This window comes from Puntigrus tetrazona, chromosome 9 (genome assembly GCF_018831695.1).
Source record: "Puntigrus tetrazona isolate hp1 chromosome 9, ASM1883169v1, whole genome shotgun sequence".
Taxonomy (NCBI): domain Eukaryota; kingdom Metazoa; phylum Chordata; class Actinopteri; order Cypriniformes; family Cyprinidae; genus Puntigrus; species Puntigrus tetrazona.
Genome location: NC_056707.1, coordinates 20,114,154 through 20,186,242, shown reverse-complemented (window position 1 = coordinate 20,186,242; position 72,089 = coordinate 20,114,154). Strand labels below are relative to the sequence as shown.

Genomic DNA, 72,089 nt, shown 5'->3' with positions numbered 1-72,089 from the left:
TTCATATACGTGTGATATTACGATAGGCATGTTGTTAAAAGAAAGATATAAACATTATTCAGGGTTTCTGGTCAATATTTTATTGTCGTTTATTCATTTTAAATGTGTTTTTGTGGCCCGGTCTTTCATGAAGTCTTAGCTTATTGTAACAGGCTGCCAGAAAAGAAAAGTTGAAACAAATCGATGATTTATTTTTTGCACAAAAAAAAAAATTCAACCAGCAGGCTTTGAGCTCATTAAATGTGAAACTTGCTGCAAAATCTTTTGTCAACCAAGCGACATGAAAGATGTTTTCATCAATAAAAACATTTTCTAGTGCATAACCTGTGAGAGGATGTCAAGGTAAATACAAAGGGCAGTAAACACATGGCTGGTTTACAAAGAGCGAGCAGCTTCAACATGTAGAATAGAAAAAAAGAGTGAAACAAGTGTGTGTCTTTGGACCAGTTCATTTCGTGTCATTTTAGGGCACTGGGAGCATCAGTCATTTACTCTGGCAGAGACTGATGGATAAGCCATGCTGAGATGCTCAAATAACATCCATCTCACAGAGGTGAACTAGGTCAGTGATGACATTTGGAAAGGTGCTGATGTTTCTTTAGGAAAATATAACCCTCCTACTTTGTGGCTACAGTGCTGTAGCATGAAAGTCATGTTGTAGTCAGACCCCAAAATGGTTGGAGTCTGTTGAAAATTAAAATCGGCTGAAATGTACTCACCCTCAGTCCATCAAAGATAGACATGCATTTGTTTGCTCATCTAAACAGGTTTGGATAATTTTAGTATTACATCATTTGCTTGCACTCTGCAGTAAATGGGTGCCGTCAGAATAATGGATTTTTTTTGTTTTTGTATAGTTTTTTTTACAAGGCATTACACAATGGACTGGAGACATGTGGATTCCTTGTGTATTACACCATGTTTTTATCAGCTGTTTGGACTCTCATTCGGACGGCACCCATTCACTTCTGAGGATCCACTGGTCAGCAAGTGATGTAATGAAGAAACAAACTGACCTGAGGGTTAAGTACGTTTTCAGCATATTTTAATCTTGGGTGATGTATTCCATTTAAATCGCTAAACCAACGTTATTACTACGAATGATTTACACAATGTTAAAAGAGATAATTAGAACATTTAGCATTTCATCATTACGTCTAAGAAACAACCCGGCAGAAATTAGTTTTAATCATAGCAAATCATTCATATCCCAAGTGATGACAGATAAGCACCTCCTAGATTTATTTAAGGTAATATCCTGCTAATGTGTCCAGATAAGCACCTTCCAGACTTATCGGAGTTAATATTTGCTAATGAGCTTTTTATATAACACGTCATCATACAATGGGTTGGTACACAGAATTCTAATAGATTTTTATTTAAGAAAACCTGATTGCATGATCCAAATCCCTCAGCATGTTTGGGCAAATCAACACATTGTCTAGACAAAAGTACATTGATAGTACAAACATTACTACTGTATATAAATAATACCAAATTACACATTCTTATAGGGTCATTTGCTTACATACAAACAGAAATTACAAATCACTACGGAACACTTGAGAGCCACACACAGTAGCATTAAAGCTGAGATGACCACCCATTCAGTGTTTGCTTTGAAGACAGAAGCACAGTCACTTTCTCTTACACTTTGGTTTGATAGATCTTCACTGTATTGAGGGTGCCATTCAGTCCCCAAACAGCATGGCTTAAAGCTCACTGCAGCATTCTGAACCTTCCCCTGTAATGAATCTGCTATTGATCTAGAGCTACAGGCTCACATATACGGCTAGACCTCGGGCCCCCTGGACAGGAAAGCAATCATAATATCAACTCTCAATGGTATGATTCCTCAAGAAATCCCTGAAGGTACAGCACACATTTCTGCAAGGCATTGTTTTGCACCTAGTACTCACAGAAAAACAAAAGCAAATAAAATCAAGGACCACAAGCTATCGATTTTTTGTTTGCCGGACATGTCCGCAAAAGCTCATTCATACAGTAGATTGAATGCTACTTAGAAAACAATGAATAAATCTAAAAGTCTGTTAGAAGTAGTCAGGAAGGCAGAGTCCTTCTAATAGCATTTTTATTTTCTTATGTTGCTATGATATACACACTACTGCTGAAAGGCTTGTCACAATGAAAAACTGATACATAAGGACAGTAATACACATTGGTCTACATGAAATATGACCTGCAAGCCCTTTTAAACTAACATACGGGTGACAAAATCCATTTTGAATGTCATCTGATGAAATATTCTAATCATACATAATTGGCCTATCAATCTGAGAAATCTGAGAAATACACCAACGTTTTCACTTGAGATTTAAAATGACACTCTTCTACTTAACACTCACTATTAAAAGATTACTTGTGATTGTAGAAGAACATAGAGATAGCAAACCAAATAATGCCCAATGCACAGTGTATTGGTGCTGAGGTACCAGGATTAGGCACTTGAGTAAATAGAACTCTGCCGAAAATGGGGCAAGTTTCCAGTTATCAAGGCAGAGCTTAACTGATGGGCTTTTTTTTTGGCAGTGATTATGTACTTGCTCTACTTGGTCAGCACTATAAAAGAAGAACAAAAATATCCCATAAATCCAGCATTTAATACTCTGTTCTGAAACATCATTAAATTAGCATACAAATTAATAAAACCAATTCAAGAAATAATGGGATAAGCACCTGCAGAAAAAAAAAAAAACAGAGCTCCTGCAGCTTCCTGTCGTGAGGCACAAAGCGGCCACCGCAGAGACTGCAAGACTTATGTAGGTCGACCGAGGGTACGTGAATGGGAACACTGAATTGCATCACAGAACAATTGTCAACACTTTCATTGTGCGAAAAAAAAACGCCCGCAAAAACATTCACAAACAAATACTCAGGGGAAGAGTGGGGCAAGATGTGTCAGTGGCTAATCTGTCATTTTTATAACCGATCAAACTTAACCAAATATTTTAAAAGGATTCAGTTCAATAAGCTGCTGCATATTGAATAAGAAAAAAAAGTTAAACTATATTGAAACTATAAAAAAGTGGTGTTTTGTCAAACAAACTTTCTGCAGCAGATAATTTATTGTTAGAGCAAATAAATAAAAAAATACCTTTCATGCACATTTGGCATTTAGTAAGCTTTGATTTCTGTGCAAAATACTATTATTAAAAAATATTTAAAGTGCCCCTATAATGGATTATGAAAGGTTAATATTTTGGTTTTGGGAAGAGAAACAACAGGTTGACAGGCATGCAAGGTCATAAAACACTTTCATTTTCTTATAATATGCATTTATTTCTTTACCTTATTATTCGTCATTTGATAGACATAATTTAAAACAGTATTTGTGAACTTTTAATGCTTCAAAAGTGACACCTAGTGGCAAAGAATGAATTGGTATTTTCACTGAGACGAAGACGAAAATCAAGTTTTCCCTAATGTTTCATGTTGACATCAATATGAAACGGTTTGGGACTCGTTTTAAAAACAATTCGGTTCAATGATTCAGAGTCAACTCTTTCTTTTGAGAGACAATCATTTTATACATGGTGCATTTTCAGATTTAAAATTTTGCAGCATGTCTTGATTCACTTAAAGCTGTTTTACACACGGCATGAAAGGATCATTATCAAAAATTCATAATAGGGAAACTTTAAAATAAATATTTTCAAAATTAAATATTGTTTAATAAGCCTTTGAAACTGGGTTTTTGCAAAGCAAATTATTTATGTTCGTACATGTATTTTAAGTTCAAACAAACACAGCTTTCTCAATGATTCCTTGTTTCTCCTTTCCTCAAGGACAAACTGTGTTAATGACACATCTTACCCCACTCTCCCATATAAGGCTTGCTGTTGTGCCATTATCAATGTGCCAAACACATTCACTCCTACACTGCATTGACTGATGCTAGAGAACAGTGCTGATTGTGTCAAAGTCCTTACTAATTTGGGAGCTACTTGGCAGGGACTTGAGGTACTCCAGATGCCTTCTAGCATCTTCCTGGTTATGCCGTACGTAATAGATGACATAAGCAATAACCATTGTGAACCAACCAAACATGGTGACGAACATGGCCACATCAGTAGTCTTATGGTGGAAGTTACAAAAGTTTATGCCCGAATCCAAGACCTGGATGACAGGTTTGCCGGCGTACTCTTCCTGAACAGAGGTGTGACAGCTCACCTCGTTCACGGTCTCGGGATCCAGCCTGAGTTCACGCAACACCTCCTGAAGGGTGCACTCACAGTGCCACGGGTTGTTGGACAGGCTTATCTTAGCATGCAGCCGAGCGAACGCCTCCTTAGGGACGCTTTGCATGTGATTATGCGACAGGTCGAGCGCCCGCAAGCTCTCCGTGACACCTTGAAAAGCCCCAGCGTCCACGGTTTCGATGGCGTTTCTTGACAAGTCCAGGTCTTGGAGCCAGGGAAGGTTTTTAAAAGCCTGGTTTGGGATTTTGGTGATGTGATTGGACGACAGAAGAAGCGACACCGTATCGTGAGGAAGGTCAGAGGGAATCTCCTCCAGGTTGCGAGAGGAACACTGAACTACCGTCAAGCCGTTCCTCTCGGAGCAGTGGCAACTCTTGGGACACGCAAAACCCATTGCACTTAAACAAATCACAGCTAAAACGAATCTCAAGATAAGGGGAGAGCCATGAGGGATGAAGACTTTCCTTGACACATGAGCCCCTCCAGGGAAAGTCATGTCCAGCTTCTTACTTTCCGAATGCTCTATAGTTCAAGGGCAGTCATTGTTAATCCAAGTCATATTGAAAAATTAATGAATAAACATTACAGGTCACGGTGTCATTCCAACAGCGGGAGGTTTTTCCTTATTAACGCCCTGTGAGCACATGTGGAGTAGTGATTAATAATTTTCAGGTGTTTGAAGTCATTTTAAGTGTCCTGGAGAAAATCCAAACAACTCCATCAACATCTGAAAGGCAATTAAACATTTGAGAGGAAAATGTTCTACAGCCAAGTTTTAATTAGAAGCCAAAGGCAGAAGCAGGATGTGAAGAGGGCTCCATTCACTTAACATCCCTCCTGCCAAGTCTGGAAACTGCAAGAATGAAAGGAGAACAGAAGAATCACCCACACAAACAGACATTGATGTGAAGCAGCATGAATTAATATTTGATCGATTTAAATATGAATTAAAGGTGGCTTTAAAGGCATGGTTCACACTAAAAATTACTTCCCGTCATCATTTTCTCAACCTTTTGTCATTCTGAACCTGTATGAGTTCCTTTCTTCTGTGAAGCATGAAAAGGTATTTTTAGAATGTTGTTTTTTTTCTCTCCATACAATTGAAGTCAATAGTAACCAAAACTCTTTTGATTCTGGTTTCCAAAATTCATCAAATTTACAAGAACAACATTACTTTCAAATATCCTTTGTAACATGCAAAGCTATGAATCACAGAGTGCTCTGACCTGAAATGGCTCCAACCATGACAAAACAATTTTATTTAAGTCCCATAATCTTGCAGATAAATACATTTGTTATGCTGCATATAATCACATTATATGAGAAAAGGACTGATTTATTAAAACAAAACAAATCAATTTCTCATTTAGGCTACCGCATAGCTCCAATACTCATTAATGGCTATTATAAAATGATAGAACAAAAACAATTATCAGATATTTTCTCATCAGTGAAACAAAAATAAAAGGAAATAGGCAGATAATTCCTGTTTTTAATAATGACAAAAGGACAAAAAAAAGCTTCAGGTGTATCATAAATGTTGTCAATATGACAATTATATTTCAAGTTTTGTGGGGGGGAAAAATTTAATTAGAGTTGATTATTCAAACAAAGCTTGGAGCAGCTTAGACCTTCTTTGTTGGTTGTGTCATGTGAGAATGAAAATAAAACACTGTCAGAACAACATGAGGGTGTTGAAAACGTCACAAGATTTTCATTTCAGGTTGCTAAACTTACATTAAGGGAGAAGAGTACTTAATTCGAGAAAAGATCATAACTATGAGCTCCTTACATTGTGCCGATCAATCAGATCATGTCTGTCCTTTGAGAAACCAGTCTACACGGACTGCTTGTACTTTGTCAAAAACCCCTCTGCTGAGACCGCAGCTCATTTCACAAGTGACCGTAAGGCAGGTAGATAATATTAATATGCCAAACACATGCCGCAGTGAAGAGACTTCCATTCTTTCCAGTGAAACTTTGTCACAGGCAGCATTCGAGACATGTGGAATGCATCATCTCGAAAATGTCGAGATAAAAGATTAATTTACTGGCAATACAGTGAGCAATAAGCAAACACAGCTCAAGATTGATTGCTGGTTCAGCAGCTCAGTGTAAGAAGTTGATTATTGTGATAGATGCTAAAACCACATGCCACGTTTATAATCCAATAGGATGCAAGTACATGGTTCGCCTATTAAGGTTGATGCAAAAGCAGTGATATTGTGACAGTACAGCTCCAGAAAGCACAGCACGTTGCATTTTGGTTGCAGTTAAATGTTGTCACAGAAACATTTTAAAAACATCCTGCACATACCACTGAAAAATAGGTAACAACCAGAATAAAAAAAAATACATTGATAATTATACCTGGCAGATATTCTTTAGCATTAAAAACATCAATATTTTTATAATGGACACGAAAACTGCTTCAACGGCAATGTTTTTAGGATGCTTTATTTTAACATAACGGAATGAATATCATTTGTCTCCTTTTTTAAGCTTACATGAACTTAAAAGCCAAATGTGTGTAAACAACAGGCAACTTAACTACCAAACATGTAACTTTAATGAATTGTGAATATTCATATTGCTTCACTACATCGTTAATAGAAGAAGGAACGCGCTAGATATTCATCTTTGCCTCGCGAGTCTGAAAGGAGGTGTTTTTTTTTTTCCTGAGGTAAGGCACTTTAACCTCAAGGAAAAAAATACATATATCAATACCTTCGTAATAACATCTGAGAGCAATGTTATAATGTATAGCAGTAAAACGGAATAAAAAACAGCTGGAAATATGCCGACTATGTATGACTTACACTTAGGGCTACAATAATCATATAGCTAACCTTTGAATTCAAATTTTAATCTCTCTCTCCTACTAATGTCATTAGTAAAGACGACGCTGTGGTACGGGTAAACACTTTTATACTGAAAACAAACGAACACTACGGTATAGGTAGCCTATATTGCTGGACTTGGTAAATGTCCTGCTAACAAACGACTGAATGCGAGAAAAGAAGTGAAACAGAGTCACCGTGTAGAGAACTACGAAAGGCGTAAAACCGGTCAAATTAGAATAATACTGTAAAAAAAAACATTGCACGACCATATAAAAACAAGACAAATCCCCAGCACCTTCCAAAAATGAATTGCATTTACGAACTTATTGCATTCACCCATTACATGTGTGGTTTCATATAGAAAAAAGATGATAAAGTTAGCCTTTTTACTATAAACTGATTGCTTCATGTCGACTTACCCCATACTTGTTGATAGTTCACTGGATCAGTCGCCTTTGCAGTGAGTAAAAGTGAAGAGCACGCAGCAGCTATAAGACATCCGCCTTGCGCTGATTGGATGCTGAGCCCTGCTCGCTTGTCCGGAGGCTGATGGTGCGCTCGCTCCACCCACATCTCACTGACTGCTCATGGTGGGGATTTCGATTCAGTGACTCGAATCTTTTTAATCGGTTCACCACAAATAAATCGTTCACTTGCGTTATAAGTGGAATAATTCCGTAACTGGCTCGTTCAGTATGGTTCCTGCTGGCAACACCGGTAGACAATGAGAGTCGTTTCGTGTCTGACGAACTTGTCTATTGTAAAACAAAAACACTTCTTGGAATACTTCTTTTATTAACACCTCGAGAAAGGTAAAATCCCCGTAGTGTTTCATGCTATCGGCTTGATCTTGTGCGCCAAAGCCAAAGAAACCGTGTTTTACCTGCGATGTACGTTCGCAGTCTATTACTGAAATATTGACGACATGAAATATCTGTCGAGCTGTCTTCAAACCACGAGAGGCAGCTAAAAAACATAGCCTACAACCCCACGCGAGGAGTGTTGGGAGCGTTCAAAACACAGCTGCAACTAGATCGCTTTATAATGATTGACTTATCGCGGTTTTTTTTTCTATCGACGTCATGTGAATTCTTCATAGCCTACTCTTTTTAAAGTGCTCAAATAAATAAATATAAAACTTGTATTAAGTGATATCTTGCTTTGTAGCCTATATATTATTTACTTAAATAGCCTACTTAAAATGCATTTCGTATTTACACGGCTTTAGCAGTCACATGGCAATAGGCTAGTTCAAATAAACGAGTTACCTGTTTGAATCAGTATGACAAATGCTTCGTTTGACTGAATCGATTACTGAGAATTTTAAAGCGACTTCTGAGTCACCTGCTGAACTGAAATAAGTTTTAGGTTTGCACGTTTTTGTCATACAGACTGGCTGTAATAGCCGTGCGGTTTAAATGACACATTTTTGCAATTTATCTGAACTATTGGCAGTTTGCAAAATAAGTAGTATTAGGTAATTTAGTAAAATAAAATAGTATTAGTATGAGGTAAAACCTCTAGGTTTTATTTGTTTGTTTTTGTTGAGATTTTGTAAGATTTTAACCAGGTCAAAACAAGGATGCTTCTCACACTTCCTAATTTTTTATTTTTTTTAATTTCCAGCTGGCATCTTTGGATACATTCTAAATGGCCATTCAAGACTTCTGAAGCTAATGTTCCGTCCGATTAGATTTCCTCACTGTAGGCTGCTTACCTAACCTATACTAGTGCAAATACAGCCTAGAGCCAAGAACACTCAATATTCATAACATAGTCAATGCAGTGAAATCACAATAGAATGTATTGCATGTTTTAGACTATAACCTAGAGTACTTGAGGAAATGTATCCAGGCTTGGATAAAACACAACAGTAATGACCCGACTGTGAATTTATTTAGGAACTAATTCAAATCCCTCATCATGACCCTAAAATAGCCAACATCTCCTTATTTTGGCAGGACTGCAGAATATGAAATGACTCAACATAATGAGTAGTCTGTCAGTGACAGCTGACAGGTCAGACCATCACTGCACAGGACGGGAGCCACTTGTCAAAACCTTGCTCATGTGACATACGCACAAGTCTTATGAAACTGGGTGCGCTGCTGTGTGTAAAATGAAGATAAAATTATATGTGTGTTTCTTTGTGACTTTGTGTTTATGAATCCTTCTGTTTCTTACATTTCTTCCATGAAGAAACAACGATTGGCCTATATGTCTGGTTGCACATCACAAGATTTTTTTGTGTTTTCTTGAAGGCCACATAGGCGCATCATTTGCAGAATCCTATTAAATGTGGCTGTTCAGGGCTTCCCCCTAAGGTAAAGATAAGAAAACTGCTCCTTTTTCACGTTGGCTTTCTCAAACCTATATAGCCCACAATGACTCCAGTTTCAAACAGGGCTGTATTTCCGGAGATAATTAAAATGGTGAAATCAAAAGCACTTAATTACTTACCACCATGTTCCCGCCAATCCACCGGTTAAATCGCATCAGTTACAGGGTGTAATTTACATCAAGTGAACGAATTTGCCTAGTGCAAGTTATTACCTTAATTGCTTCTCTTGAATTATGGGCAATGTAGTTTAAAACAGAATTTGAAACATAATTGAAGGTATATTGTGAACACACTCAGAGAGCCCCTTACAACCGAATATGTGGAGATAATTGGGATAGAAGGAGTTCATAAAAAAAGATTAATGTTCAAATCTTTACAGAGATCTTGCTACGAGAGCATAAGTCCAAAATATTCCCCTCCGGAGACGTTTGTTCAGTCTCTCCCCTTCTTTTATATTATTCTCCCCAGTTTTAATGATCTGTATGTGTCTGGATTGAGTTTGTGGGCAGTTTCAGAAAACTTGGGTTTGTTACTTAACCATTTCGACATCATAATATCATCTTCTCACCAAACAACAGCATCCTACTTCCTTTTCTTCTGGCCACAGATAAAAGAGTGTTTGGAATTATGCATTGTACATTTTGCTGATGGCAGACAGACACTCCGTGACCTCTTTTGATTGTTTTGTGTTTTGTAAGCAGTTCCCCCGAACTCTTATTTCCTCAGCTGCTCATTGTACCTGGAGGCACTATTTTTATCTCCCAGCCATTTACCAGAATTGCATAAGCAGCCATTTCTTCTAATAGAAACTAGTGCACTGGTGGGACTGATTCAGCTTAATGCATTTTAATGTAGATATATTTTATTGCATCTTCCTTTTGGGAAATTGCATATTTCGTACAACAGTAAGAATAATAATCAAATAAACTACAAATTTTAGAATGTACAGCTTGACATGGAAAAGACACAAACAATAAAAGTTCTAAAAGTTCTGTTTGAATACAGATTTAGAATTTAAATAAAGCAATAAAGCTGCTGCCACTTCCAGTCAATCCTTCAAAACGTGGGACCAGAAATACCTGTTTTTGCAAAATGCAGCAAACATTTTATCAAATAAATGTCTTTTTACGATGCCTGTAGCTAATAAACTTTTTCTCACCGTGCAAGAGCACAAAGTATTAAAGGTGCGGGTAAGCGCACACAAAAAGAAGCCTTTTAGCAATACTACTGCACGATTTTGTTGAGTCCAATCATAGCAGGAAGAGATTTCAGAAATTACTGATGACCTGTCAGTGCTCAATCTAAATGAATAGGATTTAAGTGACAGGTACAGACAGCGGTCTGTCTGCACTTCCAGTTCGACGTTCGTCATTTTGCTTTGGATCTCTTACAGCTGTATGACACATCATAGCACCCAACTGAGATAAATGCAGACTTTAAATTACTAAGATAATACTTCCAATTTGGTGATTCCCTAGAGGAACATAGAGGTTGAATTTAGATTAATGAATATTTCAACACATCACCTGTCTTGATGCGCTCAGGATTGATGACTGAAAGTTAAAAGGGAAAGAATGAAGGCAAGTGAGCTGTGATTTATAGCTCATGAGATCACAAACAGCACGGTCAGTGTCTGAGTTTCGCTGACCGGGGTGCAAAAAAATGCGAAGCATGCTACTGTGTAAGTTCTACTATAATTTGGTTCATTAGAATATATAACAAAACATGAATGTTATACTCCATGTTGAGCTCTTAATAGGGTGCGCGTGTGTGTGGAGGCCTTTAAAGAGAAGGTCTCTTTGACCTTTCTGTTTAGCTACTGTAGATGGTTAGATGCATTATTAATGTTCAACTCTGCTGAAGTGGACAGTTATGAAAAGATATAGAGAAGAAAGATGATGGCATTCACTTGCGAGAAAGTGAGGCTTCTAGTGTATTTCCAGCTACAGTCTTATAAAAACTGATAACGTAGTTATGGATTCATCCATTTTAGTGTGAAAAGCGCTCTGTTTTGATGGACTATATCAGTCTTTCCTTTAGATTCATTGCTCTGCTGCCGATTGGAAAATGTTATTGCACACAGATTCCTCTTAGCTCTTAAGACATAATGGAGTCCTCAGTTATATTTTAGAAGTCTCTTCTCAAAATACTTATAAAATAGACACAAAGTACACAACAGCCGACATGCAGTACAGCAAAAATAATAAAAAGTGGATAACTGCAGATAATTTGTTCATAGAACTGTTGGAGTTCATATCATAATACATTGTTCAGATATGAAACTCCATAGAGCAGTTGTTCTCAATCTTTTTGACTCACAATAATCAAAAAGCGTATCCTCTTTGATAAGAGTTAATGGCAGGTATGATTATTTTAATAAATTATAGGGTTATTGTCATGAACTAAAACAAAGGCTATTATAACATTTTTGTTCATTAAAAATGTAGCAGAAATAAACAATGTTAGATAAAAAAAATAATTAGAAATGTTGCCTTGGAACTGTAAAGTTGGCATCTAATTTAAAAAGAGGAAGGTAACTTTTAAAGTTGAAGCTCTATATTGACTGCAAATAAGAAAAAAATGAACAAAATGTAAAACTGAAATCATAAAAACATTTACAAAATCTTGTAATTAAAATTAAAATGAAAACAGAAATGATAAAATATTCAATACTAACAATGATATATCAATAATAAAGTATAAATGATATACTTTCAAGTCATTCTGTCGTTGACAAACACTACTTTAGCAGAGAGATGCGAATTAATGGGGACTCAGGAGAACATTTTGATAGGAACTGTGATGTAAAATTTCTCACTGGTTGCCATTTATTTACATCATTCATACTTTACCTCATATTTGCAAATTTCACAGTACTGAGAGACCCTTACTGCGAGTCTGACATGCACAAAATTTAAATGAATATAGGGTAAGAGGACTTTGCAATGCCACTTTATATACATCTCCTCGAACCAACAGAAAAATAATGCATGATGATCAAGATATATATCGTACCTGATCAACATGCCCTGTATGTCTGTTGGAGGTTCAAGGAGACGTATAAAGTGGCAATGCAAAATCATTAGCCACGGATAAACTTTACCTAATTGTTTATCAAGGCAGCCCATTTTCTCTTTCAGTACACTCAGTACACCTTCACCTGAATGAATTCCCTCTTCTCGAGTGTCTTTAATGGATAAATTACGTGTGTCAAGTGCCAAAAGAGAATTCTGCCTGTGTAACCATCGGACTAATTCAAGCGAATCAGTGCTGTGACAAAGCAAATCCATCTCCTCTGATGGTTTGGATCCTGATTAAAACACGCTTTTAACCCACTTAGATTTATCACAATTAGCCCACGAGGTCCAGCCAGGGTGTGCTGGTCACTGTCACCAATCTGCAAACCAAATCCCACAGCACACCTACATTTGTCAGAGCCAAGATGAACGGAGTGTTTCAGAGGTTAATTAAAAAACCTGCTCTGTATAAAGCTCTTACGACGCATCAATGCTGTGACAATCCAGTGTGAAACAATCCTATGAGAAGCTCTCGAACGGCCTCTGTGGTGGATAAGGAGAGGTAGTGAGGTGTGGAAAAGGGAAATTATTTTGTCCCACATTGTGCGTTAAACGGTCAGCCATGCGTGGAGTTGATAACAATGAAGTGTTTGTGTGTGTGCGTGTGTGTGATTTGAGGGCATCTGAACAAACTGGATCCTGGCAAATTCAATCAGGAGTTCAGAGACCTTAGGTTTAGGCAGCATGTCGGGCGAAAATTTAATACAGATTTACAAATAACATTTTAGACCTTGTGATACCTCCAACGCTGATACCTTATAATTTGTAAAGTCTGGTCTGCAGATATGGCTTAGCGGCCTCATTCAGTGTACATTTACTATGATTTTATTTTTTGAATAGAGGTTCAAATCCCTGACCTCGCTAAAACACAAGTACTATTTACATTGAATGTACTGTGGATCCTCATCGGTGAATGGGTACCGTCAGAATAAAGACTCCAAAATAACGATAAATACAATAATTCACAATTAATCCACATGGCTCCGGTCTATCATTTAAAAGCGTGTTTGTAAGAAACTGATGTGAAATTGATGTATTTTAACATTAAACCATTACTTTTTGCCGATATTTGAATCCATAATCAATAATAATGCCTCCTCCAGTCAAAAATGGTTTGGGATTTTCGCTTGTAAATGGTGCTAGATCTGTGCATATTTTTGTGATTCAGATTATTTGACTTTTTCAGTTCAGAAGGCAGTATTATGGAGAGCCAGAAACCGTTTGTGTCACCAAGCCAGCAGAGGGAGGCCTTACCTCTGGATGACCTGTGATCACGCCCTCTGCTGCTACTTCCTGTTTTGAGACTATAAATTGGTTTTGACCCTGCCCGTCTTTGACTCTTTGATTGTTTGCTGCCTGACCCGACCTCTGCCTGTTTTTTGGATTCTGTTGTTGGCTTGCCTCATACTCCTGTTTGCTGTGTTTTGACGTCTGCCTGCTTTGACCATGCCTTCATCAAATAAAAGCCTGCGAATGGATCCGCATGCCTCAGACCCCTCAGTCATTACAGTTTGAATGACTGTAAAAATGCCTTAATTGTCATCTTTCAAACAAACGGTTTTCAATTCACAAGTTATTAATTGATAGGTGCGTGGAGTATTGTGGCGTGTTTAGCAGCAGTTTGAACTCCCATTCTGACGGCACCCATTCACTGCATTCATTGAAGCAATTTAGCTCTTCCATGAAAGAAAGAAAGAAACACATCTACATTTGGAGGGCCTGAGGGTAGGCTAATTTAACATTTTGGATTAACTTTAAAGTTGACTCGAAGTTAAAACTAAGATTGTCTTCTCTACTGCAATTGTGCACACGAGACAGCTTCTCAAACAAGAAAAAAAAAATAGGGCGAGACTTGATTTTGTTCATTGGGAATTGGGACATTAATGCTTTTAATTTAAGCACACGATTTAAAAAAATGAGGGGCAAGGTTAAATTACTTGAACACTGCAACATTCCACAAAAACATCAGAATTATCCATTTTAATTTCACAGTGACTTTACATATGAAGAATAAAAACAGCAATGATTGCTTTAGCAAACCCCACTAATTAGTGACCCTGTACTGAAGGTTAATCAAATTATTGTGATCTAAAAGTCATAATGAATTGGTACTTCACGAATTCAAAACATTGTATAATATAAATTGACTTATCATTTCCAAGATTACATGGCTGCAGTAGATTTTTTTTGGTCTTATCTTTTAAATACACATTAAATGTTCTATCCCGATGAATAATTGATGAAAAAAACACCTAATTAGTTTCCATGCCCTGTTTTACCCAACATAAAAGCCAACCTTTCAGCAATTCAGAGGGTGCCACCAAAGGGAATAAGGTGTTTTGCTCTGTGATTGACAGCAAAACCTATCCAGCTTCACACATTTATGAACAAAGTGATTGAGGTTTTTAATAAAGTGTAATTATTTTAATTATGCAGAAGGATTGTTGTTTTTAACTTACCTACAGGAAGATGCAAGTCGATCTTTCTTTGCAATCTGTGCATATTTTACGAAGTGGCTTATTCGTACGACCTCGCACGAACAAATGCATATTTTATGTATGATTTCGTACACGTCACTGGGGTTTTAGACAAATCGCACAACTGAGGTTGCACGAATTAGCCTGATTTAGCCACCTCGTGAAATGCGTACGAATCGGACTGTGTTGGAAGATCAAAACAGCATTTACGTGAGATCACCCAATGTATTTTGTCAGCTGTGTCTGTGATGAACTCGTTATTCATATCGGTTTCTTTTATTGGCAGCTACGTTTTATGAGGTTTCAAACAGGGCTGTCAGGACGCATGGGAGTCACACATTATTGGGTTTAAGTATATTTAGTCAGTTCCCGGGGGGCCATTTTAATTCAGACTATTGTCAGTGGAAATCGAACGTCATATCAAGAGATGTAGATTAAATGAGTCGGTGCGCATTTAAGAGAAGCATTCTTTACGAGAAAAATAGAACACCTTTAGCTTGAAGCATATTTAAGTTCACAATACAATGCAAGCGACTACATATATACGGAACAAGCAGGTCAAAACAAAACAAACAAATATTGTAGGAGTTTGCATCTAATTTCTTTTAAAAGAAGATCACAAATGTCAGCTTTAAAACTGGATAATAGTTCTGAATGATACCCATCCACATTTCACCAACGGAGTTTGGGTTCCTTGCAACTGTCACCTCCGGCGCACCTAATATTCAGCAATATTATTGAATTGACTGTACAGACACTATTGAGTGAGAACTGAACTGAGCTGATTGATGGCACCGCTGTTCACTACTGCTGAATTGAACTCGTCTCATAATTGATGATCTTTACACAGTTATTGAATGGAACTAAATCAACACTCAACTGACCTAAGATGAACAATGACAATATTGTTTTTTAAAGCAGGTTTTACCCCAGAATTGAGCTCTGTTTGTGTCATTGAATCCATATTTTTAATGCCGCTTTAAAACAACCTGTATTTTATAAAGCCCTATATAAATAAAGTTAACTTGACTTTTTTTGCTATAAGACTAATAAAACAAATTGTGCTACGGAAAGGTTCCATGGATGTTAAAATTTCTTCAGCATCAAATAAAATCTCGATGAGCTCTTTCTATTTTCAAAAGTATACTGTTAGCGATAAATGTGCAATTTTTGTTATAAACTATAAAAATCAGCACAAGTCATATGAAAGCATGTTAAATGTTTGTTTTCTGTAAAGTTGGGCTTTCTGTTTCTCACCCTTTATGCCAATAAAAAACCTTTAATTTTATTTTTACGGTTTAGTTTAAAAGGATAGTTCCCCCAAAATTGAATTCTGTCGTCATGTAATCACCCTCTTGTTGTTCCAAACCTTTTATTTTGAAATAAAACTGGACTCACGTTATATATAATGACTCATGTTATTCATGTTTTTTTTTTATTAAACTTATATAAGCTTATATTAAGCTTTTCTAAATCTATCGTTGGATATGGATTTTTGTGGTAAATCATCAGCAGCCCAAAAGTTCACCATAATCCCTCTACAATGGTCAATTTTATTCGGGAAATTGAAAAGCATATGTCGTTTCGGATTACTCCACCTAGTACCAGTGATACCAACACAACAAACACCGTTCCCGAGTGTTTATCCTGTGGACTGCACCTCGTCTCCTCTTTTCCATAGGGAACACGCACAGCCAAATGTATTGAGGGACTTGGGGAGAGCAATCAAGAGGTGTTTTAATTTGAGCTTATTTCTGGCAGGGAACAAACCGAGGCCAATGACGGCGAGTGGGTAGAGGTGACCTCTCCTCCCTCTGGAGTGACGTACTAATTTTGAAGCATAGCAGTGATCTAGGGCCGTTCCCAATGCCTTCCCTCGGTGTTCGAGAAAGGCCGGCAGGATCAACCGGCGATTAGCCACGCTGCCGTTTTTAATTTAAAGAAAATGACTTTGAGTTTTATTAGCAGTTGTGGAGAACCTTGTGCAACAGAATTACAGAGGACAGCGACAAAACTTTAGTTCAAAACCTAATGGATTTTAAATAATGGAGCAGGTTGCGCGTGGTTCCGAGGCGAAGCTCTTATATGCTGCTTCTCACGTCCCCATTCAAGCACAACCTTGAATACAGCTGTACATTGGTTGAGTTAAAGCTCTCTGAAGCAAAGAACATGTCGTAGAGATCTGTAGCCGTTTACTGCCGCCAAGGAATAAGAACACGTTAAGCCTGACAATTTATCACTTTCATTTCAACTGTATAGGCTAATGCTTGTTTGTGGTTACAGCAGGTCAATCACCTTAAAATAATATACTAAATATCAAGTGAAATAACATCTGGCTGCACTCTTTCTGAGGCAAATCACGTACAGGTTCATTTACATGAAGCTAATTACAACATTTACCGACCTCTAGTGGTAAAAAAAAATGCATAGTGATAAAAAGCTATACAGCTATTTTTATTTTATAGCTTTTTATCACAATGCACAATTTTATTTCTATAAGCTATAAAATATCTATCTATCTATCTATCTATCTATCTATCTATCTATCTATCTATCTATCTATCTATCTATCTATCTATCTATCTATCTATCACCTTGTCTCCCCCAAGCCTACAGGTTTCTATCATGACAAACCACAAAAATGATCATTATAAAATTAATAAAAAACGCACAACAAAAATTCAAGGGAAAACAAACTTTATTATCTCCTTTTTACAAAACATTTCAAAGTTTAACCTAACCTCAGCAGTAATTTGAATCTAATATAGACCTGCAAGCAGCAAACTGTCCAACACAAAATAATTACTCTTACTTTTTTTTCCCCCCAAACAGAATCATTTACAGAAGCACAGACAGGTAGAGGGCTTTTTTTTTTTTTTTTTTTGCTGCTCTAGTACAAAGAAAAACTGCATGACCAACAAAACGAATGTAATGATCCTAGATGTGCACAGTGAGAATTCATGAGTGTTAAATGTATGAGTGCAAATTAACCACATGATTTGCGTGAGAACAACATCATGTGAATATCATGAGGTCGGGCGGAGATGAAACATGAGAAAAATACAAAAAGCCGTTTGCAATGGCGTACTGACTTTCCCACCAAACAGTGAATCATTTTCGACACGTCACTGCGGTCCTATACGAACATTTATTTTTTTATTGCATTTGTGAAATGATAGTCATAACAGTAGTAATAAAAAATAACAAAAGCCTCCCTTGGTGAAGCATTCTGCTACTGAGAAATGTCGAAGTTACGCATGCTGCTGTCTGAATATTAATATGCATCTGTACAGTGATCTAGAGTACAGCACGTTATGGACTAAACAGAACATCAAATAAAACATTCCATACATGTATCACAAGACATAGCCTTGTGTGAACATACAATCTAACTTAATGTTAACAGAGTCTAAGACACTGACACAAATATTACATTTCAAAGCAGTGCAAAACATATGGTAAATGCGACGACAAGAAACTCAACGCTGAATCTAAAACACCAACAAAACGTGTTGAATAACGTGTCGAAAAATGAGCTACTTTAAAGCAACAGCATGACATCATTTCCGGCCATGTGCACGGATGGCTCAGCATGACCATGTGCATACCTTTACTAATCCAACATTAGAAAAGTTCTGTGCTCATAATGGACATTAAATCATAAAATGTCAGATTTCGGTGTGAATTAACTCTTGGGTGCATATCTGTGAATTGACTGCAGTGAAACTGCTAAACGGATACCGAATAGAAATATAGAAATATATATCTTTACAACTTCGATGCTTTGCAAATGCATGCTTTCGTACCAGATTAAATAAATAAGAATGTATTCTTTATGAAAGCTTGTTTCCGGCTATGAATAAAACATAAAGAAATAGTGACTTTTATATCACAATTCAGACGTTTTTCTCGCAATACAAACGAGATTTTAAATTATTATTTTTTCCCCCATAGTGAATAAACCTTTATTTTTTTTTTCTTGCAACTATAATCTTATATCTCATAATTCTGTCCTGAAAATTTTTCTTCGAATGATAAGAAACCAAAACTGTGAGGGGGAAAAAAAAAGTCAAAATTGTCAGATCTAAATTTTATCCCGTGGTGGAAACACACTTCCATAATTTTGTTGCAAGACTGTGAAAGAATTGTTTTTCTTCCTGTGCATGATTACATATTCTCATGTAAAAAGCATGCAATTGGAAAAACGGCAAGAAGGTAAACTAGAGGTTGAATAATGAATCACGTTGAAGCGGTTACATTCAACTTTCAGCTTCGATGCCACATTTTACACATTTAAATGTGGAGGATGAAATACATATTGATGGCTGACTGAAAGAGTTCCGATTTGGATAAAATGGGAACTCGACATGACCTCAGCCTGGTCGCAATCTTCAGGAGAAATTGGGAAAACGTTCAGAGCTTAATCAGAGGGGGCTTCAGCACTGGAAATAAATTGCTTAACACGACACTGACAGTTTTGCTGGGGCGAGAATTGAAGTGTGTAATTTCTGCGCGACTAGCGGCAACAAACAAAATTGCAAAAATAATGACTTCAATCATTCCCCTGTCTGTTTCAATGGAAGTCAAAAGGATGAAATGCCTCAGTACACTGACTAAACAAGTTTTGTTTGGAAACAGAACAAATTGAGTGCCTTGCTGCTAATCTTTCACACGCACAGCATGGCATATTAATTTTAGAGGAAGGTAACTTATTTTTTTGTAGCATCTCTAAATATACATTTCTCCACAGGCATTTACAATACAACAGATGGGGTTTACGGCACTGCACATTCATTTATAAGGTCTCCAGACTTGATAAGTACTTCAATGCCATCAGGGTCTTTATATAACTGCTTTACGAGACGCATGTACCGTAAAAAGAGCATCTTTGCATTTATATAAACATCGCATGTCAGTCAGATTTGCCGCGGATTGTTTTGTGCCGCAGAAATTACACATTTCTTTTTCGTAGCTGTATGATCAGGGATAAAAATATAATTGAAGGTGCAAATAGGTGGCTAAAATAACTGGAAGGAATCATTAATAGAGTGTACAGGCTGTCTTAATAATACTAATAATAATTAATCACAGCAAAACATGCAACATAAACAGCTTAAATTCAATTTTTGCATGTGAGAAAAATATTATTAGAGCTGATCAGTAAGGCTACATCAGCAGGAGATACACTCAAGAATCATGGGTATCAGTAATAATAATATAAACACACAGCGGCTTTAACTGAAGCTAAACAACTGTTATAAAGAAACAATCATGTTTAAGAGCAGACCAGGGTACAAAATCTGCCATCACTTTTGAAAGTCTGGCCAAAACCAATGAACATTCTAGAGCCCGAGATGATCCTGACTAATCACTGAAGAGCGGACTAGGGAAATAACAAGCGCTCTGTTGTATTGGTCTGTAGCAGAAATAGGGGCACGGCAGCCGTGTCGACTGTGCGTGCGCATGTTTCAGAAGCTGTCAGTGGAGAACGACCTCTTAGTCTCGTCTGACGCATGCAGAGCCTGTGCATGACTTTTCGGTTCGACTGACAAACATGGTTTTGGAGAGCAATATGGAAAACACTGTCAGAATGAAGTGCGCTGCTGGACACGTGAGGACAGGGTCCAAAATGAACACTCGCCAGCTACCAAGGGTGAGTAAAAACTGACTTGAAATCGGATAAGTTCGAATTGTGAAACCAGGGGCCTTGGTTGTAAAGACACGCGTATAATGTTCGACATGTTCCAAAATGTACCTACGAATGAATCAACAGCGTTGAAATAACGTCTGTATTTACAAACGATTTTTTTAAAATGAGTCCCACTTTAGAAACTGCAGTTCAGCATGAATTTTTTTATGTGTAAAAACAATGAATGTATGTGTGTGTGTGTGTGAAGTCAAATCTGATCGTAGGCGTTTTTTTATAAACGAGGCCCCTGAAGATTATCATAATAATAATGCAAAATACAGTTTGATAGCAGGTAAAAATGTTCATTCACAACATAGAGTAGTGGCAAAAAGTTAATTTTGGGCCCTTCGTGAGAGTTTACCATACTCACAGAGAGAGCGTATGGTAGAGGAGCACGGGGTGGATTTCATTATCAGCACATCTGTATTCACTTCCAGAGAAATAAAGCCACTGTATTTCTCACACTACTGCAAAAACACGTCGCATATAAAAATATCCTATAAATAATTCTGCGGTAATATATCCAATTACTTAAACTTAGATTGTGGGTTGAATTGAAATGTCCCAGCATGCAGTAAAGCTCGGAGCACGGCTCATACAGTACGTCCTCACATTGATTGTTTGTTTTCATACCGATTTTGGTCTTCCTCTCAGTTCTGAAAGTGAATGCAAGAAGCTAATAATGGATTCTCGGTGTTACTCCGCATGCCACAATGACAGATGCAAACAAATCGTACAGGCGTGGTGCAAACATTCCAACTCCATCAGTCGGTTTCATTATTCATGTATGAGATGCACTGTTGTAAGGTTCCCGGTGAGCAAAGCCCTGGAGCAAAAGCACAGGACTACTGCTTTAAACTCGATCTGACCTAATGAAAGACTGAAAAATCGGAGGATTTCATTGGCTTTGCTGTACCACACCACAAAATACGGATTGAAAAACGTGAATTCACAGTGAAAGCGATGGCAAAACAGGACACCGGTGACGTGAGGTACTAGAGAGTCAAAAAAAGGTAAAGTGTCTTTGAAAATAATTATAAAGCAGGACCATCGGGAGCACAACAAAGGTTGAGTAGGAGGAACATCAAACTGAGATTTGAAATATGTGCACATTATAGAATATAAATTAGTCAGAATTACTGAAAATACAGGACAGCAAAAGTACAGAGAGAAAACAAACTAGGTGCAATGCCATTGGTTCAAGGGTCATGTGATGCAGTGAAGGATCATGGGTAGAAATTAGAGAGTGCCCATTCCAGTGACCTCAGACGTCAGCCTAGAATAGTTAAGGGAAGAGGAAAAGGGGGTGGGGTAAGGAAAAGATAGAAAAAATAGATAACATAAAATAATTCTGAAAGCATTTGACACTTCTGTACAAAAATGATAGCTTTTTCCGCCTTGTTGCTCTCCGCGTCGAGTAATAAGCATGCATTACCGTCGATTCGGCTAAGCTGAAAACAATCAAGCTCTTAACAAATGCAAAAATAAAATCTCTTCCGCTTCTAAAGAAACACAGTTTCCAGCATTTCCCCGATTCTGACATGCGTTTGTTCTTCGTTACAACATCTGCATCACATCACTAGCTCCTTGCCAACAGCATTGCTAGAAAATGCTATTGGGTTCAAACTACAAGACTTATGCAGCAACCGTACTGAACTAATCTAACAAATTTAAAGAATAAATAAATATGTAACAAGATCCAAGCATTCGGCATGCTAAAATACTACACTAAAACACTGCATAACATGAACAAATCATACTACAGTTGACCTGCTTTTCTTTTTAAGGTTTTTTTTTTTTTTTTTAAGTCAGTAGTCTGCCTACATGATCGTAGCTACTGATGAAGCTGACCATGGGGTTTAAGGGAAAGGTTGGTGACCTCTAAGGGAAGATTGTATACATATATATATATATATATATATATATATATATATATATATATATATATATATATATATATAATGTTTTTTAGGAATCAGCTGCTGATAGCTTCAGATAATGAAAGCAGTTTGGGGCTTCAGGATGTAGTCATTGATGAGGGGTCATTCCACATGGCGGCCACGTCTCTGAACCTGCCATCAGAACCGTGGGAAAGCAATATGCATTAGTTTGGCCCCGGCCGCTACCCTGCAAGCCTCAACATCACACACAAGAATAGATTTAATGGGCCTGTGGCTAAACATCTCGGATTCCCCGAACACACAATGTGAAGATCCTATCTGAGCTGCTTTTAGGGAACTGTTTTGAGTTAGAACACCAGAAAAATGTTTGGAAACACTTTTGTGAAATGTTGACAGGCTCACCTTGCGTTGATGAGGTACTGGGCAAGGCTGATGTTGGCGGGGGTTCCTGTAATGGTTATCTGGCGCTCTGATGACCCTTCCATGGCATTAGCTATTTTGATCTGCGCTCCAGACATCTGACGGATCTCGTTGATTTTGGTTCCCTGGCGCCCGATTATGCAGCCTATTAGCTGGGAAGAAAGCAGAAAGGTTCTCAAAGGACTGTCAAAAAGAAAACAGTTTGTGTTACAGAAAGTATGCTTCTGTGACAATAGTTTTGTGACAGAAATCTAAACCATTTCAAAATTTTTATTATTTTTAATTTGGAAGAAGGGATTCAAACTATTGAAGAGATCCCATTGGATACACTAAAGATGGAAACTTGGAAGATGGAAATTTGAAACACTGAATTGAGTCACACTTACACTACTGTTAAAAATATACTTCTATTCAGCATGGTTGCATTAGATTGATTTGAACGATTGAAATGGATAAATGCTGTTCTTTTGAACTTTCTATTCCTTCAAGAAAAATGTAACATTTTGCATAAAAATATAAAGAAACAACTGGTTTTGTCATTGATAATAATAGGCAACATTTCTAAACCAAATTAGTATGAATAAAATAATCTAAAGAATCATGTGACACTGAAGACTATAGAGTAATGATGCTAAAAATTGTGTTTTCAGCAAATTATTCAAATAAATAAATAAATAATTAGTTTAAAAATATATTAAAATAGAAAAAAAGTATAATAGGATATATTCCTTTAGTAGGATATATTGAAATAGAAAAAATGACCAATCCCAAACTTTTGAATGTTAGTGTAAATCACAATAACTGACTTGTGACCCCAAATTAGAGCCTAAACAATTAAAACGATACAGTTTTAAAACAAATCTGTTGGGTTCTTTTCAATAGTTTTCTCGATGGATTCATACACTTTGACTTCTGTTTGACTTTGACTTAGATTTGTTCTTAAAAGACCCTGACTTGGACTCTACATCAGACATCTATTCTCAAATAAGCTGAAATGTATTTGTGTCATCAGTTAGGATTTTCTGACAAGGGACTGGGAGTCAAAATGGAGCATCAATCGTTGTACTCACATCATTGGGAATGGTGAGTTCATGAGTACTGGCCGGGGGACTGGCATCCAGACCTGGATCAGAGAGCAGAGGGAAGCTCGAGAGACAGCCTAGGATAAACAGCACTGCATACACACGCTGGAAAGTGTCAACACTCAGTGTGAGCTTTAGAAGACCGTGGCCTTAATGGACCAGGTTCAGAGTGTGAGGAACTCTTAGTGCTCCTGAGGCTTTTTTTAATGGAGGCCTTTTTTCACCTTAAACTAATATCTCTAGCGGTTCTCACATCTTGTCTTCTGTCAAAGCAAACTTTCCTACAGTATGTCCTTGGTCTAATACAAACATATTAGATATACTATGTGAACAGCAAAGCATGTTCTGCTCTCCACATGGCATTGGGTTTGCCCTTAGTAATAGCTTTAATCTGAGCTTGAATAGGGCAGTATTTATCAAGATGAATATGTAATGAATGGCTTCGTGGAAGATGTGTTGTGGTCTGTAAAATCAAAACACTGATATGCTTCTCTTACACCAGTTTCTGAAGGGCAGGAAAGAACACTATTTTTTTTTGCCATTGGTAATTCCTTTCGAGCATGAAATTCTACACCATTAGTCCCCTGTACGTGACAATGTTGCATAAGTAGGAAAACCTCGCTATCTTTTATCCCAGGTCTTAGCAGTACAGGATTAGGTGCTTCATAAAACGTTGACAAAAAAAAATGGAAAAAAAACAATGCAAGGTGAGGTTTTTTTTCCCCAGAAGTTGAACCTAAAGTTCAAAAAAGTAGAAAATAAAGAAAGAAATAATGGGTAGGAAGGATGAAACAATTAATGTATTGTTTAATGCAATAAAATAAATAAACACAAAACACTAACAAATAAAATAAAAACCCTATCAAATAAAAAAAAAGAAAAAAAGCACTGAAAAAACACCTACAAATTACAAAATTACAAATTACAACAGTAACAAATAATTAAGTAACATAACAGAAATTAAACAAAAATAGTAAAATAAAAAAGCAGTATTTTTTGGAAGAAGCAACAAAAATATAAAATAAATAGATAAAAATCCACAAAGTGAAGAGCAACCACCACGGGCATGTCATGATGCTTGACATGGAACGAGAAGGAAAGAGAGAGAGAAAGACGAAGATAGCGTCTCTACAGGTACAAAGAGAAGGAAACTTCAAAAGGGCTCGTGGGTACGTACCAGGGAAAGCAGGGGTGGTCTGTCCGAGGGGGGTAAAGGGGGTTTGCTGCATAGCCAACTGGTGGAGCTTGGTCAACTGCTGAGGGTTTGGAGGGACAGTAGAGCTAAGAGGTTATTGTTATAAGACAGGTCACACCAAGAAATCAAGAAACTAAACTAGAACAAAGAGACAAAGAGGATAAGAAGCCATGACACACTGTGGTGGAAGAAGAGCAAAAGAGAAAGCTGAAGAGATAGAAACTTTAGTAGGACTTGGCCTGACTTGGTGGGTTAATCTTATCTGATCGCTAACTGATCTGTCATAAGCTCCGTCGTAGCATTTCCTAAAAAATTATTACAAAAATTCACAGCCCACTAAATAATGTTTTATATGTATCATTTTATTTGAATATTGTTCCAACAGTAACCAGGCACGTCGCTTAACCAACGTGCAAATTGTCCAAATGATGCTATATTCACTAAATGTTCTTATTTTAAGATCAAAGTGAATTTTTTTTTTGTAACCCGAGTGGCTAAACGCATTAGACGGTGGCGTTATTACCAAGGATAATTTGTCGCCTGAACTACGAGTGAACCGTTATCCATCAGAGATATGAACACGTAAGTGCGCGGGTAACCTTCAGAGGACACGCAAGTCCATTTTACAAACAGTCTTTGAATCACAGCAGACTTGCGCTGGGTGTTGTTGTGTACACCCTCTAAATCGGAGTTTAAAGCAGGTTGAAAGGGATGTCCAACCTTGACTTGAGTTATTGCAGTGTCAGCAGAAGCGTCTCTAAGCATCAATCACTGCCAATCCTAAATGAAAAGAACTAACACAAGGCATCTCTCCTTCTCTCTGATAGATATTCATTCAGATTATCGCTGAGGAAAACATAGCTATCAGGATTAACAAATCATCTGGATTGTGAGAGTGCTTCCATTTTCCTTCAGTTTATCTTCTGCACAACTATGTAGTCAACTTTTGTTGTGTTTATAAGTGAATGAATTATCAGTTCTCAACTGCGATTCCACATCTGCCTTCTTATTTTCCATCTTATGTAGGCTACACTTTTGTTTAAAAGTGGGGGTCGGATAGATTTTTCATATATATATATATATATATATTTTTTTTTTTTTTTCATAGTTTTTATATTTTGGTTTCAGGGTGTCCCAAACAACAGGATGAAATGCATGCAAGGTCAAAAAACACCTTTATTTTCTTATAATATGGTTTATTACCTTTTTTGTTCAACAACTCCCAAACCATTCGTTTAATGATTAATTTTTCCAAACCCCTCCAATGATTGGTCGATTTAATTTAAAGCAGTGTTTCTTAGCTTAGCCTTTAGCTCCAAAAGCAGCACTTAGTGGCAAAGAATGAGTTTGCATTTTCATTCAGACCAACGCGAAAACACCATAAAGTCGGCAGGCAATATGCTAATGTTTCATGTTGACATCAACAGGGCTGGGGACTTAACAACTCGTTTCAACTGAGAGTTGACTCTTTCTTTTGAGGTACAATAACTGTGCACACACTGCACTTTCAGATGTAAAACTTTACAGGGTGTTTTCCTTTACTTAGAGTTGTGCTACACATTGCATGAAAGATCATTTTCTAAGATTCATAATAGTGGCACTTTAATGCTTTTGAAAGAAGTCTCTAGCGCTGGTCAAGGCTGCATTTATTTGATCACAAATAGTTCAAAAATACCTATATTTTTGGGGATTTTCAGCAGTCATTACTCCAGTATCACACGATCCTTGAAGAATAACAATATGCTCATCTGCTGCTCAAGAATTATTATTATTATCAACATTGAAGACTGTTTGCCGTTTAATATTTTTTGCTTTATTTGCAATCAGTTGAAATATGTATCTATTATAATAGTAAAAAATATTACATTTTGAACAGCTAAATTAAATAAATGCTGAATGAAATTATAAATCTGACTTAGTGCATGTAAACCTTTACAGGTTAATGTAACAGGTAAGACACAAACATAACATAGTTTGAAATTCAAATTATAGCTGCAATTAACAAATAAAATGTCAACATGACATAAAATCCGGTTGCCTATGCAAACAAATGATACTTTTTAGTCCTTCCGCAGAACCAGAATTATGTTTCTGATAAAAATCAGAAATGTTGATTTGCTTGGTAAATTTGCTTAGCACTAATCAAAGGTGGTGCTTGTTGGTCGGAATACTTCAGTTCTAACCACGTCACTTTCGAATGACCTCAGAGCGAATCTCGTATTGTAATTCTATGCCGACTACCTAGAAAATGACAAACACTGTCATTTCCTCCAACAGGCCAAGTCCTTAGAAGTTTGGTTTACATTTCGGAGGGCTGAGGTAGAGAACATTTTCAGATTGCAATGCGACAAAAATTACACATCAGAAACGTCATATTAATATTACTGCTTAATATTAATAGAGAGGTCCACGCTGAAAACTACAGAGCCATGCAGACTGCTGATGGTGCTAGGGAGGGAAGAGGGTGGATGGCTGGGGACTCACATCTGGGTGTGGAATGGCATATTGTCCCTGAATTGTGTAGGCCTGTGAAAGACAGAGAGAGAGAGAGAGAGAGAGACAGAGAAAAAACATTTTTACAAGGCTGCAGGGCCCATTAAACACAAGAACTGATTCATAACCGCTAAAGGATCTATTAATATTTTACAGGGACATTCGGGTTCAAAAGCTGAGTTTTCCTTCATATTTTATGTGAATAATTTTTATGACTAGTTATACAGTAATAATATTCAGCGCTTTAAATAATTGAGGCTTTTCTACACAAATGTACAGCTCTCCTGGCGTCTATTCAAGTGCACGCTATGCTTTAAATGCATTTCATATTCTCTTCAAATAACAAACACTTTCCTTTAGTAGGTAAATATATCTGTAAATAAAAGCAAATCTATTTCTGAACCATAAGAATAGATGAATATAAAACACCCTTCACGTTTTCTACGGTACGTAAAATTCTGCTTTTAATGCAGTGTCATATTTTAAAAAGAACATTCATTTAAAAGCGTCACGTTGTAAAAGCCGCGACGTGCCATCTATGTTGGATGAAGCGTCTGTGAACGAGTTACGTTGAAAAGATCCTAAGAGTTTAGTTAAAGGATATTGTTATTAATCATCAAAGGACTGTTAGATAAGTGGAAAAACATTACGCATTGTAGTTTGTGTTGGTTAGCAAATGAGTGGGGATGACTTTGAAAACCATGTTCGATAGCATATCCCTTTAATATTTGCATCTTGACATTTCAAGTTTTATTGGAATCTCAAATTAATGCAAATCCAGGTCAACTCTATCAAGAGTCTCTTGCGCGTATCTTGTGAAGTTTCACTTCAAGCTTTGAAAATATTAAAAGGATATGATATTAGCTCTGAGAGGGAGGAGTTTATTTTGCAATAAGAGTGGACAACATCAGCGCGGAATAAAAATACGCTCAAACTGCCAAGAAACAATCAATGGCATGTGAAAGGTGAGGTATGCAATTTTGTATTTTTCAATGTTGAAAGACAATGTTTCTATACCGGCTGAATACACAAAGTCTTCTAAGGTTCCTGAAGGTTTTTTTCCAAAGAGAATAACTGCATTGAAATTTGTTAGTGCAGCCCAACATGTCCGATACAAACAAAGGCTTAGAAAATAAGAACATTAATATATAATAATAATACATTTGTTCTAATTTACGGACGCAGAATCTTAAATCAGTTGCAAGAATTGAGTTTTTCCCTCGTAAATATGCACCTCATTCCAAATGCTTTTATGCTTTCTCTTTTTTTACGGTAACTTGTAAAGGGGCAAAAACGTTTAGAACATGAAAATGAAATGAAATCGAAGCACTCGATTTCAAAATGCACAACACTTCACACAAATGCTTGCAATCATTCGCAAAGTGAATTTAAAGTGAACTGAAGTCTTCTAAAACCTCTCAGAACGCATTACAGCGGCAGAAAGACAAAAAAGTAAGAAATATGCATTCATTTCATTTCCATCTCTGCTTAAAAATTCACTTTTTGGATGGCAGTAGCCTCCTGACAGTCTCATTGGCAATCTAAAGCTCCTCTCTCTCTGCAAGCATTTCCCTGGTTAGGATGGTGTGACAGCATGCGAGTGAGAAGGTGAGAAAACCTGAGTGAACTAACAGGCAGTGGCTGGTGCTGCAGTAAAAGGCTGAGGTTGGCTGCGGACGCCGCCAGCGGGTCGGCTCTTACCTGGCCACCTGAAAAAATGACGGGGGTGGAGGCGGGCTTTGGGCGGTAGGGAATGGTGGCACCTTTCGGTGGGGACTAGGAGAGGGGAAGAGGTAAGAGGCAGAAACAGCGTTAGAACAGGAGGCAGGAGTTCGCGGTGGAGTGTTTCTGTGGTAAAGCTGCACAAAAGTCAGGCAGGAGCACAGATGCTGTGAGACCCCAGCGCTTGAAGATTCGTATTCTCTAGGCTCTGCGTTGTAAAGCTCAGACTACTCTACAAAACAAAATAAAACAGGAAAAAAATGGCCAAAAATCAAGCTGCAGCTAAAAGCCAACAGAGAAGGGCCCCCCAATGGAATACTCACTGACCTTTTACTTAAAAACATTGAAGCACACCATTGTTTAAAAGCTGGTGGTTGGTGTGAATTTTATTGTTTTCGAAAGTTGTTCATATGCTCACGAGCGCTGTTTATCTGATAAATAAATACAGTAAAAGCAGTTTTATTGCGAAATATTATTATAATTTTTAATAACCGTTTTCTATTTTAAAACATTTGAAAATGTAATTTATTCCTGTGATAACAATGTTGAATTTTCAGCATCAGTGCTTGAGTCAGTGTCACATGATCCTTCAGAGAAATCATTCTAACATATTAAACTGGTGTTCCAAAAACATTTCATGTAATTATCAATTTTTTACATTTTTTTGTGGAATTTTATTTTTTTTTGCAGAATTCTTAGAAATGGAAATCTTAAAACATATATTTAAAAAACGTATAAATAGAATAGAAAGCATAGAAACTAAAAGAAACATTTTATTTATTAATTTCATAACACTATAAATATCCTTGTTGTCACCTTTGGTCAATTTATTGCAACCTCGAAAAATAAAGTTATTAATTGTCTTAAAAAGTATTTTTTTATTGTATGCGAAACAGCAAGTGTCAAACAGTCATATGCCATGATTACATCAGCTCATTACATTGCATGTATAATTATTATTTATAATTGCATTTTTGTTTAAGACCAGTTAACATTTCATACCTTCACTTTTGGAAGTCCGGTCAAATAAAGAGTCAGCAAAGAGACTTTTGCATTCATTTGCCACACTGGAAATGAAAAACGGTTTTGTTCGAAACGAACACCCCCAACTGAATGCTGAGCAGTATGAACCATTTTAGTTTGCAGTTTTATACGTTAAAATGTGTGGCTGATAATATTTCTAATTCATTTGTCACACCGGAAATTGAAGATCTAATCAAGCACGTTTAAATTTGGAAACATTGTGAATTGCTCTGCACATTTGCAAACGTTAAACAATAGTTCTAGAGTTCCAAAGAATGAGGCAGTACCTGTTGTAAAATCCCAGGTGATCTGATTACTTTAGAAATATGTCTGTGGCCGCACGAGCCAAAAAATGAAAAGCATCTAATAACGGCCTATCAGAGCACGATTCACCTCAGCGGGACATCAGTCCTACACGTCATTGGTGGATAAGAATAACATTTAAATCAATAAACTGAGAGAAGGCACAAGCAAGCCAAAGGAAGCTTTGTGTTTCTCATTAATCATAAGTAAAACAATGTAGTCTCTCTTTGGCAGGGTGGCTGTAATAGAGTGGCTGTGTGTACGGTTGTGCATCCACCCCATTGTTATTGTCATAACGAATGCATTTCCAACAAAAAAAAAAGAAAAATCATTCATCATTACTTCACAGTGCTCCAAAACAGACTTTTTTTTCCCCTCCGTGAAACACAAAAGGAAAATGTTGTACTGTACTGGTGGCTTTTGTCTCAGCAAATACGATGAATGGGGAATAAAAGTTTTAAAAAGAAGGCAAAGCCGTCTTTTTTTGTACATAGTTTTAAAATAAACTAACAAACTAAATGTAATGTATATTAGTCATAGAGGTAAACACTCTGTAATAGCATTAAACAACATATCAATCATAAATAAATGCTTACATACTTTTAATATCATACATTATTGCTTGTTCCTCAGCTAACCATGTTCGTACTTTTTTAACGGAATACACTAAAGGTTTAACTAATTTATGCCAAGCAATCTAAATGAATGCATTCTGATTGAAATATGATTAAATATGATTGAAATGGTGTTGCACATTTTATATTTTGTATATTGTACATAATTCTCTTTATATCTGTCTTGTCTTGTTATCGTGTTGCACTGTAGAGTTTTTGTCTTTAAAACAAATTCCTCTATGTGCAAACATACCTGGCAATAAAGTGATTCTGATTCTGATTATTTAAATAAAATTACATACATAGTTAATCAGCAAAACCATGTCATAAATTATTTTGAGTGCAATAATGTTTTACTTCCTAACAAAAAGCAATTTTATATGCAATTCAAATAAATAAATCCTACATTTAGGCCAACTTTTTTTAACTTCTTGTGTTCAACAGTGTAATTAAGGTCATATGGGTTTAAAACAACATGACGTGGTGTAAATAATGAAATCTTTTGCATTCTTATCCTTTAAAAATCTGTACAATACTGTACCTCCAGCATGACCACACATATCTGTTTGACACACTGGATGATGGCTTCCGGGGTGCCAGAGATTGTCACTGCGCGCTCTGTGGAGTTAGGCAGCATGTCCCCTGCTACCTGCACCTGAGCTCCTGTGGACTGGAGAGAAAAGGAAAAAACACCAGGCAGTGATTAAGAGCATCCGCTGCTGATGATGGCGTGATCTGCTCTGAGACCGCACTGCTCTCAGGGGAACGCTGGGCCAAATGTTGCCATCTGCATGCAAGCATACGTTTCGGCTGAAGTCATTTAAATGTGAAGAACGAAATCAGCAGTGTCTCGAATTTGAACAAGAACCGTTCAATTTTGTTTTAAGATAAAGCAGCTATTGGTAGACAGAAGGACCTGGTTACGCTGAGATGTTAATATGTTTACATGATTTGTATATATTTGTGAGTTCTGTCATCCTGTGAACCCGGGAACTCACTGCTCACATGACCAGTCACATCATTTTCTTATGTAAATAAAGAAAATGTAAATTAAAATGCATTCTTATTATTGTGAAAAATATGCATCATTAGGTCAAACGTGTTATTATTATTCCAAGAATATTTTATATAATATATAATCTTATTTATTATTAGACGGTTTAAATTTCCCATTTAAAAAATAGCAAAATAGATATTATTCCAGATACAGTTATGTATCTGTCTGTTTATAATACACATTTGTTGTATTGCATACCTGCTGCTGCCATGATAAAGACCCATTTAAATGTTTCCTTGTTCTTTCTATTCCCACTTGCTGTATTGAAGTCTTGTTCTTTTAAATACTTTCCAGCATTTCAGAAAAAAATATGTACGCAGCATTACACACATACAAATAGATATGTATGCAAAGCACAATAGTTACCTTACGGTGTTAGGGAGTGCTCGAAAAGGGTTTAAACACAGAATTTGGGACAGCAATTAAATTACAGCATGACCTTGACATCCTGGATTTTGAAAATCATTTACGTACCTATGAGAAACAATTATTGACCGAATAGGGCTTGAGAGCAAAGTTTCATACCTCTCTCATCTCTTTGATTTTCGAGCCTCCTTTGCCGATGAGGGAGCCGCACTGACTGGCGGGCACCACGAGGCGCAAAGTGACAGGGGGCTTACTGGTGGCTGGGCTGTTGCTCATGGAGTTGATTATATCCTAAAGAAATGAACAGCATAGAACATAGATAACACACAATGACTGAGTTGAAACGACTGTTTAAAGTTTTTTTGTGAAGCTGCGTGCGCACTAAAGCCAGACTTATCTTTTATAGTCTTTTTATCAAGTTCCAAATAAAAGGAGAAAATAACAAAATTGGTTGAAACACTGTTCATTTCAAATGAGTTTAACAGATTGGATTACTGAAAAAAATAACAATAAAAAAGGCACTGCCGATTTTTTTATTTATTTAATTGCTAACCTCAAGTATATTGAGATTGAACACTGTTCAAACGTTTTGGGTCAGCAATTTTAATATTTTTATTCAGCATGGATGCATTAAATTGATTGAAACGGACCGTTTACATTATTACAAAAACCCGTTAGAAATCCTGTACTGCACAACAAATTAGGAAGTGCAACTGTCTTCAAATTTCATCAAAGTGGTTTATGCTAAGTGAGATTTTTATATACTGCATTCAGGACAGCACCTCTTCAAACTTGTATGCGATCATAGCGAAGGCCTTAAAGATGGCATCTGTGGGTCCAGTGATGGTGACGATCCTCTCAGGACAGTTTCCTTCCGAGATGTTGATGCGAGCGCCGCTCTGTAGGATGCCAAAAGTCACGTTAACCTTCATATTCTTGTTCTGCTTCTGGTCTGATAGACTCCAAGAACAGCTCAAAACCACACTTAAAAGGAGCAAATTTAAACTACGTCCTCTATCCAATCTTTATAAAGGGTAGCAAGTTCATTTCAAATGACGACTATTATTTTTACCCAGACTACACTGAGGTCTAGCCTAATCTCAACAGAGCGAGAGGATTTTGGTAAAACATAGCAAAAATAAACCTACCTCTTCACGCATCTTCTTCACAGTTTCCCCTTTCTGTAGCAAACAGAAGAGTGGAGAATTTGATTCAGTGCGCACACACACACACATATATACACATACATATATACTCATACATATACATATGCATATATACATATACATATATATATACATATACATATACACACACATATACAAATACATATACACACACATATACAAATATATATATATATATATATATATATATATATATATATATATACATATACATATATATATACACATATATATATATATATATATATATATATATATATATATACATATATACACATATATATATATATATATATATATATATATATATATATATATATATATATATACATACACACATATACACACACACACATACACACACACACACACAGACACACAGACATACAGACATACACACACATACAGAATATATTTAACATACATATATTGTCGGTATTTAACATACCTTTCCAATAATGCTTCCAACTTCCTGGAAAACAAAGAACCAATAAAATCATTGCAAACGTAAGCATTTTGCCCATTCACAGTTGTATATGAACGCATCATGAAAACGGCTATATTTTACATTCATTCCTTGTTTACAGAGATTTAATGAGTCTAAAAGGTCACTGACAACCCCTGATTCACCTTGGCCTGAAACCGTGGGTCAGGAGAGGACAGATCCCTGAGGCACACAGCAGTGACATCACAAGCCCACCCCCCTTCCACTTCCCTCTGTACTGCTCTGCGGGCTCAACTTACCTTGCCGTGCATGAGAAGCCGGATGGTCAGGGTCACATTCAGCCCGCCCTCTGACTGGACTTTGTTGGGTTCCATACTAGGAGTGGAGGTGAAGCAGGAATATGGTCACGTGACAGGAAATCCCCAGGAGTAGGACGAGAATGATGGTACAGCAGCCAACCAGTCACCTGCGCGGGGGGGATGGGATAATCACAGACAAGAGTCATGAAGAGCCCACAGACTTCCAAATGAGAGACCAATATGTTTGCCTTTGCTCAGGAGAGAAGGCTCAGAATTAAAGCAATGCTCCTGCTTCAGAAATCAGCATCTGCAACATGGTGTTGTTTGTCACAGAAAATAATTTTGATTTTCATCTCTCAACTTATTTTAAATGAATACACTATTATTCAACGGTTTGCAGTCTGCAATAATTCAATGAAAAATAACAATACTATTATTATTTAAAACCACTGTTTTCTATTTTAATATAACCAGCTAATCATTAATATAAAGCAATCATTAATGTGTAATGTAATCTATTATTGTGTATTTCTGAATTCATTCAGAAACCATTGTAATATACTCATTTTGTACTCAAGATGTTTTCTTATTGTTATTAATGTCAAAAACAGTTATGCTGCTTAACATTTTTGTAAGAATTTTTTTTTTTCAGGATTCTTAGATGAATAAAAAACAGCATTTATTTGAAGAAGAAATCTTTCCGTAACATAAATGTCTTCTTCAACGTCACTTTTAAACATTTCAATGCATTCATGCAAAATAAAAGTGTTAAGTTCTTGTAAAAATATCTTAAAGAATCCTTTGATCTAAAGAATCTAAGAAAGCAAAGGTTTTAATTATTGAGTCTAATTATTGCTCCTAAAATTATCCCATCGTCTCATGCTAACATGTTTTTAGGTTATATATTGGTGAATTTTCATTGAAATGACCTTACTGTAAGCATTGCTTTTTCTCTGTCACTATTTTTTGTAATAATAAAGAGTATGCTCTAAGTATAGACTGTATTGAATGTCTCTATTGAGTTTCTTTTAACTCTACGCCACAACATAATTAATAGCCTTTTATATGCATAGTTTGAACACAAGAGGGAGCACTTTACAAGTAATCAAAGTCAACTTAATATCATATTCATAGCCAGGCAGTGATCTCAAAATAGTTTCATAATCTAACAACCACTGAGAACATTCGGCTTGTTGCACAGCTGAGCGAAATATTTCATGGGGTATAATGCCAGCGTAACAAGATGTCATGCCTCACAAAAGTGACATCCCAACTAAACTGATCTCAGTTCAATCTTATAAAAAATAAATGAATGCATTAGAAATCTAACCTTTACAGCATCAGTGTCCTGAAGCTCAAAAAGGCCCTCAATCCAACACAATATGATAATATTAGGCAAAAATAGAATCTGTATAGAATTTACACAAATGAATTAAACTACATAGTGTTTACATAGTTATGATAGAGAGAAACTAAACAGCACACATTAAACCCAACTCTTAAATAATTGAATACAAAAAAGTATGTCAAATTGCATTAAATATAATGCATTTTAATAAAAAATGCCTTAATATTGAGGATAATTCAGTTGAGTTTTCAGCCAGAAGCATCAAGTCCATTCAATCCTGTCTAAATCTGCAGATTTCTGTGGGTTTACCATAAACAAGGTCATATAAAACAACTTATTTCCATTTTGTGTAAAACATTCATAACATACAGCTTATGGGAATCTGTATTTTCTGTGTCTCTGATCCCTCCGATGATTTCTCATGCTCAGCCGCTATAATGAGTATCTGTCTGCGCTCTGATGAGGGAGAGGAAATCCTAACTCCTCAGCACAGCTTCAGACCTGTCCCTTTTTCGGTGATTTACGCCATCATGTGGGTCTGCGGATCAACAACGATTGAGAGATTGAAACATTAAGCCGTCCCCGTACAGCTGCCAGAGCTTCGAATGGAGCGCGAGATAAAGATAGAGCGAAACAGGAATGATGGTGACCATAAAAAAAAAGTGAGGTGAAAGAGAAATGAACGTGAACGCTCAAAGAGGAGATGCACGGAGAGAAGTTTTAAGCACAAACTTGCAGGTTGTGTGTGAGAGAAACATAGAGAAAGCAGAGGAAAGATAAGAAGAGATTCACATGGGCATATGAGATGAGCTGCCAGCTGTCCGCAAATCTCCTGCTTAGCACAGATTGCATAAAAATTCTAATCTGAGCTAAGAGCGCACAGAAGCAGCAAAACAAATGGACATGAGTGAACTGGCTCGTACTCCTGCAAACAGGACAGCTCTATTTTACCAAACCCCAGTCCTGGGAAACCCTGGAAAAAAGAAACAAAAAAGAAAAAGAAGGGTGCTTAAAGTATACTTGCAGATAATATGATACTAATGTGATAAGAGCGTACTTATAATAAAAGAATAAAGTCTTAAGGAAACTTGCACATTGTCATAATACACATTATACATAACACAAGACCATCCATCCATCTTCTACCGCTTTATAATTAAAGCCAAATTTAAATTTTAAAAGTACATTTTAGATCATTTTAATCTTTTGCAGAGATAAAAATGTATTAAAGTTTAAGCTGTAGCATGTTAATTGATTTTCCATTTAAAGTGAATATATTTTAAATGTACTAAACTGCTATTGTGTACTAAACTGACAAATATGTAAATACAGATGTATTAACATAACACAAGTTTTGACTGAATTAATGCATAAAGGAACATTTTAGTATCAGTGACGATGTTTAAGTTTTGCTAATATTTTTGAAAAATATTTTTCACTAATTATGTTGTGATTTTTACATTTCAATTTTTTTTTAAGATTAAAAAAAAATATATATATATATATATATATATATATATATATATACTATATTTCAGTTTTAGCATTTCCAGAACATCAAATTAAACTTAATCTACTGAAATAAATTGCTCGGAACCAAAATAGCTGAAATACTACTATTTTTATTACACAACTACTGTATAATAACCCTGCATTAGAGTACAAAGTTTATTATAAAACTACGAACTTATTACGAAATTGCATAAACTTAAGTCCTATTTAGAATTTTACATTTAAAGTACATGCATATAAGTCTCCTAAAACATTACATTCAGTTCACATTTCATATTCCAGTTCATATTCTTTGAAAGTATTATATTTCTGTAAGTACTCTCTTCCCCCCTCCCCAAAAGTATGCTCAAATTTCTTTTTCACAAGGGAAATCAAAAGAGCTCTGAAGATGGGCCGCTGTGGCAGTTCAGTCCAAGAATAAATAATGAAAAAAAAAAACAGAGAGAGAGAGAGAGAAAGAGAGAGAATATAATTACAAAGAAAACCGGGTTGCACACAACACTTCATGTTTTATTTTTCTAAAAAAAAATCTTCTGTCACGGTGTGCAGACTCTCTCAAACCCACCGCAATGTTTTGGAAGCGACAACAACATTTTAATACCGGAGCGAATCTATTAAATTACATTCAGAAAGACTGGAAGTACCCGATTCATTTGCGAGTGAATTTCTAGCTGGATGTACGTATCATTGCGTTTAAGGAACAGTTTTAAGAGGAGTGACAACTGTATTTATCTGCAGTGTGCGCATGGTCACGGAGAGCAAACGATCTTCCACACTTCTCCTCATGACTCACTTCACGTAGTAGTTCTTCGTTCGCCTCAGATGACTTGAATCTCAAACGCCTTCAAGTTCAACCCGGCATGAAATCTTATCTAATTAAATCAGCCTGTAAGACAACAAACGACACGGAGGCTGTGGGCGAAGCTCGAACACCTTGTGGCGACTTCGCGAATACACCAAGTTTGGATTGAGGAGAAGCAATCTTATCGTTTATGTGATGCTAATGCCCCATATCTGGTGCTTCAATGAAAAGCTGCATGAATAACATGAATATTATTACTTAGACGATCATGTTTAGTGAACCGTTAAGAATGCCTGAAGGACTACATTTTTTAAAGCGCTTCTTTCTTTGTATGTTTTGAGGTGACATAAAAGAGTGTTTCTTAAAGCACCTTCACATCCCAGGGGGCTGATTTATATTCACAAATATTATTTTAGACCATTTAAAGCGGTCTAGGAAACTTTTTGGCACGCCTTCATTAATGAAACAATAAAGTATAAAAAAATAATATTTGAATTTTACAACTACGATAATCAAACAACTACGAATAACAAAAAGGAACTTCAATTTAAGTTATTTATATAGATTTGTGCGCAAACTTTGACAGGTCATCTTTACGAACAATATTGCTTTATGCACACCCCCAAAAAATAAACAAACAAATAAACGGCACGCTTTACATTTAATGCGAAACATTACGCGACTTCAGGAAAATAGGCTAAATATAACCAGCACAAGCTTTGGATTGTACATCATTTTTGTTTGCAGAAATTTTGAAAATATTATTTAAATGTGCATTCAGGACGCACGTCGACTAGCCAGAAAAATTTGTCATAGTAAGACGAATGTTTTATCCCCTTTTTTGCGAAACAACTATTTTCTTGTAAAGCACTCTCCAACGATCTTTATTTTCAACTCGTGTTTAGTTCCAATTGTGTTTAGTTCCAAAGAAGTGCACAGGGCCAAAAGCGCCCACACAAAAACACCCAAACACAGAAACGGAGACGGTCGGGTGAACAACAGCCTGCAGAACACAGCGGACATCTGAACGCTACATCTGTGTGCTGATTACAGCAGTCATCAGAGCAAAAGCAATGACTGCATAAACACACTCGCGTTACCTTAAAAGGCACGTGTCCTTTTAACCGCTCCTATGGATGTCGAAGTGTGTGTGTGTGTGTGTTTGGGACACTGCGAGCACATTTCCGATGCCTTTCAAGAAAGTATGAGCAGATTAAAAATTAGCCGTTGAAATACTTTCGTTTTTAATTCTATTTTATGTTAATCGTAAGTCTGATATCTTCCCTGTGGTAGATAAGCTCAGTCTTCGCTGAAGCACGGGATATAGAAAGTGGGTCAGCCCTTCCTCTAAAGAGCTTCTGGCCCCTTCCTCTGTGGTACCTATTGAATTAATCACGCTTTACGCTTGGTCAAGCAGTGCTCCCAAAATGCTCCTTTTTCTATCTCTCTCCACTTAGCTTCAAAAGCAGCACAATACTGTCTCATATTAATTCACACAAATGACCAAACAGCCAAACGTGGTATACGGCCTCTGTCAAAATATGTTGTTGAGTTAAAACGGGGGTCGGATTATATTAAAACTAAATTAACTGAAAGTGTGACTTCATATTCAAATGTCATCATTTACCCACCGTGATGTCATTTTAAATCCAACCATGCATTTATTTCATTTGCGGAGTAAAAACAAGAAAAGAAGAAAAAAAAGGAGATTGTGAACAATTTTGGAGTCTAGACAACATTGGACCTCTGATTTTGAGTTTAGCGAATGAACAGAAACGGTTCAACAGTTAATATGGTTCAACTATAGTAACCATATTTTGTTGGCATTCATTATTTATTTTACTTATGTATTTATTTATTTAAACAGTAAAACCATGGTACAGTAAATGCCAGCTTACATAACATTTCACAGTTATACTAATTTTTTATTTAAGCCAATAATACCCCTTTTATTTGTAAGAACTTGCAGCTGTTCCACATGAATATATTATGTACACGTTATACTGTAGTAATTGCAATAACTGAGTAATAACTAGGTACTAACATGAACTTAACCCACCTAGTATTTTACTTAGATTCCAGTACTTAGATAAGCATAGATAAGAACATATAATGCAAAATAAAATACATTTCTATTCTATACTGTATGAAATTACGCTGTTCTGCCCTCTAAAATATGAGTGACTCAAAATGGCAATGTTACAACAATTACAATAAAGTTCTGCAGATGAACCTAGAACTACTGCAGTTTTTTTTTTTTTTTTCAGAATATACAGACTGGTTTTATTGGTGCATGTTAGAAGTATTTTGGGCTATGTTATATTTAAAATGATAAAAAGTGCACCGTTCCTGACCACTGCTGATTTCCCAAGTGAGTAGAAGTTAGAACAAGTGAATACGTGGAGTGTACAAACAAAAAAGACATTTCCAAGAACATTTAGAAGTGGTGTTTGTATAACACCGCTAAAACAGGAGGAGAAAAATAATAACCTTATTGCTTACTACAGTGTGACCTTGTAATAGGGAAAATAATAGGAGACAGAACCTGAGGCTGCAATTCACTCCAACACAACCAGAGACAAACAAACACCCCGCTTCCTCTAAAATGACCACTGCAATTTAAGCAGTTCTGCAATGAGAAAATAAATCAAAATGTTGTTTTTTTTCAGACCATAGGCTGTTTTTCTAATTAATGAGAAACGGAAAAAAGGTCTTGAACATCAGCAGCAAAAAGACTGCATAAACAAGCCATTTGTCAACTGCTCAAAGCTATTGACTCCTACTGGCTAAAATCACACTACAACAGAAATGTGGGGGCATTGGGGGCATAATCATAGAATTTCTCATTTGACAGAATCATAATAAGAAAGGTGAAATACTGTAACCAATCTTGACCACTACCACTGAAGCTGTGTGAAATTATGTTTACAGTCCTTTGTGAAACATGAAGTCAAATCGGAGGACAGGGGTTGCAAAGAAAGACAGGTGTCTGACGTGATGACTGAAAATGATCACGTATTAAGAACGTAAACAGGATCAATTTTGAATGTGACAACATATTAACAATTTACCACTGCACTGTTGTCCGTGTTGTTTGACTTTTATCAATATCTCGTTATAGGTTTCATTTAAAACCCGCAATGTTTTTTTCAATTCTTGATTCCGTTTTTTGGAATCAAAAACTGGGTGACAAAAAGATTAGTCAATGCAGGCATGTTCATGCAAACTGCTGACACGATGCCCACCGCTAAAGCGAGCTGAAAAACGGTTGAAGGGTGCTGAGTTTGTACATTTACAGCACAAAGTAACAAATATTGACTAATAAAACAGGACATTCAGACTGGAAATAAACGTAGGCTGGGACTGGATATGATTAGCAACATGGACACTTCAAGGTTTTTGTTCAACAAGACTAGGAACCGAAAAGGGTTTTTTGGGTAAACCTGAATCATAAAGACGTACTGTAGATCAGCAAGTGTTCTCGTCTCTGGCAAAAAAAAAAAAAAAAAAGGGGGTAAGTCCCTGTACAAGTGGGCTGGCAGAGGGGCCTGGACAGATCAAGCGCCATGATTTATCGTGTTAAACACATCACTAGTCCTGTCAGTGTATCAAGAGCGCCAGCTTAACGAGAGGCGACAGTGTTTATTGGAGACACTGGCTCATGCGAGATTTCAGGGCAAATTATAGCCTGAGGCAGTTTGTCTTTTCTCTTGCTCTCGAAATCACAACCATGGGCGGGCACGAGGATGAGAGACAAAAAGCAAACAGGAAGAAGGGAGGTAACGGAGGAATAATCGGCAGGATAGTGCGGCGGAAGCAATACAGTCATTCTTCATGAAAGATTGTCAAATACTATTTTCAGAGAGGGCAAAACAAGAGCCAAATTAAATTGTTCATGCTGTCTAAACTATTTTTACTTTCTTTTTTTTCCTTTTTTGTCGTGGTTTAACCCTCCCCATATATAACAACTGATATATATAATATATATATATATATATATATATATATGAATATATATATATATATATATATATATATATATATATATATATATATATATATATATATATATATATATATAAACACAAATAATATAATATCTATGACAATATCAGAAAAATTCTTCTTACAATAATGACTAAAGATTATATTAAAAATATAATCAGAATATAAACAGAAATAATAAACCTAATATTGTAATTTTCTAAAATGTATATATAAATAAATTATTTTCTAAAAATGATAAAACACATCAGCTATTTGGTAATTGTCCAAATAGTGGTAAAAAGTGATTATTCAAATATTTTTGTTAAAAATATAATAATAATTGTTAAAAAAATATTTGCAGTTATTTTTTGCAGTTTAAAAAATCTGGTAATTTTCTAAAAGGATAAATAAAAATAAAAAGGCAAAACACTTTAACACTAACATTACCTCACAAGGTGCTTAAAAGGTTCTTCAGCGATGCAAGCAAACCATTTTTGGTCCTACAATGAACCATTTATCCAAACCAACTGTTTCTTACTTTTTTATATTTTTAAGAACAGAAAGGTTCTTCAGATATTAAAGGTTCTTTATGGAACCATTTACGCAAAAATTATCATCTACGGCATCGTGAAGCACCTTTATTTTAAAAGTGCATACAACTCCCTTTTACACATTCCCCATCCCTTACATGTTTTTTTTAATAATTAGCTAATTGGATAAAGATTTCAGCTACTAATTAGAGTTATATTTAACACACTGTATTACATTTATACAGTTCTACAAGTTTTCCCCTAAAACAGACAAGTGTAAAAAAAAAAAAAAAAAAAAAAAAAAAAAAAAAAAAAAAAAAAGTTTCTAGACGGAAGGTTCATGCAGAGGTTTTAGATGAATCAACAATATTTGCACTCAACATGAAAATAACAATAATCAAAAAGAGAATTTACAGTTGTGGGTAAAGAAAAACAAGAGGATTAAATCTTACATGTGTAGTGCAACAGAATAATATGATTCCAAACAGGATTATGAACGCAGAGCAGAACATGTCCACTGAGATTTACAGCAGGATCAAAAAGATCAGAGGGAAAAAAAAGTAAGTCTTTATAGACATGCAGTGTTTGCTTGAAAACATTCTGTATTTTCAACTACAATAAACAAATGGCAGCTGAAATGCTCAATATGATAAAAATAACCATCAAAAATCAAACCACTGATGTACGTAAACAAGTAACAAACTCTCTCACGATCACAAGAGGTCGCAAATGTAAAATATTTGCAAATCGTCAGATCTGTAGTATGATCGCTTCGCCTCGGAGAGGATATTCTCTCTGCGATGAGGTCCTTGTGATGGGTCATCGCTCTAAACATGGGGAGGAATTAAATTAAAACCTCTGAATAAAGAGCAGGAGGGAGCATTTGATCTGCAGCCATTAGACACACAGAGAGGGAATAATGTTGGAAGATAATGCATGATTCCTACGACTGTTGCAGTTTTGTAAACACAGAAAACACAAAGCAATATAATGGGTGCAAGAGGAAAATGCTAAATATAATCTGAGTCCATCCACCGTCATCTGGCCTGCCCTAATCCTCCAAGGCAGTCATTACATTCAAATATAAACCGGCCATAAGCCTGCTTCATAATTCAGCATGAGGAGAATTTGCCTACAAAAAGTGCTGCTTTCATCCTAAATGTCATCAAATACTCAGAATGAACTTATGAACCCTTTCATACCAACTCAGTTTGAGTATCAAATACTGTATTTTGTACTTAAAAAAAAAAAGAATAAACTAAACCGCATTTTCAGCAGAAATTTCATGAATAGGTTTGTATTTTTCTGCTGTGATGCATTTTCTATAGTTCAACAGAAAAGGTAAAAATGTTCATACAATAGTCGCCCAAAAAAACATTATTAATTACCTGTAATGAAATGCGCACAATATTATCCAAAAACTCAGTATTCAAAGCAAAATTACTGAAATATTCAAAACATATACACACACACACATACATACATACATACATACATACATATATATATATATATATATATATATATATATATATATATATATATATATATATATACACACACATATATACTGTATATATATAAAATGTATATGTTTTGAATACACACACACACACACACACACACAGACTAAAACTAATAAAGTGATATTAATATATAAACACACACACACACCTTTGCAAATTGATTAATGGGGAGCAATGGGCAAAATCCAATTAATTAATAAAGTCAATCAGATTAACTGATTTTTAATATTGCAGGCCTAATCTGGAGCTAAAAGAAGGAGAATTTTTATAATCTTTAATAAATCACTTGCACCATTTATTTTTACTTTTATAAATAACCAAAAACACCATTGTGCATGGTGTACTCTTTTTTTTCCTTTACTCGAGTCCCAGCTCATGCACAAAATGAGTGATAATATATTTTTTATATAGATCTAAAAATTTGTCCACACACACACATTTGATGAGAAACATATTGATTAAAAATGCCACTCAACCAAATATTGATCCTCGGAACACACTATGTAAGCACTAGGTGCTAAAACCAAGTGATAATACAGACTTTCAATATATATATATATATATATATATATATATATATATATATATATATATATATATATATATATATATATATATATATATATATATAAAAAGTAGGTTTTCTGGCACAAGTGTTCCCTGTGGGCATGTGGCATCACCAGGGCTGGGGTCCCTTTGGCTGGGCGTTGTGTTGTGAGGGAGGAGGGGGCGCATGAACACTCATATGTGAACAACTCTAGAGGAGCCTTTTGTTGCAGTACACGTGTCTGCAGGGGCACCTTCCCCTACTCAGCCTGACAGGCGGCTCGAAAACTGTCAGCCCTGATCAGTCGCCCTTGCCTGGATCTCAACCCAAATTATAATCAAGAGCTCAGTCGCCCAGCAATGCCAATGCAAGATCAAGCAAAACCGATCCAGGGATCTGAGAGCCGGGATATCGGTACCAACGAACCATGCTACGCTAACGGCCTACGAATTCAAAGTGCCGAAATGCTAAATGGAGACACCTCTGGTCGTTTCGAGGCATCACAGTGAAGACCATTTCTGAAATCGTCAATATGCTGGTAGAAAGCGCAAAACTGATTTAAACCTGCATCTTTTAGAGACTTTAAAAAGCATTTAAGTACATAGTTCCACACTGCCAACCTTTGTATGAGAAAATCCTATTAATCTGTTGATTATGTCAATATAACCCTACAAATTTAAGCTCTCAAGATGAAGCACTCTCAGATTTAGAATAAAAAACTCTTTGTTCTTTCCATAGATATATCTACTAAAAAGCTGGCAATGGGTGGACTGCGTACCAACAGTTTTTTAAGACGAAATCTCTTCCGCTTCATTGTGACATATAAAGAATTCATGACGATAATTGAAGTAACGACGACGAACAAAATTGTGTACCTCTCTAGAAGCATTAATCAAAGGGCCGAGCGGCGTTTAATGTTGTGAACTGCCATCAAGGTCGGAATCGCAACTGAGTCTGACACACAAGTCACAATCCTTCACGCCATACTGTCTGCGGCATATAGACTACTGTCGAACGATACACAGATATCGGGCGAAAAAAACGCCACAACCTACAGCAAATAAAGCAAATCAGGTCAAAATATCATAAGTTACTTAGACCACAACAATATATACTAGTTTCAAGATATTTCTTGAAATGTAAAAACAATATAATTTAATGTTAAATGGTCTATATATTGACTATACATGGTCTAAATCCACTATCATTTGAAGACTTCGAACTAAACGAATGATTCCAAGGGAACACCGTCCATAAAGACCGTCCATCGTAAGGTTAATTGTTCAGTTAACTGAAAACAGAACGCCGTTCCTTACGACCAATCATAAGTGACCAGGCCACAATGTTATATCAAAATATATGTTCAAAATCATATCTGTAAAACATAAAAAGATTTACCTTCACAGAGCTCCTAACCAACAGCCACCAATACTGGCGTTCGGAAAGGACTGAAATTAAAAACCACACAGGGAAAATGATTTCTCCAGCGATCTCTCGCTCAACCCCAATGGAACGGCACCATTTGATTGGTCCTGGTATGAGGTCATGTGGGTGAGGCGCTGGACACGTGATTCCTCACTGGATACAATGCGCAAAAGGCAAAAACGCCTAAATCCAAATTTCACTGCACCAAGTCCCTTGTTTGTCGACAGCATTATCACTGCTTGGGCTGAGGTAAAGGTTTTTTAGGCTAGAGGAGTCCCAGTACGCTCAGCGAGCAGCCCCAGGGGTATTGGGGGTGGATTCGGCACCCAAGACTTCAGCCGTCTGGGTATCTCCAGCAGGCGACACGTCAACGAAGCTGTACCCGCCACTGTACATGCCCATTCCTGCAGTCTGGTCCAGCCCAGGGTGTCTGGTCACCATCTGTAGACTCTTACATCAGTTACTTCTGTCATTACACTGAAAAATTGTCTGTTGTGACATTTAAGCTTCAACCTTCATATGCTTTTATGCCCCTTCTACCTATCCCTCAACCCGCTCCGTCCTTGTTTTTTCTGAGCTGAAAGACGTACAGCATGAACGATAAAAACAGACGAACAGACATGGCCTGAAAACCAGGAGGTTTAAGCCGGGTGAGGGGTGGCTTTCAATCAACATCACAATATCTGACAGTCCTTGTGTCTACCAGCCATTTTAATCTGGCAGAGTGAGGAATTATGGGGAGCTCCACTGGCTCAATCTGGATTACGAACCCCTGGCTAATTCGCTTCAGATGAGCAGCAGAATATAAATTAATCACAAATCACTGAGGTTAAAACTCTTAGAATCATGACTAAATAATTGTTACTCAGGCAAACATCTCAATGCTTTTGAGAAAGCCAAAATAAGATAACACTAAAAATTCTACGAACTCCTGAGTTTAAGACCAACCTAAGTCAAAAAGCATCTAACAATCGAAATTGATTCAGCAAAAAAAACACAAATCCAAGGAGACAAATGTTCAAATACTCACAAAGTGAAAAAAAACGTTTAGTGATTCCTGTGAAGAAGCGCAAAGCAAAACCCACAATATACGTTCTTAGTGCAGCTTTTCTATCATCCTTACCAGTTAGAGGAAAGCTCTCGAGGTTTAGTAAGGACCAGAGATGGAAGACAGTAGGCAAAATGAGAGGAACGTGAATGCACCAAGTCCTATAAGTAAACTCGACCAATGCCCCCAGCAAGGTCAAAAAGGGTGGGGTGGAGAGGCACAGCTGACTTGTTTGGGAACAGCAATGGGGTCCATCAATTGAGCAAACTAATAGGCCCTGATGAGCATGAAGGAGATAAAGATACAGCAATCATACAGTGTTTGAAAGGGTAAAAGTCACCTGATCTTATAGAAAACAATGAACATCAAATCAATCTTTCGTTCTCCAAGATATCTACGTGTCTGACAACTCTGCAGAAGCACTTCCTGGATTGATCAGTTTAACTTTGTCTGCAAGCCCTAATTGAGCCACAAGCCTGCAGGGTTTAATTAAGAAGCTCATTACTGACTGCATGACACGGGGACCGCTGTACTGGCTCAGTGCTTTGCTTCGAGAGACCTGAAAAATCCATAAATCGCTGAGCGTAGAGGAAACGTGCAAAAGTCATGATAGCGACCGCTTATTGTATGCACTCAAACAAAATCTCTTTCCTCAAAAAGTTCTCCAGGACATTCTTAGTGACAATGCAGGGTCCTTTTGACACTGGAAAGGAAGGTTCTTACCCCAATGCCTTCAAAACACTTGAGGTCAGCATGAGAATGGTTCTTTCTTTCTAAGAGGAAGTGGATGCTTAAGACACGTTGCCCTAGAGGTTCGGAGGGATTTCGCAGTTTAAGTGTATCCCTTGGCCATACCTTCACACACAGGCTGAGGATAAGTGGAAAATTCTGTTGCCTCGGGTCTCGGTCACACCGCTGCGGACTGGCTTTTGTCCCTGCTCTAAAAGCTTTTACGCCACCCCTCTCAACCAGACCTAGCGAGAGTCGGTAATGGAAAATTTCGCCTGACCCTCCATTTGGTTGCAGTGAGAGCTTTCAATAATGGGACACCCCTGCAGCTAAAACCAATAGCTTCTGACATCAATTTCAAACAGAACTTTCAGGGTGGAACTGTCACCTTTATGGTGCATAAACAACCTTGTTAATTCACAGAGCTAAAACATGCAAGGCCATGTAATGTACAAAACATAACACTTTGCGTAAAGGAGATTTGTACATAAGTGCTACATCACTGATAAAATGTAAAACATTGTTACTAAAAGAAAAATGTTAGACCTGTGGGCAATTTGTATATATTGAAGTTTGTTTTGAGAGCTAGGGTGGAGGGACAGATTCTCATGAGTAAAAACTTTTATTCAATGTGTTCGTCAGTACATATAGTACATACAGTAAATCCCTTGTATAATACTTTTATGGTGGTTTTATACCCATTGACGTTTATAATGTGGGGAAAAAGTCTCAGGTTAATCTGCAAATATTCAACAAATAAGACAAGAAAGCAAGCATAGAGAAAATAAATGAAAAAATATTTTTTGTGTCTAGGAAAACTATTCTTTTTCCCTTTATTATTTTCCTCTGCCCTGAGAGATGTTGAATTCAAGCACAAAAACAAGGCTTGGAGAGATAAATTTCTGAAATGTTTACGTATATTTTTATACCATTATATGGATATGAACAACATTAAATGCATTTGAGCATTTATGCAACTAATCCATGCTTCTCCCCGTTTTAAATGATTTACATAGTAAGGGTGAAAACAGTTGAAGCATTCTTTAAAATATCTTCTTTTGTGTTTCACAGAAAGTCAAACAGGTTTGGAAGGACAAGAGGATAAGCAAACAATGAAAAACTTCTAAGTGAATCTCTGTAAATCTAAAAGCAAAAAATGAGACAACAACAAATCCACTATAAGCATTTATTCTCTGTGTTTAACGTTTTGGATTTATCAAATGTTTATATGCACAGGACAAAACTCGGCTCTAAATTATATTGCTACAAAAGCTTTCAATTCAAAATAAAAGTTATATTAATAAAAATGATAAAATTAAAGAATACAAACAAAAATGTTTAACACCAAAAATGAGCAATAAGCACCGAATAATATCAGAATGATTTCTGAAGGATCATGTGACATTGAAGACTTGAGAAATGACTGCTAAAAAAATTCAGCTTTGCCATCACAGGCATAAATAATATTTTAAAATATAGTAAAATAAAATAAAAAAAATAATAGGATTAAGAATCAAAAAGAGTAAACACAAATTCTTCTGTGCATTACAGCACTTCTAAAAAGACCCATATAAAATATAGGAAAAGTTAATGCTGAGAAACAGCTTTAGAAAGCTTTCATTTAGGAAGCAGGAGTAAATATTTTGACTGAAATGAATAATAAAATTGCAAAAGTCAATCACACAGAAGTGTAAAGGAAAAATTATAATTTGGTTCTGAGATATTCCGCTGCTGTGTATCAGAAGGAAACAGGCGCTGCATGTTAATGTAGTCCATCCTCCACTAAGATGTCTGTTCAGCTCAGCTTGGCAGCACCCTACATGGCTCAGCCTTCCTTAAAGCAACGCCTCATCATCCTTCAAACAGCGCCAGTGATTCAGAGAGACCTCTGGAGTCTTCTGGGTCTTTCTTTCCTCGCTGTCCTATGCTATATCTTCCTGCATGCACCAATCCCTCCCTCTGATCTAGAACACGGAGGCTAAACACTGAGGCTCATGTGGCCGGGGCGCCGAGACCCGATGACACAGGACTGAAGTGGCTGAGGAAGATGTCACAGCTACTCACTGATGAAGTTCTCTTGCCAAACTCCCTCTCCGTCCTCATACACACTTCAGGCTATTCTTTAGAGCATGTATGAGTCCTACTGTCTACGCTGGCAATGTGAACGCACAACAAAGAGCAACAACTGGTGGGCCAGAATCAAAAATCTTTTATAAAAGTCGGACATATAGCCTACATTGCTATCTGACAACAAAGGACAATAAAATTGAGACTGCAATGCCAGCAAGTAATTGCAAAGGCCTGTAGAACAAGTCTAAATAAATCAACATGCATTTATCAGTGTCTGGAGGTTTGTCTCAGGGGAGTTGCGAGTAAGATATCATCCACGCTTTCTGTCGAGAAGAACGATTAAAAAACCCTTGGCTCCAGACAGAGTTTCGAGGAACAGATTGTTCCACAGAACCTCTTTTTAATCAAGAAAAGAGGTTGTTTATTGCACGTTTTAGAAATTTTCTTTTATTCACTTTTGGGGGTCATATGTGAAGAATAATGAGGCAGATATTTGCTGAGACAACATAAAAAGGTAATTTTGTACTAATGTAAAAAGAAAAGAAAAATAAGAAAAAGTTAAAATTTCACGTTATAAACTATAACAGTTGTTATAAATAAATAATAATGAGAAAAAAAAAAGAAAACCAGTTTTAATTCTGAGATATATATATTTAACAAGGCTTCATATATGATGCTTATGAATCACTGAAATATAAGAAAAAAAAAAATCAGTGGAGAAATATTGGAAAACAAAAAAGAATGTAGTCAGCTCACACTACTGCTGGGAAAAAATAGATCTGTGCATACAATTTCTGCATGCAATAACCGAATGTGTCAGGGCACACTGTAAAACATGCTCGTATAAACAAGCTTGTGCAGTAACTATAGATGTATAGATCTATAAAATCAAAGCCAAAACGCCTGCTTTTGTTTTTTTTTTTGATGAGTGCGTGTGTGTGTGTGTGAGCGAGCACTTAATGCCCTGCCTTAGAATCAGTCAGGCTGCATCAGCATCAAAGTGAATCATTAGCGGCAGAGGAAAGTATTGCAAAGCAAGCTTGAACAGAAACAAACAATCCATGTGCTGTTGAAAAGCATGACTGTTTAACAAGGCAAATTATGCAAAACACAAAATTGCATTCCGCTGTAGACCGGATCAATGTGGCAATCGCTCGGATTTCAAATAAGCTAAAATGACAGGCAGGGTCGGGTTTTGTGTGGGAACTTGTTAAAATGATCAAATAAAGCGTTTCTCCTTCCATAAAGTACTTAAAACCTCCCACTTTCAGAGTGTTCAGTGACATAACTAGTCTCAGACTGTTCCATTTAAGATCCCTGGTCTATAACACCTTTATTATGCTGTATGAGAAAATTATGCTGTATGAAAAAAAAAAAAAAAAAAATCTGTAAAAATATATTATACAAGGCTCATCCGGTTTTTCTGTTTCAGCTGGCCGGCTCATATCTTTTTGTACAAAAGGCTACATCTCAAGATCTTGTGTACTGGATCCTGAGTCGGAACAAATCTTAAATTCCAATGAGCTAAAAACTGGCAACAATGTGTTCGCATGGTGATGCTTTCCACATAACAAATCTGAAAAGCTGAATTCATATCAAAAAGCAATTTCAAGATTTGTTAAATATTGCAAGAGGGCATCTGACCGTGACGCAGGGCTTGATAATAAGGATGGCCGAATGGCCTGGGGTCAGTGTGAGAGAGATTCGAGGCAGCTGACGGGACTGACTGTCACTTGCCTGATCAGACCGGAGCTGTGTTGACATTTGTTGATCTTGATTTTTTTTTTTTAGTTTTTTTTTATATCTAATTCAGTAATGTCTTGCATCACATACCAGAGGTTATTGGCACAAATCTATTTTATAATGAATCTTCTGTAACAGAGTTGCAATGCAGCTATAAATAAATTCAATTAGTTATAGAGCTGCACTGACACTATGGCATATTTTTTAACTAATGAAATATGTGAAATGAAATGCAAGCAAGGAAGTTAATGCGATACTGTACATACACACACTAAAAGACATTAATATTATAAAAGATATTCTTAGAAATTGTATATATGCTACCACCATTTTATTACCATCGGAAACCTACAGAATACAGATATAATTTTCAATCAAAAGTCATGTTTTTACAACCATGTTCATGCACTGTGCTGGGTTCAAATGTGGATTACTAAAAGACACATCACTAAAAGCGAGCTAGTGTAATAGCCATAATTAGGACACTTTTCCATTCACTTCATGAGCCAATTATGACATGCTGTATATTTAAAATGACTGCAAAAATACTCTTACAATGGAGTCGCACTACAAAAAAATTATGTGTCAGAGGAGTCACTGCTCACTCCGCTCATGCAAATGCATTCTATAACTGGTAAAACAGTCACTGCAGTGAGCCTGAATGTATCGATTTAACATAATGTTTACATAAGTTGCATGGGCATTGGCGTTGTGCTCCGTGTACATTAAAAGACGTTCAATTAGTTACAAAATCTCTATCTGTGCATGCAGAGAAAGGAAAAAAAACATAGAAGCTCCCATGAACAAACACAAGTGAGTGTGCTCAAACGGCATACTATGAATACATGAATACTAAAGAATGACAAATTAGAGTCAAGACCACACAACACACCAGACGGAGTCAGTCTGAAACAGGAGTGAAATAAGTCCATCATAAGTCAGGCTTTGACTGCACTGGAAACATTAACTGTGACAAACAGGGGACTCCAGTCCCTGCTGAGCCGATAATGGTGGCACTGAGATGTTAATAAGAGTAATCTGCGTGTGCCCTGCATTCACTCATCCCGCAGTCACAGATGGGCTTGCCTTTAATGTGTGCCCAGATGACAAGAGCATCATTTAAGCCAAAATACCCAGAAAGCCAAAGCATGCAGCCGAGACAGAAAGCGTTCCAGCATGTTAACTACCCACAAGCCTTTTCATCCATCCTCCCTAGACTGTGTACAATTTTTATGCCTTTTGCACCACGTCTCATATATTATTTCCCCAAGCAACCTTCACTTGAGAAACTTCATAAGAAAAAGGAGATGCTCTGAGACAGAAGAACATTTTGAACCGCTGCCACTGATTGTGAAACAGAGTTCATGGATATGTGGATTCTGTCAGACACATCAGAGGGGGAAAATTAGAGATTGTGGTGAACTCTTTTAAACTCTACAGTAGGTTAATCACATGAGACTTAACACGAACATGTGAAGGTCATATTACAGCCCAGAATCATAAATGAAAGGTATTTTATATTGGTGCTCAAGAAATATTATCAATGCCAAAAGCTGGATTTTTTTTGGTTGTTTAAATAAACTTTTCAGTCATAGTGTATAAACATATTTTATCACCTGAATAAACATAACCACTGTCACATTAAAGTAATGAGATGTTGTATATATGTGTGTGTGTATATATATATATATATATATATATATATATATATATATATATATATATATATATATATATATATATATATATGAATATATAAAATACAAATTATATTATTAATATAATGTAAATATTATTTCTAATAATTATGATTTTTAATAATTACATTAAAATGCTAAAAACAGCATCACAACATGTTGAGTCACAAATGTGAAACTGAACTTAATTAAGGTAATTAATATAGCCACACTGACAGTCTCCCAGTTTTTAGTTATTAATACATTTAAATTTAATATACACTTGAAGCCCACCTACATTGTACAATATTAACAGAACTATATTACACCACATAGGAGGGCTTCAAGTCAAAAAGGCTGAAAACCTATGCATTATGGAAATGATACTCTGCTGAGAAGCTGTGTTTAATAACTTTTCACAATCCAAAAAATCCACACCTCATCTCCATGTACATACAGTAGCTGTGTTATTATGAAAGAACACGTATGAAGAGATATTTTCACAAGACGCGTCAGTGCTGGTTAAAACGGCTCGGCTCTGAGTGCCTGTCTGCCATCCAATCCAAAGCATTTCTCAGCATCTAAGCGAAGCCTGTCAGGGTGAGCTCACGATCGCGTCGTGACAAAGCGCCGGCATCCCCTTTCGCCACCAACGTGAGCCAACGTGTGACACAAGCTCTCATTTTTAATGCACTATTCCGCAGTCCCTTCGCTGATGGCCCTTGAGCAAAAGCTGCCAATGTGGCAAAACTACTCGCAATGACAAAGGACAAAAACTCCCTTGAGAGTTCCCTCTGAGGTGTCTGAGACAGGTCGGGGGGAAGGAAACAACCGTGACGCAACGTCACGCGCAGGGAGACGCTCGGAAACCTCTGGAGCTACCCATGGCGACAGTTGCAAACATGCGCACATCCGCCATTAATATTCATTACGATAGTCAGCCTAGCTTCTACTCCATTCGCTCCGTCACGATCGAGCAGGCCTCGAACTGCAAGCACAGTCAGCAAGAAATTCTCACGTCACACCGCCTAAATATATCACACTCATATTTTCCCGTACTACTGCAAATGACCCTCTCCTTCAGAAACATGCTCATAGCATTCAGTAGGGGTGGGGGGGGAGGAATCAATCCATATGCTGTGCACTTTGAATTCAGAACAGAAATAAACCCACGCGCTTCAAGTCCTACGACAGTCAGCGAAAGCTCCCAGCCGAACGGTTGCTGATTCATCAATAGATTGCCAACGCAAAAGGTCATCCCATTTCCCATAATGCCATTTCCTGCTCAAAAAAGACAGCGGGCCTAAGAGGAACCTGCAAGAACCAATTCAGCAAGATTATAAGGATTAGAAGGGTTCTAAAGAAAAAGGGCACCGTACTCACCAGAGTTGCAGAAAGTTGTGGATCTCAGGACATAAATGGAGAGATTGGCCAGACGAAGAGGGGAAGAGAGCGCAGCTGTGTCGCTGTGCGGATCAGTTCATCAGCCTTTAGACTTCTTTCCAGGTTGATAACCGGCCCATTCTGCAGGCGTAAGGGCAAATCAAAACAACACACTGTGTCGTCATGTCAGTTTATGCCACGTTCGTCAGTCATGCGAGGCTGCCATACGTTACACCTTCTCTGCATCAGGGTCTCTGTGCAGCGAAAAGGGGCTTTGCCTTAAGAGCACGGGTGAAATCACACAAGCCATATGTGCGCTGATTTACTTATCGCACGGTTAACTGAGTCCTTCATCATGAACATGTCGTTAAAAAAAAAAAGAGGCCAAAAGCTTTGGCTTCTAGTTAAGTGTCTGACATTTCTGTGAATACACCACGTGTGGGAGGTTTTGAAATTCATAAAATGGTGTCACTGACCAGAGAGGGATCCCAGAAGTCTCTTGGGTTTTCTCTTCCAGGTCATGTGACCACGTGCTGCCACACTTCCAGAAGACTTGGGAGAGTTCCGTCTGTCCAGTGTACCTCACCCTTTTAAAGAGATGCAGAGGTGTGAGAAAACATTTAAAGATTTTCAGATTTTAATAGAATTTAACGCAATTAAATTCAATTTAATGCAATCAAATTCTACCTGAGCAACTCCTTACTATTTCTCTGTACAGGTGGTTTACTTTTAAATTTGTTTTTAAAGGTTCTCTTCTGCTCTTCCAAACCACGATTCTGCAGAAGAGGCAAAACTGCGTATTATTTTAAGTCATAACTAAATGTTGGAATTCAGTTACATTCATACAGATGCATACAGTACATACAGTATATCTGTCATTTTTGCTATGCAGTAAATGTTAATTTTTCATTACATTTGTCATAATTCAATAAAAGTAAAATATTATTTAAAATAGAATAAATATATAATACATTTCTTCTAGAGATCATCTCACAAAATCACAATTTTACCCTGCTTTGAGCAGATGTGCGTGTTATTTTAGTCATGCCCTTTATTCAGGCAAATTATTTGGACATATTTCAGGTATATTTCATAATTTAGTTTTAAACCAAACATGCAGGAATTGGTTATTTTGCATAAAACATATTGTACTGTAATTATATATAAAAACCAATGCTGTCAAATAATTAATCGTGATTATTCACATTCATAATAAACATTTTTGTCTACATAGTATGTGCGTGTACTATGTATACTTATGTATAGAAAAATATGTTATTTCTATTAAATATATTTTAAATAATGTAAATTATATGAACATATATATGCGCATGTAAATACATGTGAATATTTAAAACGATTTTGTGTGTGTGTGTGTGTGTGTGTGTGTGTGTATATATATATATATATAGTAAATATACACAATATGCACACATATACTAATTACAATTACAGCACTAATTAAAATATGTACAAAATACATTTTAGAAAATGAGTTTAGAAAATGTTATTCTTCATAGAAATAAAAGTATAAATTAGAAGAGGTCAAAAGGTAATGCATAATGTTAGAGAACCATGTTGTTTCAGCTTCATGTCAAAATTGCTTAAAAATTAGTTTGTAGAAAAGTTTAGTTTTTTTCTAATATATTTTATTGTAAAGGGTACCAGCTCTTACATCTGCGACTGCACTGCCAAATCCAGTCTTCAGCTCCCAGCAACCAGAAATTCCTTCAAAAAAAAAAACAAGGAGACATTTCTAAATGAAAGTAAATGAACATCTGTCCGTGTGAAAAGTGCTCCCTCTCATGGTCATGTTTTGCATTGTTTGACAAGACTGTGATGAATGTGTTCTCTGGCTCTGTGTGACATAGTAGTGTTTATCAAATCCATGACATCTATTAGAAAACTGAAAGTTCAGACTTAATTTTAACCAGATGAGCTGCCTTCAAAACTGCTGTATAATGCCAGTAAACGCACGTTGTATATCAATTCAGTAAGTTGCTACATTAATCAAAGTTTCTGTCTATTAGGATCAAACGATAAAATAACTAGTGAGATATACATGAGGCCTAGATATAGCCATTAAAAACAGTATCTCAAAAACTGAACCTTGACCCGACTCAAGTGCACCTAAAACACTTAGGAAAGACTGCCATCTACTGGCAAACAAAACTACTGACGCGAAGCGTCAATCATTTTCCAGTTCAATGGGCATTCTGGGAAAAAAAGAAGACTTGAGGACGTCCCCACATGTAATGCATTGGCAGAAGAAAAACCTGTAAAATATCTGCCCGGTCTGGACTCAGCTGCTCTGAAAACCAATTTAGCCAATTTATTTAGGGGCTTCAAGCGGATGCAGATAAAACACTTCGGTCCTCAGCCTGTGAGCGATTGTGCAAACCAGAAGTTAATCAGTTCCTCTAAAGGCGCTTACAATCTGATCTCCTGTCTGACATGGAGCCACTTCAGAGGGTCCCCGAGATGAAATTCTATAATGATGTAGACCAAAATTCAGCACAAGGGCTCGACGCACAAATCACACTGCATTAATGTTTAATGATCTCTAAAAGCTTATATTCCTTTTTTTCGCTTTCTCAGAGTCCCGGCGTTTACAGATTATCACCTGACCCCTGCTCAAGGACTGTCCCGGTGCGATGGCCAGCACACATCGGTGAGATTAAAGATCTCTGTTGTGACGGCTGTTACAGTGCTCAAAAGATCCATAAAACACATAACTTATCTCCTTACGACACGCAGCCCAGAGAGCCGACCACGCTCACGCAAGTCCTCACCATCATTATTTAAAAAAGCCTTTTGTCCCTTTCGTGAGTCAAGCACGAGCGATATCAAAAGAAACGCATATGGCGTACGCGTGTTTACATTTGCCTTTCCTACCGGCCATATTTCCTATGAACTGTCTTTATAATATATTTACACTTTTTCCAATACTGTAGCAGTCACTCAAATCTTTTTTCCTGCCATAAATGAAATATTAATAAGATCTAAACTATTTATATTGTGAGCATTAATAATGAATCGCAGCCCTTTCAACATTGTGCTTCAAAACGTAATATCAAGCTTGGAGAGGAAAGCTGATATTTTTCCATTTTCATTTAGCCGGGGGGTTATAAATTAAGAGGGTCCGCGCTTTGCTAAATATTGTAAAAGCACCTAATGCATTCATCAAATAAGTAAATCTTTGTGGGCGCTCGGAAGGCAATAAAGCCAGAGCAGCACAAAATAGAGCTATTGAAATGTGTTTAAGTGTTTCATTACTTTCATTCGCTAATAAATAAATGAATCAACTTGGAGACACTTCACTGGCTGTAAAATATTTTTTTGAATCGAATGACATTTTCATGGAGACGTTAAGAGGGGAAAAGATCTCCACAGGGCTTTTAGGGAAAGTGCAGACTCTTAACTCCGTCATGGAAAAGTCAGCTCACTTCTGCCGGTGTGCAATTTCATTAACGCTTACATGCAGGCAGTCATTGATTTGCAAAGGAATCTCTCTGAAATGCAGGTCTAATCAATCAAACGTCTCCATTAATTTCAGCCGGGGCTGTCGCTTGAATTCACAGGGCCTCGGATGAAATTTTTATGGGTGGGCCCAAGGAGGTTTATAATACCTGGAGAAAGCTATCCGTTAGCTTTCCCATTCATCTCAATGACAGATGTTTGGCTGGTTAAAGGCCCCCCAGAAGTATGCAACAAATGGCCGTCCATGAAAAAATATCTAAAAACAGCATCTACCAGTATAAAATCTAATTGCATGTGATTCCATGGTTAGTTTAGAAATTTTATTTTATATATATATATATATATATATATATATATATATATATATATATATATATATATATATATATATACACACACACACACACACACACACACACACAACAATCAAAATAATCAATTAAAAACAATCAATATAAATATTTAAAATATCTGTATATAATCTATCATTTAAAATTGATATGATTTTTTTGTATGTCAACAACACATTTAAATAAACTACGAATAGGAAACCTTTCATTACAAGATTTATGATAAATTAACACATTATGATTTGTTTTTTTATGTTAACATAATAGAGCTATTTTTCATTAAAAAGCTTTTTTGGAATTAAAAAAAAAAATAACATCTTATGAACCATATTTTATTCTTTTACTTTTCTGCTGTTGGTGACACCACCAAAACGGACCTATGACCCATTTTTGGTCCTTGACCCCCTAACGGAGAAATACTGCTGTTTACGACCTTAGTGGACCCCACTCATAACAGCTTGTTCTCCAGGCTGTAACTAAAATATAAAAGGAAATGATCATAAAAGCCACACAGAGGCAAGAAAAATAACCAGAAATTAGGATGTTATTTTGATATATTGCTGAATAAATTTCAATCACAGTATTTAGCTGACACAAAGCAAAGCACGGTCTCTTTTTTTGTGATACCAGGACTATACATCATGTCTATATTCTCCCAGAAATATTAAAATCATTGCGAAGTGTTTGCCACCACACAATAAAGAAAACACTGATGAAAGCGTTTTTTTTTTTTTTTTTTTTTTTTGGTCCAGCGATGAAAATAATGCGGGCGTGATGTGTGAGAGAGTTCGGCGGTTTGCTTTCTCATGACAAGATGCTTTGAAAGTCAGTTTGAAAAGTTGAGCAAGGTTTAAAAGCGAGCTGCAGTTTCAGCAGCCCGAGCGCAGCGAATGGAGCCGACCAAGTGCGGAGGGATTACACAGGAACAAAACAAGTCAAGAAGCAGTAAGCATAATGTTAGAGGAACTGCTTATGTGCAGAAACAGTCTGACAGGGCTGTGAGAGCCTGTCACTTACACACAAACACCCAGCAAAGGAGCTTATCGAGGAACCTTTTAAAGCATTTCATCAACACCAGCTTGTTCGACTTTGCCACCTCTTTTTATTCTCTGTGATACAAACCTGTTCAAAATGCAGATATTATTGCACAATAATGCCTCGAGTAACAAATCAAGAATGCAACATCGCTACTGTTCACACAAATCACTTTCAAGTTATTATAACTGTAAGATTCAGTGAAAGAGAGGTATTGTTTGGCTAAATGAAAAATAAAGACACCTAAAATGTATTCGTGCTCGTTTCATTTATGAAGCGCTGATAAGAAAAAGTGATAACCAAGTGATGTATCGGTCAAGAAAAAAGTAGAGTTGGGCAATAATATATTTTATATTTTGCAAAGATATATAAAATCAAGCCGGTAAGACTTGCTACAAAAAATATGTATATCCCTCCTGAGTAAACTTGTGACTTGGTTTAAATCTATGTACATGCCAGCTAAATACTTTTAAATTCTCTTAAACAGACATTTACTACTGAATTATAAGCATTATTCTGAGTTTTATCACATCAGACAACGTACAGCCTGTCATTACACTAGAGCAACCTCATTATTGTTGAAAAACATGATTGATTATATAAATTATTAAATATTTAACGCAAACATGGTGGTACATGCCAGTATATTTGCACAGGGCTTCATCTTACAGCCGTAATTTGTTCAGCACAACAAACAGAAACATGAAATTAATTAGAAAACTGTCTCGACAAATTACCAAATCTCTAAAGGCATCAAAGCCAAGGTGTAAATGTATTCTTGAGAGACTTAAAAGTGTGACAACCTAATCTAGAACTGAGCGAAGTTTGTGAAAAATTGTGGAAAAAGTGAGGACTTAAATGCTACAAGAACACCTACTGAAACCTTCCCGATGCCATAACTTTTTGTTGAACTTTGTTTGAAAAGGAGCTTTCATGCAGTGTGTAAAACAAGTGAATGAAAACACCCTGCAGTTTTAAATCTGAACATGCACCATGTATAAAGTTATTGTCTCTCAAAAGAAAGAGTCGAGTCTGAATCACTGAAATTAGTAATTTTTAAAACGAGTCCCAAACAGTTTCATTCTTCATATTGCCCCCCACTTGTCAACCTATTCACGTTGGTCTGAATGAAAATGCAAATTCATTCTGTGCCACTAGGTGTAGCTTTTGGAGCGTTAAAAACCCGCAAACACTGCTTTAAATGAAATCGACCAATCACTGGATGGGTTTGAAAAAATTAATCATTGCACGGATGGATTGCAAAATGTTTTCTGAGCAATTAATGATATTAGAAACATACATTTTGAAGCATTGCATGATATTAAAACCTGGAGTGATGGACATTCTACCTTAATATAAAAAAATATATATATTATCAAAGTACAAAACAGTTTTTTTTTTATTGTATTACTGTTTTTGCGATATGTAAACTCTTCAAAAGTAGTGTAAATACTAAAACACATTACCAAATTAATGGATATTTTGGTAAAAAAAATAATGTATTTATGTAAGAGAGTTAAAAGGATTCGTGTAATATTAAAATGGCCAAAAATCACGCTCACGACCACACAAATGGAGTCTTTCCTCACCCCTCTCAATGTGCAGGGCTCTATACGCAAGTAAGATAAAAGGCTTGTGCACCAGTTTTCAATAGCTGTATCAGCTATCCGGACACATGCGTATTACCCAGACGAGTCATTATACTTTATGTGTCCTTGGCATTAATTGAGCTAATAGCATTTCATAGATATCCTTTATTTGACCTCTTTTGTGCTGAGCGGCTTTTGTATATTGTGGTTTGCGCTGAGCCTCCGACAAGATTCAGTCCCCCAGAAGCCCCTATTCCACCTGGATATCTATGCCTGAGGGAGACAGTTGTCCCATAATACCCTTCACAGTGTGTGTGTTCTTAACATATGGGTGGAGTTCTTCTGAAGTCGCTCGCACAATCTGTGAAAGGGCAAAGCTAAGGACTCAGGCCAACTGCCTATAAAATACTGCTGTACAACAAAGAAGATGAAGGAGCTGGCTTCCCACACTGCAAAACATTACTTATTATGGTCCTTAATTATAGCTATTGATCATTGACGGATAAACTGAAAAGTTGCTTAAATGTGGATCTCATTCAGTTAATATTTCTGCACTTGACCATAGAGCCGATTAATTATGTCATTGCGTCAACACAAACTGGCACGCTTGTTTCGTTGAAATCCATATGGCATCGTTTTTATAAACAATGCAATCAGTCGGGCCTTTAATTTGTAAAGGAATAGTCCATTAACTATCAGACGCTCCCCCCTGTGTTGTTTCAAAACTGTATTGTTTTCTTTCTTCTGTCAAACGCAAAAGCAGATGTTTGGCGCGACGTTGTTTTGACACTGTGGTTTTCCATACAATGAAAGTGGGGGTTGTTAAGCTCTAAAACTGACAAAAAGGCATCGTAAAAGCATGATAAAACTAGTATTCACTGGATGAATCACATGCTATATTGCACTCCTAATTAAGCCATATGATATACTTGTATGTGGAAGACATATTTATTAAATATGTGTGTGTTTGTTCACTTTTCAATTTAGTTATGATCATCAACTCAATATCACAAGGCTTTAAATAGCACTGCATTTCAAGCAGTATAAATGAAAACATTCAAAGCAAAACTCGGCGAGAGGAAGAACTAAATTTAAAGCAACGCGCACATGCATTTTGAAATTTATAGTAAAAATAAACATTTGTAGAAATAACTTAATATTTATTGTTTTTCTGAGTTCATACCACATGATATCCAATTTTGGAAACTACGTACCAGTCAATAATTTTAGGAGTTACAAACCTATATAATATATATATATATATATATATATATATATATATATATATATATATATATATATATATATATATATATATATATATATATATATATGATTCAATATATCACACATCATGTTTATCAGACAAAGTTTATATGAATTTTATGATGGAAATATAAATGAAAATGCTCGCAATTTTATACAGGATTACAAAACCCTTTGGAAATCATGCCAAATTGTGCAGAAAATTAATCTGAATAAATTAAGGGTAATTTCAAATTTCAACATGATGTTTTGACACTTTTAATAACAGAAAAATCTATTAACTAATCTTTTTAGAAAAGTTTAAGTTGGTACATATGTGGGAGAGGTACTTTTTTAAATACATTTAAAAATGCATTTAAACATATTTTAACAGAAAAAAATGTGATTGGAAAATGTAGACGTAACGCCATTGACCCAGATAGATATATATATATTGCATATTTTTCTTATATAAATGTGCGCATGCGTGTTTACAGTATTTTTCACAAAAAAAAAGTATAAATAAAAATTTGCAACCCCAAAACTTTGTATATGCAAGACATATTTATTCAGCACATAGTCTCTGATCTTCTTATAACTATTCAAATGTGTTCCGTTAACACAGAGAAATGTGAAAGACTGCAAATTAGCTTTTAAAATAGACAGCAAGGGAGACGTGCAGAAATGTTTGGCAAAACGCTTGACACTTTCACACCTTTATGATTGGAGGGGTTCTCCTTTAAAGGTTTTTAAGTCTTAATCCAGCAAAAAGGCTCCGGCAGAAATTCAAAGGCACGCCGCACATTTGAATATCTCCACAGCTCTGTACCTCCCCCCTCCAGAGAAGAACAGATAGCGATATCGTGTGCTTTACCTTCGCTGCTGAGGTTTTATTGAAGTGATGTCACAGGCAGTTCTCATCGAGTTAAGATTGAGGGGAATTAGCCGATAGATCAAATCCCTCAACCTCGTGGGAGAAATCATGGCGCTAACTAATCTGCGGCTCAGATTTTCCTGCAGGAAGCAGATTGAGCCTCAACTGGTGATGCGCTGGTGAAAAAAAATGTCAGAAATCAAACAGATCCTGTTAATTACATTACACTTAAATGACTTATGCATCAGCCACACTTTAAGTTAATATCTCGTATTATGGAAGAAATCCTGCTCATCTGGTTTCCGGCAGTTGTCACACTGAAAACGCATACATTGCAGATTATACAGTATATGGGTTTAATGTGTCAACGGTATCATATGGCCCTATTCCAAATGCTTTATTTGTTAAGTCTACCTTTTTTCAGATCATTATTGTCTTCTACAGTTATGTGGAGCATAGCATAAAGAATCAATATTAGCTCTACACTGATCTTAACAATGACAAAGCAGTATGTAAGGGTGTATTGACTAAGCCTTTATACACAAAACAGGAGAAGTGCCTACCTAATAAGTATCTTCTTAATACTTGCTAAACCAGTGTTTTAACCACTTCAGGTGGTTCCGAAAATAAAAAAAAAAAAAGTTCAGTATTTGGATTAAAAAAAAACAAAAAACACACACAGCATTTCTCTTTAAGACCTGCCAATAAAACGTCATTTTTTAAGCAAGAAGAGAAATATGATTAAATGTCAAAGTAATCATAGCATGTGTTTTTAAGTGTGTATGCGCAGTAACAGCATTTTTGTACAGCAAAGGAAATGTATAAATTAATTTATTACACACATTACAGAAAATAATACCTCTTTTAACATTAAAATAGGAAAACATTTTAAATTGCAATAACATTTTATAATATTTACAGTTATATAGTATTTATTTCAAATTCTTAGCATATTTCACAATATTAATGGTTTCACTGTACTTTGTAGAAAAAAGTAATTTATATAATCAATGTATTAAATTGACAACAAAAAATGACAGCAAAAATACATTTATTTTGCAAGCATAAGATTTTTAATCAATTTTGGTCTTTTGATTTTTCTATTGTTAAAAAAAATAAAAAATAAAAAAAATCACAAAAATAATGTTACAACAATTTCTGAAGGATCACGTAAGGAGATGATTAATGGCTAATGAAAAGTCAACTTTGGCATCACAGAAATAAGTTCCATTGTCAAATATTACACAATAGCAACATTTTTATGTAATTTCTTTTATGTAATCTTTACACACACACACACACACACACACACACACACACACTTTTCCTACATTTCTACATTTTAATAATGAAAAATGCCTCACAGGAACATTGTTGTACTATGGTACCAATTTGAATCTTTGAATCCATTCACTAACAGACACCAAATTAGACACTCTATTAAAACGTCACAGTAAATGAAAGATCACAAAACCAGTGTAATGGCGCAGTCTTTAAGTAAAAAAAACGCATTATAGTGAAATTCACAGAATACTGCCAGCAAAATCATCTTAATTATATTGTGAATATTTTATATATCAGCCAAATCCTCCTGAGGGCAAATGTAAGGACACAGAATTAAGATTTCCATACAGTATACGCTGCACAGAGCAGAGAGGAAACTCATGCCTCTTTCCTCAATCTGTGCATCCCCAGAACACAGCAGCGTTACTGCTGACTTAGCTGCGCAGATGCTTTGGAAGAGCGAACGGCATCGGCTCAGGAAAGTGTGTCAGGCAAGCATATTTGTTGTAGAGAGGGGCAAGCCAAGAGCTACCCTGAACAGACGACGACAACAAAAAAAGAGCCAAGGTGATCCCGCAGTCAAAACAAGGCCGATGTTTACAGCTTTACGGTAAATGTCACTCAGGAGTCCTTTTCGGTGGCTAAAAAAGACTTTTTCAAACAGCAGGTCACACCTTTCCCCTCACACCCCATCCCGCTGGGTTCAATCTGCCCATCTCGGCGGTCACAACACTCTGGAACACAGGCCTTGCCAGGGAGCAGGTGGGAGGGCATCGGCAGACACCGAACATGAGGCAGAGCTTTTACTAAAAGCTCCAGAGGCTGTAGATTTTATTAGAACGCATTTGCACGGAAGCTGTCTTCCTCTCTCTCCTTCCTCACAACGCCGCCGATCACTCTCCGTCCGATAACATGGGCGAGGCCGCTGAGAAAATGCTGCATCATTCATGGTTGGGTGTCTCCTCGCGTCACGCCATGTGACCCGCTGACACACTCCCATCTTGTTGGGGGTTGGGTACGAAGGCAGGCAGGAGCATGGTAGGAGAACCTGACCAAAGCCTCGTGCCATAGTGACACTCAGCGGATTATGTCTAAATAAAGCCTCGGCACTGCATGAATCACTCTGCTACTGATCCCGATGCTCAATGAGAAAGGAAGAGAGGACGAGAGCGAGAGGGAGGGAGTAAGAAAGCAATGTGTAAAAAAAAAAAAAAAAAAAAAAAAAAAAAAAAAGGCGAGGGAGCGGGAATGTGAAGTGGAGAAGGCGTTCATCACTGGAGTGCCATGGCTTAGCCTAAGAGGCTTGAATAATCAGTGGTTAAGCTGTCAGCCCTTCTCTTGCACCTACCGTGTGTTACAAACTCCTGTGCGCTTTTAATCAAACAAAAACGCTGAGATCCAGCCATGCTGCCAAGACAGCGCTATAAGACAGGCTTCAAAGTCTCTTTAAGACTTATCCTGACACATTATATTCCTTGCAATACACAGGCACCATACGGCAGACATCTTCTCAGACGTCTCTGACGTAAAGTCCAAGTTGACTTTCAAGTCTTTGAGGTGCAAGTGCAAGTCCGGTCTCGTATATATCTTTTCAGAACAGTTTTCTACGGCTTTTGCAATTTTGCACATTCACAGAAGTCCAAGTTAAGTCTTGTTGGTAACAACTGTGCAGGCTGGTTTAATAAAATGTATTGAGAACATTCGATTTTTATCATGTTCTGCAATTTAAAGTAAAAACGAAGTCTTAAGTCTAAAGTTTTCAAGTACAGTTTAAGTTTCAGGTCTCCCAAGAAGAGTTAAGAAGAGTCTTCTCTAAACTACAGTTTAGGTTTTATAAACCTTGTTGAAGAATAATCAATTTAATACATTTTAGAGTGGCAGAATTTTTTTTTTATTAGTTTTTTTAATCAAGTTATAATCAGAATAAAAACGTATTAAACATGATGTAATTTTAATCAATTACATGTAATTGAAAATAATGAAATACATTATATTTAATAAAATTATGTTTCTTTGCTCATTATTTTATCAACAATTAAAATATTGATTAAAACTTAAATCCAATAAAAAAATAATATGTATTATTATTATTATTATTATTATTATTATTATTATTATTATTATTATTATTATTATTATTATATATCCACTACATGGTGTGGAAAACAATAAAAATAAAACATAAAAAAAAAGATTCCTGAAAATATCTACGAAAAAAATCTCATTCCTCTGTGGCATGTCAACAGAAAAAAACAATACTTGTTGTTGAGCCCTGGATTTTGTATTTGGAATCAAGTTCAAGTCTCAAGTTGATTGCCTAAGTCTAAGTGTAATCTCAAGACAATTATTTTACAACTCAAGCACAACTTGAGTCCAAGTCTCAGACTAGAATTGCTATCTCTTACAGAAACACAGAGAGCAGCACATGTGTGTTCAGTGTATAGCTTGGACGCCATGACTGATTAAATTGGATCACTGACAGATTAACAACAGGATGACCTGACTTAATCAAACAGCCAGCCGCATCAGAAGCTTACACGACCCACGGATCTACAAATTCAGACAAGCCTGCAATGTTTCCATAACCTTTTCCAGAACATCTCCGATCCACTACATCACAGGAAACAATAAAAATAGCCGGGCCACCCAGTCAAGCATTAAAAATGACGGCAGTGGGGGGTCCAGGGCCGGTTCGACTCCTTCCCCAACCCCCCTCAGCTTCCTGGGTCCTGATTGATCTCACGGCCCATCGGCGGGTTAAATTACACTGCAGAGTGGCTTTGCAGAAAGACAAAGGGCCCAGGATTTCACAGGCCATAATTCTTTCCGGGCCTTAACTTTGAAAAGGTGCAGCATTCAATTTCAGCCCTCGGCAACACTTTGCATTCGCTTATGAGTTATGACACAGCCATGACGTTTTTAACTTACTATACGGCCATGCGGAGGAGACCTGCGTACCAATCAGACCGAATGGAGGATGGGAGGAAAAAAAAAAAGAAGCTAACTCTCTGTCAGCACTAAGCATCAGTTATAGCAAAATTTAATACAGTAAATAAAAGCGGCTCATCTTCTGGCTGAAGCTAAAGACGAGCTGGCTTCTTTCCACATCCTACTTCCAAAAAGCACTGAAGTAACGTCAAAATGAAATCATTTACATGTACATTCATGTTTGGATCTCAGTCCGAAGTGACATCCAGGCTCCCATAGTTTCCTGGCACGTTGGGAATAGAGAGGAAGCCCAGGGAATGGCAGAGGCCTTTTGATACTGCAACTCTGCCGAACCAGCAACTCGGAAGCCAGGACAGCATGAGATCCGGAGGAAAAAAAAAAAAAAAAAAAAAACAGCCAAAGCACAAAAAGACCAGCTGCTTCGAGATCATGGGCGTCAGCGGAAAAAAAAAAAAAAACCTGTCTTGTTAGAGAGAATATAATTGAACTTGTCTGGCAAGTAATAGCTTTTCCTAAAACTTCATGCATCTGTTTCACGCTGATGAAAATATACAGTGAGGTAAATATGCAACTGAAACTAATCTAAAGTGGTTTAGGAGATATAAGTCCTCATCGATGACATTTCCAATTTACTCTAGCTTAAGAATCTGCCCATATTTGTAATCATACTACGTGATAAGCACAGCTTCCCAATATAAGTCCACAAGTGAACAGCTAAAAAAGGCATCGTGCTAAAATGCAAATCCTGATTGCCTGACGGGAACATTTCAAAACACTCATGCTGTCAGTGAAACAACTTCGACATCCAAGAACCGACTAGATCTAAAAGTCACAGTTCTTTATACGTCGAGCATTAATGCACGTCTTATTTCTCAGGAAGTGCCGCTATTTGTGCTATGGTTTAGACACGATATAAAACCAGCAATATAAGGCCGCTAAGTTGTTTTAGAGTAAACGTGAGGACCAGCAAAAAAAGTCACTGTGCAACAACATTGAATGTCCTCCTGAAAAGACACAAGCTACTTTAGTTTTCTAATTAAAAAAAGGGAGGTTGAATATATGTCTCGATTAGCATGAGGTACAAGAACTTTACAAGAACTGGATATAACTCAACAGATCAATGCTCAGTTAAATAAAGTAAGGTAGCATTTTTCATTCCTGTTAATCCATCTGTGTTAGTTAAAGATTCGTTTATTGTTTGAACAATCACTCCTTGTTTATTCCGCAGTTGGAAATAGGCCAACAAGGCAGCAAAGGAATAATGGTGTTAATTAAGACACCTGTTCTTCTCTGAATTCACTCACCTAACCGTTGCTTTTAACAAACCCAGAAAAAAGCTGATTAAGAAAGAGAATATTTTCAGGTATAATGTGCTTGTAGAAAGAGCGACCATTGGGGATGTAATGCCATTAATCAGATTGATAGGAAACGTCTTTACCGCTAAAGTGCAAGAGACAAGTTCGAGATCTGTCAAACCATGGGCCGGTATTGATGTTTGCACCACTTCAATCTCACGCAGCACCCATTCACATCAAAGCGCTGAACTGGATGAAGACCTAAGCAGTTTTTTGTCTGCTGTGCTCTGTAGATTTAGACCTGAAATATACTCTATGCAAGTATATTAACGCTAATGCTTCTAGCTACTCGATTTCATGCGCCAGTGCATCCTGGAATGCAAGTCCAAACATCTACGGTCAGTTTTCTCCTTCAGGTCAACAACTGTCTTCATAGAGCAAGAGTTTTAATGAAAAGAATTTTATAAACATATTTACAATTCCTTGTATTCTCTCTTTGGTTTAAAAGAATATATCACCCAAAAATGCAAATTCTGACATTCTTGACATTAAAGACCTGTTTAATTTACTTCTGTGAAGCACAAAAGAAAATACAAAGAGTTTTGGTTACCATTGATTTCCATTGTAGAGACACACACACAAAAAAAGACATTTCTCAAAATATCTTCATTCATGTTCTACAGTAGAAAGTCAGTCATACAGGTTTAAAATAACTTAAAATCGAGTATGTGATGATGAAATATTAATTTTGATGGGCATTATGCTTTTAATAGCTCCATTTTAGATAGTAAAATTACTGCCAGATTTGTGCAAATAAATATGTTAAACAGAAAAATTGGATTTGTTGGATTAAGGAGTTGATAGCATGTGAATGTTTTTTTTTTGAGCCCGGAGTTTCTGAAATGGGGGTGTGAAACTGAGAAAAATGGTGAACTCAACATCTTTAGTTGATGGTCAAGTGCATAATTAAAAAGATATAATAAAAGTAGCTAAGTTTCATGTACACAATATAATAGCTTTGTGCAACTACGAATATTTATTTATTGTTTATACCGGTTCCATTTACCAGTTCCAACACCTCATTTGCATCCTTCATTTTGCAAGAGTTGAAACACCTTGCTGTATTTTTGATGAAAAAGGTACGTCGCCATCTTGTTCGGATCAATGTGATTTGAATGTGCCTGACATCGTAATTACAACTTCTCAACTCATAAATGCAAACTTCCCAGAAGGACTTGAACACACAGTAATTTCTGTCCCGCTAATTTCAACAAATACTGAATGTTTATAAATGCTTCCTCAAACTGCTGGTCAGATAAACGGATCGCGTTGCCAAAAACTGAACAAATATAGGACTGAACAATGTTAAAAGTGCAACGTTTACATTTTTTTTCAAAAGAAAAAATTTTTTATGTTTAAAATGTTTAAAAAGTCTCTCAAAATACACACACACACACACAAAAATACAAGCCCTTGCACTGCACACAAAGTATGTTTTTGATCATATTAAATGTCTGAATTAACAACGAACACCTCATTTGAATATGTCAGTCCAGTAGTTACATCATGACATGGGTAATCCTAGAAGCGCAAGTTTCCTCTATACACCTCAGCGCTAAACAACTCTGACACACAGAAAATAAACTGCTGCAGGGGTCAAGGACAACACAGAGGAAGCGTGTGAAGCTAAAGTACACACTCGGCACTCGGTTCGTGGCGCGGAGCATCAGTTTTCCAGCGTATCCATAGCCAGTGGGCATTACACCGCTTCAGATAAAGTCTTAGATAGAGGAAGTGGTAAGTACTCTTTGCGAACTGAGTTTGGGCTAGAAAACAGTGACCTCACAGATTCTAATCCCTCATCTCTCTTTGCACGCTTCCCTCTGAGAGGAACTGCCAGAGGGGAAAACTTGAAAGCTAAAGAGAGTGAGGGAGGGTGCGTGAGAAAGAGTGTGTGTGAGAAACATAGACAAAATGACATGCAAAGAGTGTAGAGAAGCGGGGAAAAAAGCACAACAAAGTCACATCTAGGTGCTGGCTTACCTGCACTCAGTTCACGAGACGGGACGGTGAAGTGAGGATAGTCAAAGGGGTTGTGGGAGGAGGGTCCGGGCGGGTTGATCCAGCGGCTGACGGGTGGTCCGGGAGGGAGGAAGGAAGGATGGAGTGACAGGGAGCAGGGAGACGGGGAGGCCAGAGGGGGGATATGAAGCACTAGTCCTCTGTCTTTCCCTCTTTATCCCTCTGGCACAGAGGCAAAGAGGCAGACACCAGTACCTGCAGCCACTCAAATAATAGGAGAGAAATGAGTGCTCACATCCACACACGCTCCAGCACAGGGAGGAAAGAGAGAAACCCCTCCCACTCCTTCCCAGGACCCAATCGCACGCAGACTTCACTGGCAACGAATGGGAGCGCAGGCAGCCGGTGCCATGCCCTAGCCAATAAGTGCAATTGCTCATATCCAGTTGGAATAATTAGTCAGAGAGCAGAGCAGAGCGGCTTCCCTTCTGAAGGACAGACAAACGGGCGCACTTACCCAATAAGTGTGATTTAAGACCGCAACCGACATTAGAGTAATTAGATTGTGCCGCACTTAACCTAGCAGAATAACGCTGCATGCTCCACTGCAGAACTGGCAGAGTCGCAGGCTACACCGGATGGGCTCTGGAAAGGTGCTATGATGTTAAGCAGGCAGAAACGATGCACATAGAGAAGGGGAAGAAATAGGAACTTTTAACAGTGTGATCAATGCACATGATTTTCACGCAGTGACACTTTCAGGCTCGGCGCTTCCTTAACATTTAGAATCTGGGTCGGAAACACAAGGAGAAAAAAAACGTAGTCATTGAAAAAATTATAAAGGAAATTTTAAATGATGTACTATTTATTTATCTAGTTAGTTACA

General features: G+C 36.7%; 2 protein-coding genes across 12 annotated transcripts; both read right to left on the bottom strand.

Moving 5' to 3' along the window:
* Window positions 1-2,075: 2,075 nt before the first annotated feature.
* On the bottom strand, window positions 2,076-7,940 carry lrrc3 (leucine rich repeat containing 3). The gene is made up of 2 exons (XM_043248135.1): window positions 7,483-7,940; window positions 2,076-5,073 (listed from the first exon to the last, which is right to left on the bottom strand). The coding sequence occupies exon 2, from the start codon at window positions 4,714-4,716 to the stop codon at window positions 3,916-3,918; it is 801 nt and encodes a 266-aa protein (XP_043104070.1). The 5' UTR covers window positions 4,717-5,073; window positions 7,483-7,940; the 3' UTR covers window positions 2,076-3,915.
* Window positions 7,941-17,638: 9,698 nt separating this feature from the next.
* Window positions 17,639-71,499, bottom strand: pcbp3 (poly(rC) binding protein 3). Of its 11 annotated transcripts, none has more exons than XM_043248976.1 (17): window positions 71,225-71,497; window positions 56,756-56,808; window positions 55,768-55,856; window positions 55,557-55,667; window positions 55,081-55,221; window positions 34,755-34,921; window positions 34,459-34,482; window positions 33,972-34,004; window positions 33,606-33,722; window positions 32,983-33,114; window positions 31,942-32,070; window positions 29,371-29,514; window positions 27,730-27,771; window positions 25,228-25,306; window positions 24,039-24,091; window positions 22,951-23,120; window positions 17,639-21,923 (listed from the first exon to the last, which is right to left on the bottom strand). In XM_043248976.1, the coding sequence occupies exons 6-17, from the start codon at window positions 34,827-34,829 to the stop codon at window positions 21,887-21,889; spliced, it is 1,035 nt and encodes a 344-aa protein (XP_043104911.1). In that variant the 5' UTR covers window positions 34,830-34,921; window positions 55,081-55,221; window positions 55,557-55,667; window positions 55,768-55,856; window positions 56,756-56,808; window positions 71,225-71,497; the 3' UTR covers window positions 17,639-21,886. The 11 variants fall into 11 exon arrangements, with proteins under 11 accessions (XP_043104911.1, XP_043104912.1, XP_043104915.1 ...); XM_043248977.1 differs by having other exon boundaries at window positions 25,228-25,303; XM_043248980.1 differs by having other exon boundaries at window positions 29,440-29,514; window positions 71,225-71,496.
* Between the last annotated feature and the right edge of the window lie 590 nt (window positions 71,500-72,089).

Coding starts and splice junctions, on each gene's coding strand:
- lrrc3 (XM_043248135.1), bottom strand. CDS start 4,716: ATGACTTTCCCTGGAGGGGCTCATGTGTCAAGGAAAGTCTTCATCCCT.
- pcbp3 (XM_043248974.1), bottom strand. CDS start 34,829: ATGGAACCCAACAAAGTCCAGTCAGAGGGCGGGCTGAATGTGACCCTG. Junction 34,483..34,754: donor GGCTTCTCATGCACGGCAAG/GTAAGTTGAGCC, acceptor TTTGTTTTCCAG/GAAGTTGGAAGCATTATTGG. Junction 25,307..27,729: donor ATGCCATTCCACACCCAGAT/GTGAGTCCCCAG, acceptor CCAAACCCTCAG/CAGTTGACCAAGCTCCACCA.